The sequence below is a fragment of the Molothrus ater genome, chromosome 1 (genome assembly GCF_012460135.2).
Source record: "Molothrus ater isolate BHLD 08-10-18 breed brown headed cowbird chromosome 1, BPBGC_Mater_1.1, whole genome shotgun sequence".
In the NCBI taxonomy this organism is placed as follows: Eukaryota; Metazoa; Chordata; class Aves; order Passeriformes; family Icteridae; genus Molothrus; species Molothrus ater.
The window spans coordinates 26,020,774-26,091,955 of record NC_050478.2 but is presented as its reverse complement, the minus strand read 5'-3'; the positions used below and the strand labels follow the sequence as shown (position 1 = coordinate 26,091,955).

Genomic DNA, 71,182 nt, shown 5'->3' with positions numbered 1-71,182 from the left:
CGGGAGCCCGGCCACGCCGCCGGGCCCGGCCGCGAGTAGCGCCCGCGCCTCCCGGCTGCGGCGGTGGGCGAGGGCGGGCGCCCCAGGCCGAAGCCGCAGTGCGAGAGCGGCGGCCGGCCTGTCCGCCCCGCGTGATGGCTCGGCCCAGACTTCGAGGGGTGCGGGGAAGAAATGTCACGGCGGGAAGGGGAGGGCGCGGGAGCGACTGAGGAGCGCCGAGCGGCAGCTCCCCGGAGCTCCCGGCAGTCGGTGAGCGGCGCGGCGCTCCGGCGGTGCCTCCGCGGGCACGGCCGGCGGGAAATGCCCCGGGCAGCGCTGCCCCCCCGCCCCTCCGCCGCGTTACCTCGCTCTCGCCCGCCTGGTCCCGCCTGGCAGCGGCAGTGCCGGGCGCTCAGGCCGGGCTGCGGAGCTCCGCCGCGCTCCAGCCCCTCATCTCCCTCACTTCAGCCGCTCTGGAGCCGCTGCTCTTCCAAAATACCATTAGGCAGCTGCAAGGATGTTGCTAGGATACCGAGCCTTCTGCAATCGCTTCTTATCTCCCTGTGCTAACGCTGCCTACCTTTCCAACAGCTCTTGACGTTTTTCTGTCGGCGATTTTCTTAGGCAAAAACCATATTAAATAAGAGGCAATTTAGATTTGGAAGGTGTTTTTCATTACAGTGTAACTGAAAAAATAGCATTTTGCAAGCATTGGATAGATAATGGAGCTCTGCATTTAACAGATAGAAGGTTTGTGTTGTGGTTTGTTTGGGGGGTTTGTGTGTGGGTTTTTAAGTACTGGGTGCAGGTACTTGCAGAGAAGGACTGGTCGATGCTGAGGGCCATTAGTGTTTCTGTAAATGGAGGTCACGGCACACACTGTTCTTGGCTTTCCTGCTGTTTTTCTACATCCTTCCTCCAGCCTGTCCATGGGTTCAGTCCAAACTGTAGGTTTCCCTCACCATTGCTGTAGATCTGTGTATTTTCCTTCTGTCTCTCCTCTCCCCAAAACAATTATCACCTCAGGGATGCACCCTTTCATCTCCATTTTCATGTCTATTTTTACTTCTTTTTCTCTGGACGATGGGTCACACAGAACCATTTAGGCTGGAAAAGACCTCCAAGATCACCGAGTCTCACCTATGACCAAACACCACCTTGTCAACTAAACCATGGCACTAAGAGCCACATCCAGGCATGTCTTGAACGCCTCCAGGGACAGTGACTCCACACCTCCCTGGGGAGTCCATTCCAATGTTTAAACCCTTCCATGAAGAAATTCTTCATGATGTCCAATCTGAGCCTCCCCATGTGCAGCTTGAGGTCACTTCCTCTTGTCCTGTTGCTGGTTGCCCAGGAGAAGAGCACAGCCCTCCCCTGGCTTCAACCTCCTTTCAGGCAGCTTTGGGGGTGATAGGGTCTCCCCTGACCCTTTTTTTTTCTCCAGGCTGAACACCCCCAGCTCCCTCTGCTGCCCCTCACATGACTACCTCTCCAGACTGTTCATCAGCTCCATTGCTGTTTTCTGGACATGCTCCAGTACCTCAATATCTTTCCTGAAGTGAGGGACCCACAGCTGGACCCAGCAGTTGAACTGTGGCCTTGAGTCATTTAGGAGATGCTGAATGTACCAATTTAGGAAGCTCCCACCTTTCTCTGGGTCATAGTCTCTCATTCCTGCCCTATCCCACTCTGCTACCCCCTTTAAATTAAAATTACAAGCAACTTGGTGAATAGTATCTTCTTGAACTAGTTTCATCAGAAGAAAGGGCAGGCTTCTTGTACGGCAGAAGTTTGATTTGCTTTAAAAAAACCAACAATAAACAATAACAATGACAGGCAATTGCAAAGGCTGTAAAACAAACAAAAAAGTATTTATCTATCTTCTTTTTTCCCTTTTTTTACCCCTACCAAATTTGGATAGAATTACTGTCCATTCCATGTTCAGTGCATGCTTTGAATTCCCAAAACAGATTAAGTGAAGTTTAAACTGTTTTATAATACAGATTATGCAGCCTATCTGAGTTGAATACAAGACTTCCATTTTGCCCAGTGAACTTTAAACCCTGGTCTTGCATCACAGGAGTTGTTCTAGCAAGGACTGTGGCCCATGTACATTACACATCTATAAATTTATGCATGAAGTGCTACACTTTTTTCATACTGACATGTTCACTGAGCTGTTTCACTCTGTTAGGCTAGTTTGAAAAGGAAATTTCAGAGAGAAGGTAGAATGTGCTGTAAATTAACAAAAGCCACATCTTGCGTATTAATAGTGGTACAAAAAGTTTGTTTTAAAAAATGTGACTGGTTTGGCCATGTTGTAATGGCTGTTTAATATTTTATGGAGATATTTACATACCACATAAATAAGCAGGTTTTCCTGGTTGATCTTTTTTCACTCGGGGAGAGATGAACAGTCTCTCTTACAGCTCTCTAGCAGCAATCTCTTACAGTTCAGGGTAAGGAAACAGGCCCCTCCAAGGGACTGCCTTGCTCAACACACTGCCTCTGGGCAGATGGTCAAGGGAAAAGCTGTTCTCTTCTTCTGAGGCAAAAGGGGCAGCAGCCTGGTGCTCTGTCTTGTTTCCATGATGTGCAGATCTGTGTGACCACAGTCCCTTTCTACACAAATGTACCACTGCTAGGGGAGATTCTCCTCAGCTGCTGAGAAAGCCCAGCAGTGTTGGGGGACACAGTCATATCACAGTAATATGGCAAGGAGATTCACACCACTTACCTTCCAGCACATGTGGCTAGGAACAAATGAAAGGAAAATTAAATTTCTAGTATTTTAATTCTAAAAGGAATCAATCCCTTTGGTCTTCACATTGGTAAACACAAAGAATGAGACCTTCCCCTGCCTAGGAGGGCCAGCCATATTCAATGTAAAGACTGTTTTGAGCAGGGCAAAAGCAGAGTAGCAGGCCTTTAATCCCTCTGCTCATCACTAGGGAGGTCTCTGTGAGATAATTATCTGAGCATTTCAGTGCTTACACCCTCTGGAGGGCACTCTGGAGTATGGACCTTCCATAAAAGCCCACTCAAAGGTCAGCTACTGCTCTCAACTGCCCCCATTTCTACACAGGGGAGTCTGGAAACACAGAAAAGGAAAGTTCACACAAAATTAAGGCAGAAGGCAAAATGCAACAGTTGCTGTGAGGGTCTGCAGTTTGGCAAGTCACTAACCACAGACATATCATTTAAATATGTATCTCAAGTTTAGCTGGGTGTGTGTTCAATTACCATCTCTTAAAAGTAGGTCAGTCATCCTCTGTTAATTGGGCAGTTTACTTTATCTCTTCCACAACCAATCCTCCTGGGGAGATATCTTTGGTTAATGGGTCATTTAGTCACTGCATGACTGATAAAAATTACATCATCCCATTATGTGATACTCTGCCCAGAGAGAAGAACCAAGCATTCCTACCTAGATATAATCTGAGATTTACAACAATAGAAACAGCCTTTTCCAGCTGTCCCAGAGGAACAGCCTTTCCCCACTAAATTCCAAGAAGTGCAGCTTTCTTCTCCACTGAATTCCTGGAGAAAGACCAGGCCCATCTACAGCACCACTCAACCTTCAAAAGAAAACAACACCTTTCTACAGGATCACTGCTTCAACAGAGCCACAGCTGTCACTGCAGGAGGACTGCAGCCACCATTCAACCAGACTGCTACCAACACCCTGACCAACAGGGTGCCAGGTTGTATTCTGACTCTGTCACTGCTTTTGATTGTACTATTGCATTTGTATTTTTAAATTTTCCTAGTAAATTTTCCTAAATTCCTATTCCCATATCTCTACCTAAGAACATCTTAATTTCAAAAATTATAATAATTTGGAGGAAGGGGTTTTACATTTTCCATTTCAAGGAAGGCTCCTGCCTTCCTTAGCAAACACCTGTCTTTTCAAACCAAAACAATATGTAATTGGTATCTAATAAATATCTGTGGTGAGACTGATTGCCTTCTGTAGATAGCTTTCTACAAGCTAATGGTAGTTAAGGAATGATGTTTTCTTAACATTTTGTTTCATTTTAAATAGTCTTATATTTATGTGATTATCCATCATTGAAACAAGACATGTAACAATCCATTTATGCAACTGCTTTTACAGGTCATTAGCAAGATCACGAAAATATATATTATATAAGTAATTTCCATTTTGACTGAAAACTACTTCTGTGGTTTCTTTTCACTCCTATTTGATGAGACAGCCAGATTAAATTGAATGCCTTACTTGTTTAATATTATTTATAAAAAATCTCACTAATTTGATGTCCTAGGTTACAATATAAAGATGTATTCTATTCCCACCCTCAAGAGCTGCTGAAATCAGGAGGGGCATTGTTTTTCCTTTTCTCCTGTTAATGGGCCCATCAAAGGCCTTGCAGATGACTCGGAGGTAACTCCCTCCAGGAGCCATTTCTGTTTAATCAGAAATGGGGCAATCAAGGAGCCACCGTGTGACTCAGAATGATACCAGCCCCTTGTGAGATGCTCCGCCCAGGGGGGAGGAGCTAAGCATCCCCACCTGGATATAATTTGGGTTTGGGGACAGAACAGGCAGCCCTTACCTGCTGGTTTCCAGAGGACAAGAGCTACCAGATCTTTTCTATAGGATCACCACTTCAACAAGACTGTTTCATCTGGACTGCTGCCACCACTCTAACTAGCAGGGTGTCAGGTTGTATTCTGACTCTGTCAGTGGCTTTTTCTTTTGTATTATTGCGTGTATTTGTCTTTTTTTCCCTTTTCCTAATAAATTGTATTTCTGACTTGGAGTGTCTCACTGGTTTTGCTTTCAAACCAGAACACTTGACCATTCAGATTTAGTAAGGCCATTTTACTTTCTAAAAAACCTATTATCCACTCTGTGCCTACTTATGAACCCTCAAATTGTAGCTGCAGGCACACTGGACCAGATCAAGCTTGAGAATTACGTGTACCAACCCTAATTCTTAGAACAGAACAAAGGCTTTTAGAAAAGTGACTGAGTTTCAATTTATCACCACACCTTTGCCCACTGGAATTGGGGCAGGACGCAATTTGGTGGGATGTCCAGGAACAGTCAGAACCCTACAGGGAGCTGTAAAACTCAATTATTTACTGTGGTAAGATTACTGTGGGAGATAAAGTGTATCTAAGTATAATAAAAGGTAGGAGTGTATCACCCCACCTTCCTTTTACCAGTAAGAACAGCGGCTGGCTGAAAGTCTGATGTGACTTCCTGTTATGACATCGAACTTTACCCACTGTTTGTGTTTCTTGCACAAATAATAGTGGAACAGCCAGGAGTGCAGTAATACACTTTACTGATCAGTGAAGTTAGAAGTACTGTCTTCATTTAAACAATTGTACAAGCTCTACGCTGTTGTTCCTGCTAACCAGATCTCCTTGCTACAAATAATTGACCTAAAACAAGCCATTGTGAAGTTCCAGATTGGTAGTCAGTGTAGATTAGTATTCAGTGCATGCCAAAAATTCAGGCTGTACACTTCAAGTGGCAGAATAAGGAATTAATCACCGGATCATGATAAAAATGTGAAATTCAAAAGAACGCTTCTAAAAAGTTTGAAGTAAAGGGAATCTTTTTCATTATCAAAAAAAAAAAAAACAAAAAAACAACAACTAAATGTCTTTGTATTTTCATTGAAAATACCAGACAAATTGTAATGGGCTCTCATTCTGGAGACTCTACAAGAAAAGCACTTGTCACGATGTTTCTATCCTGCTAACAGACCTGCCCCAAAGGCCACTTCAAAACGCTCTACAGTTGTGTTTCTAAAGATGAAACCATGCCAGGGACCATTCTTTGAGATATTTCACAATTTTTCAGTTCAAAGTAAATTGAAAGCTGTGTTGTTGCCTATCAGAATGGGATTTTGTATCATAAAACTGAGAAAACAACACTCATTTTCAGTGCTGTGGAACATGATGTGCAGGCATACAGAACCACTGACTGGTTAGGAAATCTGCTGGGATTCTCCTGGATGGACCCAAACCTCAGCCTTGTCCATATTGCTCTTTAGAAATAACTCTTGGCAAATGTTACTTTATTACCTTGCCCAGAGATTTTCTCAAGGAAATACTGCCTGGCAGGGACACACATCACACCAATGAGTGCGTTAATAATTAGCCTCCCATACTTTAGTTTCTGGCTCTGATTTATTTGTAGAAATAGCTTTGTAAACCTTTAAGCACTTAAGAAAAATGCATGTCTCTCTTTATTCTTGTTGCTGATATATTTCTCTATAGATAGGTGTTTTTACATTTATTTTACATATGCACACAACTTAGGACAGGTGCAGATATTTTATCTGTCAAATCCTACATTAGAAATAAAACATGTTCTCTGATAATAAAAACTCCAATAAGAGATAAATTTCAGAACAGATTGAGGAGTAGCCAACTCTTGCAGATAGATCCTTTCATTTGCCCATGTGGTACCTGGCAAAAGAGATTCTGAGAGTTGCTGTTAACTAAAGCAAGATTCAATGTAATGCTCCTATAAAGTATAATTCTTATATAACTGTATTTCTATGAGAATTGACAGAAGATTTTAGTTGGCTCAAGTTTCTTTTCTTTGGGAAAAAAAGCTTAATAAAAATTTTGGCATTTTTAGTAGAAAACACATTCTTATCAGGCATCCACAATAAGAGATGAGATATTGTTCAGTAAGAATTAGAATGCAGAACTAACTCTTCTTTACAGTCATTCACTATTTAATTCTTTTAATCCTTTTGAATGGATACTGCATTTGAGCTCCTTTAGAATTGGTTTTCTTTGCTTTTGAATCAGGAAGACTTCTCTTTCTTCTCTTTATATGTAAAAAGGCAAAGCTATTTTTATGAAGTCTGTTGTTAGTTTCTAGCTAGGGAAGAACAGGGAAGAGAGACTCCAGATTTTACTGTTTATATGACAGCAGTGACAACAACAGAAGTTTACTTCTGTACAGAATTCAGAATCAATTCCTGGTAAAAAGTGAGCACAAGTAGCTGTAATAACTATATAACCTTTGAAGACTTCGGTGCTGGTGATTTAATACAATTAGTAAGACATTCTGTGTCTTAGTAAGTGAACTTAGAGAAGTGAACTCTATTTTAGTGTGTGCTTCTGTGAGAAAATGGGGGGAAATTGCTTTCATTATTAAATTTTTTTCTTTTACAGAAATAATTTACTTAGTGTGTGTGGTAGTGCAGCTGTTTATTTTCCACACTGCAAAGGTTACATCAGCCAGTCTAATTATTTCACTGCAGACCTTTGTTGTATTTGTTCTACACCTCTATTTCTGGTAACAATAGTACTAGCAGGGCGATGGCTTCTTATTTTGAGGTAATAGCTCGACCTAGTGATGAGAAAGAGCTCCTACACTCATGGATTTTAGAATAGTTTCTCAATCTTGTATAAACCAAAGACCATCTAACTTTCTTTAAAAAAAAAATTCATGCAGTGTCCAATAACTGTTATCATTCTTCCTCTGTTGTTCTTAACTGTACTTAGGAGAACATAATTGTGTCTTTTTAGCACATTTTACTGAACCCTTTATTCTTGTCTTCCAGAAACAAATCACAACATTAAATACGCTTTAAAAGACCAAAGCAGCACAATGGAGGGTGCAAAATAACTTTTTATTAAAATTATGGCGATTTATTCCCACTCAAAAATATATATCAGTGTATTTTAAAACTCAATTATATATCTTCAAGTATGAATTTAGCTGTTACAGTTTTATAACAGCTAACCACCTCTCTTACAGCTGAATATTAGCTGTATTCTAGGTGAAAAGAAATCTTGTTTGTATAAACAAAACATCTATTGAATGGGGCAAAATTTCACAATGGGTGAATTACAATGAAAGAGTGAACTGAAGATTGTAATTTGCAGTTAATCCTGCTGTATTGACTACAAGAGTTAGTTTAAATGCTAATTCAGCTAACACCTAATCTTTACTACTATATGAAAAAGAGCCAGAATATGAATTATTTCTAGAACTCTAGAGAATTATGCTGGTTTATGTTTATAAATTTATGTTTGAGAGTCATGTTTATGTTGAAGAGTCAATATCAGACAGCTATTCTTTCTTTCTTATTCTGTAAGTGGTTAAAAAAGTATATATATATATCTTTGGTTTTGTGGTTTGTTCCTGCCTCCCCCTCCCTAGGAAGAGAATAAATTACACTGTATTTCTTCTCATTAGGCAAGAGCACTATTGAGTTAAAGTCAGCAATGTTTCATTCCTCTGTGGTCCTGGCCTGGACAATAGAGCCATATGCCATGCCTGCCATGTGCACTGTATGGCCAACAGCTCTTTCAACAACCCTTTCTTGTCTGTGCTAAGAAACATGGGGGATGATGGAAGGGCTGGGATGTTAAAAAAAGGATGCAGCAGTGGTGAAAAATGCTTAGTCTTTTGTGCAGGCAATAACAAATCACCTTACTTTGTGTTCTCCCTTGCTGCTGCACTAGCCATGCCTTCCTAGCGTTTTACTGAAGTCCTGAATGCCCGGGCTCTAGAGAAGATTTTCTTTCAACACTCAGCAGTGCTGTGACCTCTAAGTCCGAGGTCAGAGCAAGTCTTATTTGTTTTGAAGCTTAACATAATTAAGCAGGAAGAAAAGAAAAAGGATTAAATAAGAGAGACTATAGCAATAGGAACTCCCAGTGGGAGAGACAACTACTTTTTATACTATGAGAAAAAAGATTTTGTCTGGGGGTGGCACGAGTAGACTGTATGTCCTTTAAATGTCTTTGAAAAGAAAGGAACAGACAAGAAAATATGGAAAAATAAATAAATTCAAAATTACAGGAACAAAGAGCTCTGTTAGGTCGATAAGTTATTTAAAAGCTGCAAGCTTGCTGGCATGTGATATAGTCCCTTTGGGTAAAAGCCAGACTAAATAATATAAATGGGAGCCTACCTTACTTCAAGCTATGGATCTTCAAACAGGTTTTGAATTTGACAGTTTCTCTTTTCATTTTTTTCTCTGCTCAGGAATTAAAGTATGGTTCTGCCTGAGATTTTGAGTGCAAGCATTCAGACTTCAAGAGCACATACTGTTACTATCTCTTGGGGAAGGAAAACCAACATAGGCAAAGGCCTTTGCTCTCTGTGTGTGCATATTCTTGACATACAAGTATGCATTTCAGATGTCAGATGTGTTAGCAGAACACCTGCCGCTACAACTATTGCCAGGTGAATGTAGGCGTACCCAACAAGCCTCTGCCTCTAAAAGATAGCCAGGTAAGAGATACATTGTTTATGTCAGCCCATGTGAGTGGGGAGGAGGAACTGATTTCCACCTTTCCCTGAGCCCTGCCCACCACTGATCTCTCAGTAGAACAGGCTGCCATGCCACTGTGGTATATGGATCTTTCTATGCAGCTCCATTAGGAGGAACAACTTTCTGCTTTCAAGCTAAGCCCCTGTCCCAGAAAACATTCAGTCACTGAATGCTGAAAAAAGGATCATTTGAGGCATCTGGAAACCTGGAACTGCCTATTCCCACACCTCCATTATTACACAAGTTGGGAGAAGGAAAAGACAAGTCTTGCTATTACAATTTGGGATGCATTAGAGGTCAGATCAAGAGAAGCTGGTCCAAGTAGTTGGTCCAAGCTAAAAACAAATACTGGTTGCAAAGGGAGTCCTAGAAGTGTAGACAAGATACATCTCCTTCCCACAGCCAAAATCTTCCATTTTTCAAAACCAGAAATTGTTTCAGCATTTTCATTATTATCCTTCAAATTGTTGGTGATGAAGCATTTTAAACAGTCCGTGACTAAGTAGGTGGCCTGGTAGGGTGCAGAATGCCTCTTCTGCAGTAATTTCTGTGCAAAGGGCTGGTGTAAGGCTGTACTGAGACACACAAATAGAATTTCTGGTGTTTTACACTCCTGCCCATCTTAATGATCCAGTCCATGAATCCATTTGTGGCAACTTTCACCATCAGCAAATGGTGTTGAATTCCTGCCTGAGAAATTCCAGAGAATGTCCATTGGATGCTGGCAGAAAATGGAAAGTCCTTCTCTAATATTGGAGTCTTGCCATTGTTTTCCACTTCAGATCTTGTTTTCTTGCACAGCTCCAGTGAGAGCAAAGGATGGTACTAGAGAGCTGGGAGAGCCACTATCACAAAACCAGCTGAAATGTGTTCTCTCATGCAAAAAGCTCTCTCCTGAGGGCTATCTTCAGGAGACTATGCCCTGTAAAAACCCCTGTGACACAGGTTGTTAATTTGTTGGTCATTGCTGTGAAAGCAAAAAGACCTTCACCGTTTGCCTTTGTTAATCCAAGTCTCCAGTTCTCCCCTTCCCCTCAGTTCTCTCTCCTACCCAAACACATTTCATTAATCTTACAGAACTTAGATATTTCCAGTCTTCCAAGCATGCTGGTGGCACCACATTCAACAGACACACCAAAGCTACTCATCTTTAATGGGACAAAATAAGGAACACAGACTTCATCTATGAGCAATGCTCAGCTGAGAGCTGAGCTGACAGTGACCAGCTCAGTGTGAGACATGAAGCTGCACCAGTTCATTCTACATTGTACTCACTTACCTGTTAGCTTTGGGTTAACTGGTAACCTTTTATTTGACCTTTTATTTACTCATTTACTTCTTGCCTTCAGAGGAACCTCTTAGCCTTTCATCTCAGCTGATTAGAAACAAAACTAAGACAAGCACTTCCTAATTCATTAACCAGGACCTTTCTTACAAGGTTTTCCAGCCATTATCAAATGGCTTTATTCTGTGGCCAAGCGGTAATTCTCTGGTACATATCACAAAGCAGAAAGTCTCCTAGCTACTAATGGCACCCAATATTTACCTGCACACCTGTTCTCTCAACCCAGCTAGATGCAAAGTAAATTTCTTTCAATAAAAATGTAAGGAAAAATCAACTTTAGAGGAGTAGAGTGGAGATGACAATGCTTTGGAGAAAGTATTACACATGACCTTTGCTGGAATGAGAAAACTGAGAGGGAAGATGTGCCTTGGGAAGAACACAGGTGAGAGACTGAGGTGTAATTACATCTAGTGCTGTCTTCAGATACGCTGAAAGAAAAGACTGGATATTGAAATATGAGACTTAATATAAACAGACTATAATAACTTGACAATAGTAGAGAAAAGGCCAGGGACATACCAGTTTTTTCTTGTGCTTTTATAACTACCAAACAGTAACATTGCTGATATTAAAAACCAGATCATGCATAGCATTTCTGCCAATAGCCCCATATATCACACCATCAACTTCATTAAAATTGGGCATTAAACATGCAAGACACAGTTCAATGTGTCTTGCATGTTATCAAAGTTATCCCTGGTTTTTAGAAGTGATAATAAAGGGTAGGATAAATTTCCCAGTGCACCCTAAGGATGCAAGCTCTAGTGAGGATTTGGGAGGTTTTGCTCTACCCTGGCTGTACCTATCCAGCCTTACCAAGCCGCTTTCTCCAAGTAATTTCTCAGTCTCCCTGCTTCAGTTTCTCCATTAAAAGATTTTTATTGTACCAAATGGTTTGTAACTATCATAAAGTACTTTATGAGATCTAGCTATGAACCAGGAATTCATCAGTTAGGAACCATCAATGAAAGTGCCCAGACAACAATTTGAGCCTAAGCAGACCCATCAAAAAAGTCTCTTCTGCATGGAGAAAATAAATGAAGATGTAAAGAAAGGCTGCTTACAAATGCTTCTGACGAACAAACAACCCACCAAAACAACCAAAGCTAGTACAAGTTTTGTCTACTATTTATTGTAGCTTTCCAAAGTGCAGAGTGACATTTAGATCTCTGGAAAAAACCTCAAGAGATAAGGTGCTCCTCACCACAACCATTCCTTCTCTGTGAGCAGTGACTCCATGTGCAATCGCACACATTTATAACCTGCCCTTCCAAGCAGTGCACAGCTCTGGGAGCTGCACACATGGCATTTGCAGGCTGCCTGTGTTCAGGTGACGCTGTGCTGAACAGAAACATCCTACATCTATTCCTAATCAGCACTGGAGTCTATTTCTCACGCACAGGATGCTTCAGCACATTTTTCTTTCTGAAGCCTAAAAATATCATTTCAATGACTTTTTAAAGGTCCTTTTAAAATTCTATACACAGACCACGCTTACTGTTGACAAACTGCATGACCTGAAGAACTTTATGCACAGTACTGCAGTTTTACAGTAACTCCACTAAAGCTGGCTATGAAAGCACACTGCATGCAAATTACAAATTGCTCTCTTGAAGTATTGGTGGAGAATTAGGGTTTATGTTTAACACTTCACATCCTAATGTTCAGAGCTGAATTTCATTTATTTTAGCACTCTCAAAGACAAATAGGCAAAGCTGTCCAATAACAAAGTTCAGGTAAGCACCAAAATCCTGTTTTACTCATCGTGCCCATGATTCAGAACTTAGTTTTGCACAGAAAAATCGTACATCCTCGGCAAATGCTTCCAAAGGTGTGAGTTTCGCATGGACTCGACTCTCCCAGACCAAATAAAGCAGCTTTAGGCTTAGCTCTTTTCCCTGCACACCACGCAAGGCAGGGCTCGGAGCATACCTGCAGGGACAGGATTTCTGAGAGCTACAGATCGCCCGCCTGAGCCCACGATACCCGGAGCGCCCAACGGTGCCTGCCGGGGCTCGATTTCCCCCCAGCGCCCCGGGGCAGGTGCCGGTGCTCGGCCTGCGAGCTCCTGCCCCGCCGCGGGGCAGCCCGGGCCGGCTGCCCACGGAGATAAGGGCACGGCTGTGGGCCCAGGCCGCGGCCCGCCGACGGGCAGGGCACGGCAGGGCACGGGCACGGGGAGGCGCATGATGAAACTCCGCGGCGTGTTTCAACAGCAGCTGCCGGCGGGGCGGAGCCGGCGGCCGCCCGGGGCCGCCTCCTCCGTCCCCCGGCGCGGCGCGGACGGCGGCTCTGCGTGCGCCGGCGGCCAGCATCGGGTAAGGCAGCGGGGCGGGAGCGGCCGGGGCTGCGGCGGGCAGGGCCGGCCGGAGGGGCTGCCGGCCGGGGGAGAGGCCGCGGTACTCGGCCTCCTGCCGCGGTACTCGGCCTCCTGCCGCCGGCTGGCGAGGGAGCGGCGAGCCCGGAGGGATGCGCGGCAGCCGCCGGAGGAAGGGGCGGCCGTGTGGAAGGGCCCGGGGGGAGCGGGTGCGTGCAGGGGGAACCTGCCCCGGGTGCCCGCGGTCACCCAGAGACCGCGGGTTACCAGGAGGACGCTCCAGGTGATGGTAAAGCGCAGCTCCATGTGCTGAGGCTGAGGTCGCAGCGCCATCGCATGCCCAGATGGGACAGATGTGGGAGGGGGAGCAGTGTTGTGCTGTGCCGTGCTCCCCTTGGCACGCTTTTGCATCCCCTGTGTCCCCGGAGCTGTGGGCTGTGTGGCTCTCTGAACCGCAGCCCTAAGGCCGCGTTGGGCTGATGTCTCCAGCGACATCGCTTGATCGGGAGGGCCCAGCTGGGGCGCACGTGCTCTGTTGGAGTTCGGGCTCGGGGAGCTGCAAGGCCCCTGTGTGTGTCTGCGGGGCACCGGGGCTGCCGCGGGCCCGGGGGAGCTCCGGGCTGCAGCAGCCCCGCTCCCCGCGGCAGCCCCGCTCCCCGCGGCAGCCCCGCTCCCCGCGGCAGCCCCGCTCCCCGCGGCAGCCCCGCTCCCCGCGGCAGCCCCGCTCCCGCAGCAGCCCCGCTCCCGCAGCAGCCCTGCTCCGCTCCCGCCACACCTCTGCCGTCTGGGCCTGCCACGCTGCCGATGGGGAACTCCAGTCTAAACCTTGGGTTCAAAACAATTCCTCCTTGTCCTGTCACTATAGGTCTTGATAAAGAGCGTCCCTCTTTGTTACAAACCCCCTTTAAATGTAAAAGCGACAAACTAAAAGGATGTTTAATGTTACTTCAACATATACTCTGTGACCAGCAATGATTTGTTCTATTTGTGCTCTATAAATAAAAAAATCATAGACAGTCTTGCTGTATCTAAAGGTAAAACTTAAACCTAATTCCTTGCTGGCTAAAATTTGCTTATCGTACTTTGAGCAGGTTTTACTTCATGTTGGTTAAGTCTGCTGTTCTTTTTATCAGGCCTTTTGGCAGTTGAGTGAGTGATAGCCTACATCTGTTATCTGTGGTTTGTAGCTGTGTGGTGGGTTGACCTTGGCTGGATGTCAGGTGCTCACCAAGGCACTCCCCTCTTCAGCAGGATGGACTGAGAGGCAAGAAAATATGATGAAAAATAAAAAAACCTTATGGGTTGAGATAAAGGCACTTTACTTTTAAGGAGAAGTGAAAATCATACACGAGCAAAAGGGAAAAAACAAAGATTTTTTCTCATTCCTATTAGCAAGCAATGTCCAGCCGCTTCCTGGGAAGCGGGGTTCAGCACACACAATAGTTGCTCTGCCTTTTATGCTCCTTTCCCTTAAGTCTTTTATCTGGGCAGACATCAGATATGGAATATCCCTTTGGATAGTTTAGGTCAGCTGTCCTGGCTACGTTGCCTTCCAAGGTCTTGCCCGCTCTCAGCCTTCTGGTAAGGGGGAAATGTTGGCTTGCATTGATGCTGTGTGAGCCCTGGTCAGCAGTAGCCAAAACTGCTGTGATGCCAGCACAAAACACAGCACTCTGAGGGGAAAATGAACTCCCTCTCAGCCAGACCCAGGACAAAGTGTCAGCTCTTGCTTACAGTGTTCATGTCACTGTTGAACAGGTTCTCCACGTGCAGGTAGAGCAAGAGCCTCACCATGTGTGGGATCTGGGCCCTGTTTGGGAGCGATGAATGCCTTTCTGTGCAGTGTCTCAGTGCCATGAAGATAGCACACAGAGGTCCTGATGCATTTCGTTTTGAGAATGTCAATGGTTTCACCAACTGCTGCTTTGGCTTCCACCGGCTGGCAGTTGTTGATCAGTTATATGGGATGCAGCCTATCCGGGTGAAGAAATTCCCATACCTGTGGCTGTGTTACAATGGAGAAATCTACAATTTCAAACAGGTAAGTGTTGTGTACATGGTAAGGCATTTTTTAAAAATTTTATTTTTTTTTTTTTTTATTTCAAGACTAGTGGATATTCAAACATCTTTAAAATGTGTTGGACTAGAATATCAGAAAAGAAATGGGAAAGTTAGCAAAGAACTAGTATTTAAAAGGAAGTAAGTTATGTCAATGAGCTGTAAATCTGGTAGCTTGTTTAGCAGCATACTTTAATACTGAAGAATCACGTTTTAATTAACAAGAAGGGCAATAAATACTTGCATCTTCAGGTTTGTTCAGTTGAAAATTAAGACACATTCTTCATTATCTCTTGGGGAGAAGAATTTCAAGCCTCTTTCTCCCCTTCTTCCCTCTTCATAATACAAATGCTTTTAGTCTGTCTTGCTCTTCAGTTGTTTTGGGTCATCATTCTCCCAAGTCGTTGGGTATTGCATTTTTATTATTGCCTCTCAATCTAGATGGGATATGTCCCTTAAGATATAGTGATACATAGTATGCGTGCTTACATATTTATATAAAAGCAATAAGCATTGGAGAGGTGTTTCCAGTATGCCACAGAAGTCCTTAGGTGTCTGCAGCAGAAGTCAGGTTTGTTGTGGGGTTTTTGAGAGCCCCCTAAGTCTCTTAGGCACAAAACAAGTGGCAACTCTTACATAGTTCCTAAAGGTGCTAAATGTCTCTGATGGATGTGATGCTGCTGCTAAACACTGTCAGTGTTCCTCAGTCCCTGTGTGAGATGTCCATGCTGCCTGTTATTGGCAAGATGATTCAGATCATCCGAATTTGATGTAAAAAGCAGCTTAAAACTGTGTCTCATTGTGAATCATGCTGAATCAATGTGTAAAATGTGTCCCATACTAAATGTGGTAGCATCAGAAATGTTTGAATAATCTGAGGTATTATAGTACTTCTAATGCTAATTTTATAGCATTTCTGATGTCACACTTTTTAAGTCAGGTCAGGCTGCTGTCAGTCACATCAGTGACATCAGTAATGTCATTGGGAATTTGACTGAATAGCCAGGAGATTTCATTTTTTTCCCAGTCTTCAAGTATCTGGCTGTTTGAAGGGTGAGACTTTGTCCTGCAGTACATGTGAAATCTATTGTACCAACAGTCTGTATTACTTGCAGTGTTTTGCACTGTAGTTTTTCTGCTGTTGAAAACAGTAAGAATTATTCTCAGTCATGCTACACAGTCTTGAGGGGACCTTAATTGTGCAACACTTGCATTGCCACCTACAGGAATTTGTTTGGTTGTTGTCATTACATTATGTACCCTCTTTCTTTATAATGAGGTTTTTCTTTCAAGCTTGTGGCTGAAACCTACCTAAGAAAGGATCACTGGTGAAACAGGTGCCTTCCTCAGGGCAATGACTTAATTATTTTAACATAGACTCAGTTTGATCTGAGGCTGCCAATTGTTACCCATAAGTAATAATTAAAACTAAGGAACTTAAAATGTTAAAGCATTGGTTTTGTGGGTGTTTTTGGCTTGTTAGAGTTTTTGTGAAGCCCTTTCTTTCCCTCCGTTTTGTATGTATTGAAAAGACTATTAAGAGTAGCACCAGAAGAACATGAAGAATATTTGATCTCACTTAAATCTGACAGCTAATTTCTTCCTCTCCCATTTTATATGCCCAGGCATAGTGAAAGGACTAGTTTGAGGAATGGAAGAAGATTAGGCAGAAGGAAATTCTCTGCATAAAAAAAGCTGAGGATTGCAGTTGCTGCATAAGTAAACCAAAGTTTATTTCCAAAGTACTTTACTCTGCAGAGGTGTTGCACATATCAATGTGTTTTGAGTTGTTCACTATTTTTTTTACACAATGGCTGGCTAGTGCTTCTGAAGACCAGGGTCATGGGTTTGCAGTTTGACATCTCAGAAGTGTATCCCTGAAAACTTGCCTTAACATGAATTGCTTCAGACTGCATTGTCAGTCTCATTGCCAAAGAGATGATCCTGGGTAAAATTTTTTTGGTGGGTTGCCCTGGCTGGATGCCAGGCACCCACCAAAGCTTCCCTCCCAAAAGTGGACAGGGGAGAGGAAATACAACTAAAGTTTCATGAGTTAAGGGCTGGGGGAGATCACTCACCAAATACAGTCATGGGTAAAACAGACTGAACTTGGGGAAATTAGATTAAGTTAAATTTATTACCAACAAAATCAGAACAGAGTAATGAGAAGCAAAACAAATCTTGAAAAAAGAAACCTTCCCTTTACCACGTTCTCCTTCCCAAGCTCTATCATCTCCTCCCCAGCAGGGAAATAGGAAATGGGGGTTATGGTCAGTTTATCACATGATGTTCCTGCCACTGCTAAAGGAGATTTCTTCCTCTGCTCCAGTGTGGCATCCCTCCCATGGAAGACAATCCTCCACAAGCTACTGCAGCATGAGTCTGTCCCACAGGAACAGTTCTCCACAGACTGCTCCAGTGTGGGTCCCTCTGCCACAGGCTGCTCCAGGATAGGTCCCTCACAGGGTCACAAGTCCTCCCAGGAGACCTGCTCCAGCATGGGCTCCTCTCTGCACAACTCTGCATATCCCTGCCAGGACCTGCTCCAGCATGGGCTCCTCTCTGCACTGGTCTGCAGGTCCCTGCCAGGAGCTGCTCCAGCATGGGCTCCTCTCTGCACTGGTCTGCAGGTCCCTGTCAGGAGCCTGCTCCAGCATGGGCTCCTCTCTGCACTGGTCTGCAGGTCCCTGCCAGGAGCTGCTCCAGCATGGGCTCCTCTCTGCACAACTCTGCATATCCCTGCCAGGAGCTGCTCCAGCATGGGCTCCTCTCTGCACAACTCTGCATATCCCTGCCAGGACCTGCTCCAGCATGGGCTCCTCTCTGCACTGGTCTGCAGGTCCCTGCCAGGAGCTGCTCCAGCATGGGCTCCTCTCTGCACCACTCTGCATATCCCTGCCAGGAGCCTGCTCCAGCACGGGTCTCCTATAGGTTCACAGCCTTTCTCAGGCATCCACCTGCTCCAGCATGGAGCTCCTCCATGGGCTGTGGGTGGGTCTCTCCATCCCCGTGATCCTCTGTGGGCTGTGGGACACAGCTGCCTCACCACGGGTTGCACCATGGGCTGCAGGGAAATCCAGCTCCGGCACCTCCTGCCCCTCCTTCTCCACAGACCTTGGTGTCTGCAGGGCTGTTCCTCTCCTTACAGTATCACATCCCTCTTCTCTGGCCGCAATGACATCTGCACAAAAACTTTTCTTTATTCTTGCATATGTTACCACAGAGGCATTACTGTCATTCCTGGTTGACTTGGCCAGTGGTGGGTCTGTCCTGCAGCCCAGACTTTGGCTCTGCCAGACGTGGGGAGATCTCCTGGCAGTGTCTCACAGCAGCCACCCGCGTTGTCCCTCCACTACCAAAGCCAGGCCATACCCAGTACAACTTTGAACACAAAAGTATCATTTCCTTCTTTGGCAGAAATATTAATATAACTTTTAAACTGTGATTTTACTTGGAAGATTATTGTTATGGAACAATTAATAAGCAGCCAATGTTTGCAAATGTTTATTTATGTTTTTCTTTATTTTTTTTTAGCTGCAGAAGCAGTTTGGATTTGACTATCAAACGTTAGTGGATGGTGAAGTTATCCTTCATCTATACAACAGAGGAGGAATAGAACAAACAGCATCCATGCTAGATGGTGTATTTGCTTTCATCCTTCTGGACACTGCAAACAGAAAAGTGTTTCTGGCGAGAGATACCTATGGAGTCAGACCACTGTTTAAGGTGCTGACTGATGATGGATTTTTGGGTGTCTGTTCTGAGGCAAAAGGTAAAGCCAGTTGTGTTTAGTGCCTAAATAATCTTAGGTACTTCTGTTGGGAGGCAAACTTCTTTGTTGGACTTTTCTTCTTAGTGTGAAGAGAAAATGAACAGTAAGTTCAGTAATAGATCAGCTATGTTTACTAACGTAAGAACTACACGTCACTAAAATAAAAACATCCAAGATGTTTAATTGTCCTTAATATCTCTAAAATAACTTGCTTATTTAACTAGACTTTTTTGAGTTCTGGAGTCCTAGCAGTATTGAACTCAAGATGTTTTATGTTAGGCCACAGTTAAATGTAGTCTATTGACTTAGACTAGACTTATGCTACAATAAATAATATTAGACTTTGGTCTTGGTGTTACATAGTGACCTAGGTAATTATACCACAAGAACTGCTAATCTGTAAAAGCCAAGAATTTTGAAACCCTACTGAAATTTACTGCAGCACTGGGTAATTTCCCAGAATCACATACTTTATTTGATGATGACTTTTTTTCTTTGAGATGACACATCACTGCTCTCCCTTTTAAAGTAATTATCACTAGTCCTGGTGCTATCATAAACAAATCCAAAGATTGTCAAAAGGGAGTGTATTGCCTAAAATGCACTTTGGCTAAAGTTGACTTTCATTATTATTTCTGTCCCATATATTGTATATCTATTTTATTATCAGACTCCAATGTAGGTTGACTCTTCTAATAGTACTGTGTAGTAGTACTAGGTCTTGCTTGTGAAAAGAGAAGGGAAGTGAATGTTTTGGAGACTGTGTCCTTTAACACAGTAAATTACCAGTCTCTCTCTCACAGCAAGTCGGTGTCCCTTTTGAGGATGTCCTCAAGGGGCATCCAGGTGACCAGTAGGTGCAAAACATCCTCTTTCACAGGGGGAATGGAAATGAGGTTTGGCTGTAAGTGTTATACCTTGGCAGTGGAGTAAATCAGTCCAGAACCAATGAGTTTTGAAATCACTAAATATATGTCAATTAAGCAATCACTGCAGTGATGTTGTTTTAATGCAAACCCCTTGTTAGCTTGACTATACTTAATTTTAAACACAAAATAAGTTAATAATTGTCATTCAAATTCTCCTAAACATATTATACTTTGACCTGGCCATAATGTAGTCAGTTAGAAATGTACTTTTCCTAGTGCTCACAGGGATAAATTGCTACTTGCCAATTAGTAAAACTTTGCTTTCTCTGCTATCTGCCTCAGCTTGAGATGGCTCAGGTCTATGTGTACATCCTGCCAGAAGCAGAATCGTGCTCTGGCCAGGACTGATGGTGACCCAGAAGGATTTTTTTTTTAATACCAGATTTAGGATCTGGAGAAAATATTTGTATATAGTTTTAGTAGAGTAGCTGTTGAGTGAGGGATAGCTTAACCATTTTAAGTCAAGAACTCTGACATTTTTCTTTTTTCCCATTTTACGTGTAGGACTTATCAACTTAAAGCATTCAACATCCTTATGTTCTAAAGTGGAGCCATTTCTTCCGGGTCATTATGAAGTGTTGGACTTAAAGCCCTCTGGCAAGGTTGCATCAGTGGAATTAGTAAAATTTCATAGCTGTAAAGATGAACCACTCCATGTTGCATGTGATACAGTGGAAGCTCTGCCTTCAGGTAGTACAGCAAAGATTTTGCTACTTACTCTGATTTAAAAGTGAAAAAACCTTAATCTTTGAATGTAAAATTTGTATTGATTGGTTTAAAAAAGTACTATTTAAGAAAAAAAAAAAAACAACCTGTAAGAACCTTTAAAATGTGGGAACTTTAGAATTGTTTTTGTAGGCAGTCATTCCAAAGATGGACTTGAGTATCCTTGTTATCAAAGGAGATTCAGACAAATACCTTTGTTTCCTAATTAGCATCATCCAGCAAAGTCTAAGTAACACTTTTTGGACTTTTTTACCCTTTTCGTTTTTCTGAGCAGGTTTTGACATTGACACAGTGAAAAGCAACATCCGTATTCTCTTTGAAAATGCTGTTAGAAAACGTTTGATGGCTCACAGGAGGATTGGTTGTCTTCTGTCAGGTAAGGAGCAAGAACCACAGTGATTCTGTACCTTTTCTCTCTTTTGCCCATTCTCTAGTAGTTAAAGGAAAGTATATTGGCTGTTCTGCTGCAATGTACTTGGAGTGATCTGAATCTTCATTTGCTTTTTAGAACAGGCAACAGAGAACTTCTTAGTTTGGAATAGTTTTCCAGTTTACAAGTATCTTGAAAGTCTTATGTTTTTTAAGTTTACTCTAGGCTGGGATATTGGTTTATTGAGACACTGAGCATTTTTAAATAAGAAAAATAAATATAGTATTCCTGTTGAAAATCACTCAATATTCTTAAATACATGAGATTTATGCTTAGGTTGGTCTAAAAAGAAAATTTAATTATTACATTCACTTTGTGGAGATTGAACCTAGAATAAAGCCTTGGCATGTTTCAGAAGCAGGAGAATTCTTACTTGCCAACTGTGCTTTAGTCTCCATCCTAAACTTTCTTAATTTACCATATTACAGGAGACCATCTGGACCAAAATTATTTGCTACACTCTTTTGCAGATAAGGTAACAGCTTGTGGTACAGGAAGTTGTTCACTCACTTAGCTGGTCACTATTGTGATCTGATGGTTCAGTGTTACAGAGGTACTCTATAGAGATAAGGTTCTGTAACCATGGGTCTGACACTTTATTTCCTGTGTTTGTATGGCACTTGGTACTTGTGGTTAGAGTTCTGGAATGCTTTTCATGCATTCACTTTAATTACAACAGTAATTACACTCATTTGTCATGAATCCTATTAAATGTGCATCTGAATGAGAGAGAACTGACCAGGAGATACTGCTGGACCATTTCTTTACTATGCAATCATATAAAGTAGGAAGAAGGTAAATTAAACTGGAAAATATATAGAGTTGGAAGATCTCAGTTTCAGTAAAAAAGCTTGTTTAACCTCAAATTTCAAATATCAAATTAGAAGGCAGTCAGCAGCTCCTCAGATGCACATGCAGGAAGCAAAACTATGTGCCCATATAAATAATACCAGAGTATCTCAGTGCTTCACAATTTTGTGTATGCTTGGAACATCACAGAGAATTACTTTTGTTTCTAATCATAGAGGGAATTCTTCACTGTCACAGTGGAAAACCTGGGTTTTTATTTTCCTGATTTCAGCATCCTGAGCACTCTGTTTTCTGGGCTCTCCTTTACTCAGAATTTGTATGTAATTTTGACAGGAAATAGTTTGTTTTTTTTTAGATAGCATGTCCACAAAGGGGATCAGGGTGGGAATTTATGCTAATGCAATTAGCTGAAAAAATACATGCAGACTATAGGAAACAAAGAGAAAAGGGTTTTGCCTCATGCTTGTCAGAACTGCAGGCAGATGTGGGCAGACAGGTACAGTGTTTTGCTCAGTACTCTATAGGAGAACAGCAAGCAGAACTAGACAAGGATTAGCAGAAATAGTTCATGATAATTAGAAGGTGGATCCTTAGAGTACATTTAGGCAGCTTGTGCATCTCTTGGTTTTATTTTCTGCTTGTTATCCAAACAGGTTCAAATCCTTTCACTCCTCTCTAGAAAGAAGAGGAGGGGAAAAAAAAAGAATGGAGTGGAACCCTTACATGAAGCATTCTGTTATTTTACTTAAACAAACAAACAAACAAAAAAATCCATAGTCCTATCAGTTGACTGTCAAATGTGTAGGTAAAAGGAAGATAGGGAGTGGTTTTAAAATGGAGACTATAAATCCCATTTTAGTAGAGCTGAGAAGGGGTATATTCTCTAGTAGTACAATGTGTTCAGTATACTTCCTGTTTATCCTAAATAAGGAGTTCCACTGATGATTCTGAAACCAAAAGTACTGATAACTGTTACTGACAATGTTCCACTAAAGTTGCCTGATTCTTTTATTAACAGAGGTAAATGTGCACTTGTATGAGAAGTACCTTGTATTTACACAGCTTAAAAATGAAGCCCACTCATAGGATTCCAGTATCTAGATTCCTTCAGAGGGAAGCAAAGCATCATTCAAACACCTAATCAGATGATTTGTTTTGTTGGCAGGGGGCTTAGATTCCAGCTTGGTTGCTGCTGTTCTTCTGAAACTGATGAAAGAAATCAACATCAATTATCCATTACAAACCTTTGCAATTGGAATGGAAAACAGTCCTGACTTACTTGCTGCCAGAAAGGTATCTTAAACATTGCTTTCAGTTTGTTCTGAGCTACTGAATGCTAAGCAGTGTATATTAATGGTGCTAACTTCATGGTATGGCATTAATAATAACACTGAAAATTCATTTATTGCTATGATGTAAGTCAGTTTGCAGTAAATCATTTAGTACAATGCTTGTTGCTTAATCTTACAAAAGAGGCAACTGGAACCTTACCTGTTATCTCTTGCATTTGGAAAACTTTCATGACAGAGTCCCCTTGCATTGTTGTCAAAAGGATAGTACTTTGGACTTGTGTCAGTTCTGCCTCTGGGTTTTAGGGTAGATCTCACTGTTATGGTTCCTATACTAGGCATTTGTACATATGTTAAGTATTGTAAGTTAATTATTACAGTTTTGTACAAACCGTTTGGCATCTGGGGTATTAAGCAGGCATTCATCACTTTTGTGATGCTGGTTTTTCTGCAGATATCTGGAATATTTAGAGCCTCTACAGATTCTGTTAACATTTTAGGCAAGCAGCTGGATGGTCTGTTGCAATCATGATTGAACACTGTAATTAAGAAGACTATGTTCTCTCTGGTGAGCATACCACTGCAAGTCAGAGCTCTGCTAAGAAATGGCTTTCCTTGGCCTAATGTCATAATTTTCATTGTAGTAGAAGAGAGCTGGTGCTTTCACTGAATGTGTTTGCTTTAAACACAATGTATGTTTATAAAATGTTTTAGTTGAAAAGTGATGCATTATTTTGACCTTTTGCAAACAGGTGGCAGCACATATAGGCAGTGAACATCATGAAGTAATACTTAATACTGAAGAGGGGATTCAGGCAATAGAGGAGGTTATCTTCTCGTTGGAAACCTACGATATAACAACAATCAGAGCTTCTATTGGTAAGATATTTTTAATGGCAATCTTTGATTTATATCACCCAAATAAAATTTTATGCAAACTTACATGGTCATCTATTAGATCCCCCAGCTGGCACTGAATCTGGGGACTGGGACTCCAAAATTCTGGTACCCAGAGTTATCTGTAATACCACACTGAGGCAAAAGCAGTTGTTTACAAATCCCTGACTCACAAAGCAACTGTCAAGAACTGTTCTTGAAGCTTTGAGATGAAAAGCAATAGTTGCATGAAGAAGAAATGTTAGATCTGCAGGTCTAAGTTTTCTGCTCTAGTAAGTATGTACCTTGGAGGAAGGGGGAAATTGACAGGGTTTTCTGAGGTACTGACAGCAAATCACAGTTACCCTTTCCTTGCATAATTTTGATACTAATGTGAAATATTTCTTATTGCCTTTTGGTAAAACAGGTTTAGTAACACAGTTTCTTATAATGTATGCTTGATTCTGAGAAGTGAAGGGAGTCAGCAGCAGCTTCTAACAAAGCAGTCCCAGCCTGATAAGAGGGAAAATCCCTAATCCAATGGGGCCTTTTGTGTAATGCAAGCTACAGCATTTTACCCAGTTAATCTTGTGTCATCATAAAGGAGTTATGAAGCCAAATAGGCAACATAGTTTTCAAAACTGAACTCTCTGAGTGGAATTTCCTCAGTGAAGATTGGATTTAACAATATGAAATAATGAATGCATTTCTATAAAAATTAAAGCATTTTACTAAAACTTTTCTGTCTTTTTTTTTTTTAATTTGCTGCTTAGTATAATAATGAACTAGATCCTTTTCTTTAGATTTGTAATACTTTCGTTGTAAAAGTGTCCCATTCAGAAAGATGCATTGAGTGAAAGGCATAATTCTGTTTTATAAAAAATTCTTTACAAAAGAAATTGAAAAAAGGGCTTCATCCAGTTCAACTAAGAGTGGTAGAGAGTTAAACAGCAACTTTTGCTTTTCCCCAAGGCTAGAGGGTTTCTTCAGCACTGTGCTGGAATTAATCATGCACTTAATTTTAAATGGAGCTAGAACAAGTCCTCTCTCTGTTCCCATGGGAATCCTCCAGTGTTCCCAGGATCACAAGTAGACACATCTTTCTGATATTTTGAGGGCCAAGTGTAAATACACAGTTTAGATATATTTGCAGCACCAACTTAGTGTGGCTGTTGGTGGCTTTGAGTAACAATGAGATGCTACTTTACATCATTTTTTTGCTACAGAAGGAAGTGTAGGACACAAATTTCTTAAATGCTAAATTTTAAACTACTAGCTGCATATAGTACCATGTATGTAGATGTACTTTAATAACTTTATAATTTTGTTTTTTGAAGGTATGTATCTTGTCTCCAAATATATTCGGAAGAAAACAGACAGTGTGGTCATTTTTTCAGGAGAAGGATCAGATGAGCTGACACAAGGATATATATATTTCCATAAGGTAAATATATTCACTTTACAGAATGCCCTTGAGTTAGCTGCTTCTTCTGCCTTTCAACAGAACATCTGTGATACCTCGAGGTGTGATGTTTGAGAGTTGTCATAACTGTATATTTGTTGAGTTTTTCTTCTGGGGTGGCATAAAATCCAAGGGATTTAATCACCTAAAAATAGCTTTCTTAATCTTCAGTGGTTCCTGAGACTGTTATTTCTTGTATGTAGTTTTTGCTGTTTTTGAGATCACTTGGTGATCACTGCAATTCAAATGCAGGACAGCCAGCAATGGTTGCCTCAGTGCAGCTGTGTTCCACCTGTGTGCTCCATGCTGTGTTTGTTTTCAGGCACCATCTCCTGAGGAAGCTGCAGAAGAGAGTGAGAGGCTTCTGAAGGAGCTCTACCTGTTTGATGTCCTTCGTGCAGACAGAACTACTGCAGCACATGGGTAAAATGTATTCCCTTGGATGCTGAGCACTCATAATTTAAAAGCAAAAGAAGATTAGGCAGGAAAAGACTACTGAGGATTTGTATGCCAACATGAAGTTGTAGGCTTAAGGAATTTGAGCAACAGTAAAGCACGCTGCCAAATTTAATCTGATCGGTGACTATAGGGCTCACTGTGTTGCCAACTGAAATATTTTTTGCCTAGGACTGTAGTGGTCTTTACAGAAGCAGTGAATTAGAAATAGAAATATTCAGAGTTAAGGAGGGAAGAAAAACTTGTATTTGACTTTGAGGTCTTTGGAGGTTTAGACAAAGAGAAATCTTTGAATCTGATGATTGTCAGAACTAAAACATACTGGAAAAGGTATGTGCATTAGGTAGCTGTCTGTAATAAAGAGATATTAGGATACAGTCTGTGTAACTGATACCTTGAAGAATCTCCAAATTGAGTGCTGTAGAAAATAGTATTGTTATACTCAACAGAAGCATTTTACTAAAAGAAATACATTAATTAAACCGAGAGCAATGTTGGAAAGCTGTCTGTAGGTAAGAAAAAATGGTATCTTTGGCAAAGCAAACAACTTATCTGTTGGGAAGCTTTTGTTGTATATTGATCCTGCCACAAAATGACTTGCCCAGCTTTTCTCGATTTTCTTGTGTTTTTCTTTACTAGTGCAGGAGACCTGCCATTTGCATTATAATTTGTTTTGTGCTGAAAATTTTCACCACACTTTGAAGGCTGTTTAATATCACGTGCTGGCTGCTTTTGTTTTTCTTTGGACCTGCACTGATAGAAAGAAAGAACCCTGGTATTAACAAATTAGAACAGAATTTAAGGAATTCAGATTTATGGAGAAAAGGGAGAAGAACTAATAGTAAAGAGGAAAGGATGAAACTACCCTTATCAGTTAGGAACAAGAATAACTATAAAGCAAGACTTGCAGTGCAAATCCTGTAACTATATGGAGGAACTGAGCCCTCAGTATTTGATTACTGAATACTCAGTATTGGGTCAATTTGGTTTTTTTTTCGTAAGGTGGGTATTACCTGAAGTAGCTGAAACTTTTTATCAGAGTAGAAACTAAAGAGACAATGAAATTACTAGTATGCAGTATAACATTTCCTTTCATTTGTGAAGCTGGACAGCATAATGTCTCTTGAGCAGACACACCAAGAGGGATTCTTTCTGCTTAGGATGCAGTTACTGTCATTTTATTTGTTGCCTCCTTCTAGGTACCTTAGAAGCTGTGGTATACAAAAGCTGGAAGGCTTTGTATGTGTGTATCTATCACTGGTGTAGGAGAGAACTTGTGTGAATGCTGTAGGGCTCCTTTTTGGTGTTTCTTGACAACACAAACAAATGTGGATTTCAGAAATGCAGCAGAAGTCCTTGCTTGGTTCTATGAGATGTTTACAAATGCTGATACAAATCCTAGTGAGCAACTTGTTAGTTCTCTGAGAGGAAGAGGGTTTTTTCAGAATGTGCTTTTGCATACATGTTGCAATGGTTTTTGCAGATCGTATAGGACTACAGTCTGTAAATTCAAGGCATATGCATTAGAAAACATCGTAGTCTTTAGTCTGTGTAGACCATACACCTCACTTCACAAGTTGGTGAATTAAATTCAGGTAGTTGTAAATGTGCAAGTGAAATTGCTTCCAAGTAAAAGCAGAAAACCTGGTGTTTATGTAAAAGACAGGGAAAGCTTAGCTGCTGTGGAATTTGTAAGTAGATGACTTGTTGGATTAATTCAGTATCTTTTCTGTTTATTCCCTCTGCTTAGCCTTGAACTGAGAGTCCCATTTTTGGATCATCGGTTTACTTCTTATTATTTATCTCTGCCAGCAGAACTGCGAATCCCAAAGGTACATAAAGCTAGGGTTGGATCCAAATGTAAGTTTAGAAATTCACTGATACACGTTCTAAGCATGATTGCTGAGTTCAATGGTTAAGTCCTCCACCCAAAGTCAAGCATGCTCTTAAATATTTTATTGAATTGTTGGGAGCCATTTAATGATCAAAACTTTGGAGAAGAATCCATTTCATTAGTGTTTAAATCCAGATCTTTGCACTGCAGTTCCTGAGACTAGTGACATTGTTTTTTGTTCTGCAAACAGAATGGAATTGAAAAATACCTTTTGAGATTGTCCTTTGAGGATTCCAATTTACTTCCCAAAGAAATTCTCTGGAGACCCAAAGAAGCTTTCAGTGATGGTATAGCATCAGTAAAGAAATCCTGGTTTTCCATTCTTCAGGACTACATTGATCAACAGGTAGAATACCACTTTTTCCTTTCTCACTTAAGTGTATTAGATATGGTTGCCAGTGGGAGGCAGCTCACAGGCTTAGTTGAGAGAATAAATCGGGATATAGCAGTTAGTTGAGTTAACTTGTGCAGGAGTAAGACAAACCTTAATCAATGTTCTTCTCGATGTCTGAGTTGATTGAAGACATTGTGATCCTAGTTAGAAATGCTAGCCCCTGCCAGAAATGACTGTAAGGAAATGAACATCATTTAAGTGTCTGGATTGCAAATTAGATTGTATATCAACAAACACAATTTCTGGGTTACAGGCAAAGCAGCTGCTTCAGCTGAAGGCACTTGCATGAACTTACTCTGCAGCTGAGTAACAGCATAATGACCTTATAATATACTTTCTTGTTTGCATCATTCATTTTTCAAAACCATCCCTAGCTAAGCCTTTTTGCTTTTTAAAGCCTCTGCTAGCATTGTTAACCAGTGAAGACTTACAGCATTTTGACTCTGTACAAAGGATAATCCTCTCTGGAGTGCAGAGGTAGTTTAATCTTGGAGAGGAAGGAATAACACCATCTTTACACCAGAGCTCTGTTACATGGAAATACATGTAGTCAAGCCTGTGGATGGGAGCTTGTCTGTCCTACCACCAACTCTTTCTTCCCCATTTTCTGGTTCCTCAGGCAAGAAAGTAGTTGGGTCAGGCAGCAGTGTTTTGCTACCTGTTTGAGCCTGTACTGCTGTAGGAGCAGCAAATCTGTTTCACAGACATAAAATTTAAACAGCATGATGGCAGCCAAAACTGCTTATTGAAATTGCCTCAACTGGTACAACTATTTATCCTTCCTTTCTCAGCCAACTTAGCAACTGCAGGTGTCTTTGCCTCTGCATCCCAGGTCTTCTGTTGCTAAGAGCATGGTTATTGGTGTTGATTATAACAGCCAATTCTTCCCCAAGCTACAAAAACAGCCTAGGAAGCCTGTTGGCAAAATGACTGCTTTAAGTTTTTGCACTTGTTTCACAGCAAAGGAAGGGTAGGAAAGGAGTGTCTGTGACCTTACTAACAAAGATGGTCCTGTCCCAGAGAAATGGGCTTCACATTTCCTGCAGAGAAATACCAACAGCATTGGAAGGAAATACATTTATGTATTTGTAAAGATCAAGTGAGCTGGTGACACAGGTTTGTTTGACCCGTCAAACCTGTGCCTCTAGAATAGACTTTTTTTTCCCAAAACTGTGGATGTTTAGTGGTTGGTGAATCCTTGTGTGTCTTTAAAAGTTGAAGATATTTGCAGCTTAACTTGAGTTTTGCTTATGTCTGTAGGTTGATGACCTTTTACTGGAGAAGGCAGCGGAGAAATATCCTTTCAATCCTCCTAAAACAAAAGAAAGTTATTACTACCGCCAGATCTTTGAAAAGCACTACCCAGGGAGGAGCAGCTGGCTGCCCCACTACTGGATGCCAAGATGGGTTAAAGCTACTGATCCTTCTGCACGCACATTGAAACATTACAAGTCAGCTACCCAAGAATAGACTGTTCCAATAATCCTCAAATAAAAGTGCTGCAAGTGTTTTGTGTGCACTGTGCTTTAAGAAAATCAAACAAATTATGCAAACATAAAGCTTAAATCATCTTTAAGATGTACTTTGACAGTGCTATTGGAAATGAAAGCTCTCTGTTGTTAGTGTACTATTAAAAACTTATGCTGCTGTACCAAAACTTTGTAATTCATGGGAAAATACTTTCTGGATAAGGGACTTCTTTATTTGACAGCTCTGTTTCTTATGTAACCTTGATTGTATTAATTTTTCTTGAAATAATTTAATATATTTTAATGTGAGCTTTGTTTTGAGGATTTGAATCAGGCTGATGCAAACTGCCGCTGACGCTCTGAGCAAAGGGGAGTTGGACTCTAGCTATCTGGTGATTTGTGTTCCTGGGACTTGGATAGTATCTATATTATTCTATTCTGAATATCCTTCTACACACTCCTGAAATCCTTGGTCTAGTTTTCAAAAAGTATTTACATATTCATAGCTATGCAGAGATGCTTTCTAGAGTTTATTGAGATGCTGCTGGGTGTGAATTATATGAATGGCCATCTTATTTGTTAGCGTGAAGCTACCAGTCAGCTGTTCTGTAAATATACCATCAGTTGAAAGATATTGTGACTTTTATCAAAGAGCAGAATAGATAAGGGAAGCCAAGTTATGTCTTTGTTTCTAACTCAAGGACTTCAGTTTTTATAAATGTATTTATTATTCTTGAAAAAACAGAGTATTAACTGGGTGATGTGTATCAGTCTGATGGAAATTGCATGAGTAAGTATTTTAAGAAATTTTTCGTTTATTGTGAGTTTTCCCACCTGTATGATGAAGAAAGGTCAGCTGTGTTGCTGCTGAACCACAAGTGGCCAACTGTGTGGGTGAACCAAACCTGTTAACTATAGGTTGTAGTTGGAGAAAGCATCACTGACAACAATGGGATCAGATGCCCTCCTTGGAAAAATGGGGGAAAAACTGCTTCAGAAATCGCAAGAACTTCTGATACTCTACTGAAAAAACACCTGAAGTTTTACCCAAGATTACTTTTTATGACTACTTAGCTGTGTGGGTTACTTTTGTGAAGGTAACCTAAGTATAAGGGTGGTTAAGAAATACATACGTGTGCTGCAGATTGACTTGATTAGCATTATGCTCTTTATGAAAGCAAGTCTTCTTTATTGTCACTCTTGACTAGGAAACCAAAGCCATTTTTTATTTAAAAGATTAAATATAAGCTGTTCTGATTTAAAACCTTCACAAAATGACTGGGTGTCTGTTTGTTGCTCCACTGTAACCCTGCATTTGAGTCTCTATCCCAGAAACTTTACTGAAACCTTTTGGTGGCACCACAGCACTTGTGAGCTGTCTGTAATATATTCCTGCAGCCTTCTTTACTTGAAGGCCATGTGCTTGTCTTTTTGGATTTCTTTGAAGCAGTTAAGAATATTTTGAGTTGAGAGGGAAGTGTAGAGTACGTGGTTGGGTACTGATGTGTACAGGTAAGATTTACTCTTCACTGTAAACTTCCAAGTCTGTGATAAGAAAACAGTATTTGCCTGAAGTGAAAACAAGCTCAACATATTTTGGGATCACTGCTCAAATGCACTTTCTGCTGCAACAATGCAGCATTCAAGGAAATTCAGTTATTTTTTAAAAAATTCCTAGTACATTGGAGATTTATGTATCAGGGCAATATTCTAGACTGATATTTTAGTTATTTTAGCTTTTTGCTAATGTGCACAGGAAGAATACAATGCTTGCTGCCTTGTCAAAGGTCTTGTGAGTGTAAAACCTGTTCATTCCTTCTCCATGTATGGAATTCTACAGCCTTTTTAGTTTCTGTGATACTGTATTTTCTCTCTTTTTTTTCCCTTTAAAATAAAAGATGAAGCAAAAAAAGGACAAAACAAAAAAAAAAAAGACAAAAACATGCAGCTACTCAGGATCATTTGCTAGCTGCAGCTGTGTTTGTAGTTTGTCACAGGAGGAAACAGGATGCAGATCCAGGGTGCAATGCTGTCTTGTCTAGTTTTACTCTAGCTTTCTTCCTGCTGTGGTAGCCCCTTTTTCTCACTCTGTTTCTTTTGGATAAAATTAATCTGCACGGTTCTGACAGCTTGAGTGTATTGGTTTGGGTATTGTGTCAGGTGAGGATGAGGAATTGAAGTTAGTGGTCCACATGGGGAAAGCAGGGGATGAGTATTTGCTTGGCTTGCAGGACTGATGAGAGCTGAGGGACAGCCTATAGAGTTCTTGCAAAGTGGCTAAAAACATGTAGGGCTTTCTTTGTTGATTTGGGGTGGATTTGTTTGGTTTTGTTTTAATGTGGATCAATTCAGTTATTAAATTTTATTCTCACAGCAATCTTTCCTCCTTTTGAGGAATGAGAAGTTAACAGTTCCAAAGAGAGCACTGCAGGGTCTGAGACCTGCCAGGTGCTTAAGGTGCTCCCCATGCCCTTCATCTCTTTAACAAAGCCTGGGTGCTGGTTTAGCCTCCTGTTGGTTGCTTGTGTGGAGCCTCCCTGGGTGTGCCACATCCCAGAGTTCCTGACAGTGGCTCTCTAGAGAAGTTCCCCAGTACAAACCAGCACGTAAGATTCAAGAGCACTTGGCAGGACTTTAGGACCCTGAGTCCATTGGTCAGAGTTTTTTGATGTGGGATGGTTTGAAATCAGGTAAAATTTTTGAAACTCTGTTTAAAACCACAGTAAAGTGTAAAAGCAGCCTGTCTTAGAGTCTTGGAGGGATGGACTTATTTTTTTTTTTTTCTGATAGAGACCTAATTTTTGGCTCCCATTAACAGAAGTTGTGCAAAGAGGATTTGATACAAGATAAGCCTGTGTTTGAACTGGCTACAGAACAGTGTCTCCAAAGGAGAGAGCAGCTGAATTGTGGGAGAGGCTGCTTATTTCTGTAAAAATTATACTGTATGTTCCTCAGTGCCTTTCCATGGGATAGCCAAAGCACACAAGTCACCTGCATCATGCCTTCACAGTCCCTCATTTTGGAACTTTGGGTCTTATTGCTTTTTATTTATGTATTTACATCGATATTGTGGTTGACAGAATGGCTGTAGTTTGGAAAGTCTTAGTTTTGTGTAAGCCTGTCTCTGGATGCAGGTAATGCACAGAATTGTAATTGTATTTTTATTTTAATTGAATAATTTCAATTTATTTTCATTTAAAGGAGTAATTTATTTTTTTATTTAAAAAGCTTGTTCCCAGCAAAGGGACTGCTGCTGTGCTTCTCTGCAAGTTGGTAGGGGTAGTAGCTGGGGGAAGTGGTACATTAACAGCTGCTTTCCAAGACCTGTTTGTGATATTTCACCCACCCCTCTCTGTAGTGCCACTTTTTGTTGCCTGGAAACTCTCTCAACAGGAGAAAACTAGCTGGGCAACCAGGTTTTTTTCCAGCACTATGCTCAGGTTTGGATCTTTTAATCAGCCCATGAGCAGATGTTGGCTGCCCTGGAGCCCGCCCGCCTTTGTGTTTCTGCCATGCGAGTCGGGGCTGACTGCGCCCCTTGTCTGTGTCCCGGGAAGCCAAGAGGCAGCCACGTTTCCCCCAGCATGACACAAAGAGTCTGTCAAAACTTGAATTCGGATGGGGAAGTTGCTTCCGGGACAATTTCCCTGATTTTTGACAAAATTTTCTTTTCCTAGCCGGCAGATGGCAGCCGCCAGTTAGCGCGTCCGTGCAGATGAGCTCCTCATCCCTGGGGAAGATGCGCTCCTTCCTGCTCTCCCTGCTTTTAATATCTTCCTTACTAACGATTGTCACTGGGATTTGTGCGTGAGCCTCGTGGAATTTAATAAGTACTTGATTAGAAAAAGGATAAAGCCACGCATGAAATAAAATGCTTTCAAATTGATCTTGCTCAAAAGATGTTGTGCAGAGCTTCTCGTGCTGGTGCTGCAGGTAAGGTGGCAGCTAAGAGTTGAATTGTATTAGTATTGAAGGCGTTCAAAATTCCATTTAGAGGTAATTCAAAACTAGGTATATTAAAAATGAGTTATTTGAGTTGGGTAGGTATAAAATGTCAGTTCTAGGGAAGTTAGAAGACAATACCAAACTAGGGAATGAGCAATGTTAATTTTGCCTCTGAAGTTCTTAGGAGTTTTCATTTTTCCTTTTTCCTCCATGATTAATATAAGGATCATAAGGATTTCAGATAGTCATACAAAGAGAACATTAAGATAGAATCACAGAAAAATTTGGGTTTGAAGTGACCTTAGAGATCATCTAGTTCCAACCTTCCTGCCATTGTCAGGGATACTTTTCAGTAGCTCAGATTGCTCAAAGTCCCATCCAACCTGGCCATGAACACTTCCAGGGATGGGACATCCACAACTTCTCTGGACAACCTGTTCCAATGTGTGACCATCCTCACAGTAAAGAATTTCTTCCTTAAATCTAATCTAAATCTACTGTCTTTCAGTTTAAAGCCATTCCCTTTGTTCTATCTCTAAATATCCTTGTAAAACGTCTCTCTCGTGAAGGATCCCTTGGGGTACTGGAAGGTGCTATAAGCTCTTTTTTCCAGGCTGAATAGCCCCAACACTGTCTTCATGGAGAGCTACTCCTGCCCTCACATCATCTCCATGGCATCCTCCAGTCTTGCTCCAACTGCTCCATGTCCTTCCCATGCTGAGGTGGGTGCAGCAGTCCAGGGGGTTTCACCAGAGTGGAGTAGAGGGGCAGAATCCCCTCCATTGATCTGCTGGCTGCGCCTCTTTTGGTGCAGCCCAGGAAACCATAGACTTTCTGGGCTCTGAGCACACACTGCTGGCTCAAGCTTGTCCACCAGCACCCCAAGTCCTTCCCCTCAGTTCTGCTCTCAATCCATCCTCCATCCAGCCTGTCTGTATGCTTGGCCTTGCTCTGACCCAGGTGTGAGGCCCTGCCCTTGGCATGGCTGGACTCCATGGGCCCGCCTCTCAAGGCTACTGGGAAGATTTACAGGCGCATGTCAGAAAGGCTTAGGTACTTTTTTTCTCAAAAGCATTGTTTTAAAAATACAAATGCATTATAAAATGCAGTACATCATATAAATTTGGAAAGATTTCCTGTTTATGTAAATGGTCAATCCAGTTGTTTTGTGAGCTGTGTGATGATGAATTGTGTATACCTGAGCATCTAGACTCGAGCCCTGTCAGGACAAACATCTCCCAGTGATCATAGATGGTGTAATGGCAACATGGAAACACACACAGCCTTTTGCCTACTCTGGAATGTTCTGAGAGAGGTCTTCTGCTTTTTTCTTTTTTTTTTTTTTTTTTGGGGAATGTGTGTCTTTGTGGTACAGGGTGCTTAATTGATGAATTTTCATCAAGGAGAAGAAAGAGTAATTGAGTCCAAAATAGTCCTTTAGAAAATTATAACATTGAGTACATAAAATTAATTGAACTGACCTCAATTCCTAAACCATAATCATCTTGCAGAGGCCAAGAGGAGAATCAGGTTGTTCTGGTTGTAAAAGCTGCCTCCATTTTTGCTACTCTCAAGGATAGAAGTAATTGTCTATATTAATAAACTGTATTACTTAACATCTATCACCACTGCTCTTGAAGACTGCCTTTAACACCTGGGGCAAAATGTATATTAATACAAATTACTTTTGATTAAAACCATTATTATTTTAGCACAAAAAGGAAGGGGGTGGTAGAAAGGAACATTCTCCTTTTAAATATTTAAATACTCATTATATCAAAGTGATACAAATTACTGGCTGACTGACAACTTGCTAATAATAGCTTAAAAATGCAAATAGAGCTATTATCCCAATTGACACTAATTGGAACTCCTTTGGCAGCCTGGGAGGGCAGGACAGGAAGGTTTGATTGTTTCCTCAAGCTGGAATTGGGCTGGTGAGGAAGTATGGGGAAGATGTGCTGTGGATAAACAGGTTTCCATCTGCAGACATCAGAATTCATTATGCTGTATTTCAAGAAACTGCTCTGAAGTGCTGTCTTGTGCCTGTGTGTGGTTTTGGTGAGGTTTGTAGTCCATGCCCACATGGTGCAGGTTTTGCCTGGGCTGAGTTAGTACTGTGGGAATCCAAGCTGCAAATGCTCAAGGCTCACAAAACAGCTGAGATGTCTTCTGGGTGTTGTGAAAATTCACTGTTGCAAAATTCACTGAATAATATTTTTTTTAAATGCAGTCTTAGAATAACTACACTGTACATATACATTCTTTCAGTAATTAGTGTGTATCTTCTCCAGGTCAGGTTTGCTTCCAGAGCATGTTGCTCAAATTTTATTGCTTTGGTACACAGAAACACAATGTGGCTATTGTCTGAGTTTTATTATAGTGAAAATTAAAGCATTTCTATGTGCCAAAATTGAGTATCTGTGACTAAAGATGTTCTGTTACTCAGCTAGATGTTTTTAATGCTAACTAGTTCATGAAAATAAAACGTTGAAGGTGTATTAACATGTATTGCCTGGCACTCCAGTTGTGACTGAGAATATAAGGCATGAATTTATGCAGTTCTTTACCTGATTCACACAGTTCACTCTCTCTTGCCTTGGGTGGTGTCTCCATTGTTTCATTTGTTTGACTCTATGATCTTAGGGTCTTTTTCAATCTAAATGCTTCTGTGATATGTTGGTGTGTTGGTGCAGGTGTATCCTTTAACTCTTTTACAGCTGAAAGAGAAATATAGGAAATGGTTTAGATAGAGAAAAAAAAAAAAAAGAAAAGGTACTCCACCCCACCCCACCCCACCCCCCAAATATTTTCTTAGCATTTAACATTATTCTTTATAATTTGTGACGTTTCTTTGCACTGAAGGGGCTGGTTGGGTACATGGTGTGCATTGCATTTCTAGCTCAGCCACTGTTGTTACTTCTGGCCAAGCCATCTCACCTTGCTGGGCTTCCTCCCTCCAGGCTTCTGGGAGAGCATGAAGCACCATGAGAGATAAAGTGTTTTGTTGTCTAACATTCTGTTCACATTTCATTTCTTCCATATGCAGTAAGTGGGAACATTGTGTAATTTGTAGATGGATATAGAAAACAAGAGGTGATTTTTTTTGCACATGTTTTATATACCTCTCTTTAAAAAGGAGTTTCTGAGATGGTTTATTCTGACAGAAATCAGATATCTACCAGGAATGGAGCAGTGATGATTTTAAATAAATATCATAATGATTTTCACACAATCTCTCCAGCTGACATTTCAGTCTCTATCAAAAGTATTAAAAGAATAATGCACAGAGTATCTTTATCTCTTCCATGAAAGATGTAGGTTCAAGGATTTTCGTTCACTTGCCAACACCAAAACCAAAAATTAAAAAAATTATGCTCTTTAATAACAATTATCTTCTGTAAAGGGAGGTGAGCTCTTTTGCAGATAACACGAGGATGTGAGGCTGTATCTGGCACTGCAGGTGGCTGTTTGCTGGGGAAGGAGCCCTGTGTGCTCTTGTCCTGTCACTCTGAGATGTTTGTCCATGCAGTGTATAACATTATGGCTAAGGGAACTGCTTGGGCTCATCAGAAGAGCATTTGGTCATTACCAACGTTTGGGACATGCTCAGTATCTCCTATGATAAAGCAGTCAGCCATCATTTAGGAGACATAATTTAAGGGACAAAGTTTGCATTTAAATAATGGCTGTTGGAAAATACCAGTCTCCTGGCATGAACAGAGCATGGATTTGCTTGTGGCATCAGAATTAGCCAAGAGCTGCAGAGCCTGAGCTCCCCAGGTGAAATGAGGTATGGGGGCCAGGCCCCCTCCCAGCTCCCCGTTTCATGGGCAGGGTTTGTGAGCAATGGCTCTGGCTTTGGCTTGCCAGGTTAAATTTGGCTGTATCTCCACCATGGACAACCAGTCTCCATGCAACAGCACAGAGATGGAGATGATGGATGGAGCTGCTGGCCCTCTGTGTCACTCTTGGGCAAGACAGGCTTCTGAGAAGCTGTCTTCAACATCACTGTCTGGGTGAAGGGGAGTGCCTGTGTGTAGGGGAGACAGTGCCTACAGAAGAGCAGTCACATGTCACAATGCAGATGATTGATGTATTTCTGGGGAAAAAAATAAGCAAAAAGGGTGCTAAGCATGTTGGAGGTGGGCTGTGATGTCAAACTGCCTGTAGCATTCCCAGTGGGAACAATTATCAGCATTGGGTTTACTCTCTGTGCTGATTTCCTAGAAAGACTTTCGTTGCTTTATTTAAAGCTTGCTTGCATTTTGCTGACAGATGCCCTTGCTGCAGTGTTATTGATTGGCTTGTGCAACATGATGGATGTCAGACTGCTGCCACCAAAAAGAGCACAGTCTGTGTCCCAGTGTGGCTGGCTGTTGGAGACAGTGAGGGATTTAGTGAAAGCCTCTCCAAAGCCTGCAGTGGAGCTGGAGAGTGGGCACTGCCCAGTGGTCCAAGGCAGGAATGGCCTGGGGCTGCAATCAGTGCTGTCCCACACATAAAATTGTTTAAAAGCCAGTGGAGCCCTAAAAGGAAGATTAAAGACCACAGAATGATTTAAAACTCCCTTTGAAGTACTCAATAGTCTACAGACTATATTGCTTAAGACTAAAGGCAGATAAAAACAGAATTGCTCTTTGTGTCTCCAGGATCCCAGGATGCCTGTGGGGAAATGTTGGGAGTGAGTCTGTGGCAGGAGCAGACAGCTGGCCTGGATGCCTGCAATGTGTGCAATTCATGCACCTCCACCTCTGCCAGGAGCTGCTGCACAGGCACAGCCCACAGCCCCAGTGTGGCATGGCCTGGCTGAGCCATCCCTGCCAGCACTGAAATGTCAGGAGGGATTTTTAATGAATTGTTGGTACAGTCAGTTGAAACATTTCAGGCTATGCCATTTGGTGTTTTTGCTTTATTTCTAGCTTGGAATATATGTCTATACAAACATATAAATCAATGCTAAATTGAAACTTGTCCAAAATCCATATTAGCACAAATCTGACATTATTTTGCCATCAGAAATTAAAATGAGTTGTTTAAAATGCCAGATTGAAACCATTCAACTAGACTGACATGTAAAAGAAGACTATTTTGGTGACAGAGGCTCAGCCTTTCCTTCTAGGGTAAATTGTGGTAATGCCACTGACATTCTCGAGGGAAAGGATGCCACCCAGAAGGACTTTGACAGTCTGAAGAGTGAACCTGTGTGAATTTCATGAGGTTCAGCAAGGCCAAGTAGAAGCTCCCACACCTGGGTCAGGGCAATCCCAAGAACAAGTAAGGCTGGGCAGGGAATGGACTGAGAGCAGCCCTAGGAAAAGGACCTGGGGCTCTTTGTGGAAGAGCAGCTCAACATGACCCAGCTTGCAGCCCAGAGAGACAACCCCATCCTGGGCTGCACCGAAAGCAGGGGAGACTGCAGGGAGAGGGAGGTGATCCTGTCCTGCTCTGCTCTGGTGAGACCCCACCTGGAGTGCTGCATCCAGCTCTGGGTTCCCCAGCACAGGGAGAACATGGACCTGTTGGAGCAACTGCAGAGGGTGGGCATGAATTTGGTCAGATATTTAAATTGAAAGAGGGTAGTGTTAGATTGGTTTTAAGGAAGGAATTCTTTACAATGAGGGTGGTGAGACTCTGCAACACGTTGCCCAGAGAAATTGTGGATACCCCACTCCTGGAAGCGTTCAGTGTCAATTAGGTTGCAACTCTGGTCTAGTGAAAGGTGTCCTTGTCCGTGGCAGGGGGTTGGACTAGATGATCTCTAAAGGTGTCTTCCAACTGAACCCATTCTGTTTTTTCTAGAAAATTCAGTCCAATCTGTTTACTGGATGCTGTTATTTAGTACCTGTGCTGTCTTTCAAACACTTAAAGCCCATGAATATTTGTGGGCTTTGCAGTGGGTTACTCCTGCAGGGAGGTTTTTGAGATGTGCAGGCTGCAGGGAGTGAATGGTGGGGCTTTTTCTTTCCTCTCTGTGTCTCAAAATTCAGCACACACACACTGTGAGCTCTTGTGAGCACCAGGGTCCTCCAGGCAAGGGTAACAGCATTTTAAAGTTTTTCTTTCTTTCTACCCTTCACCAAGCATTATTCAACATGATTTCCACAGTCCTTTTGCTGTGCTGCTAGCCCAGCAGTCAGCTTCTCCTCCTCACTGAGCTCAGTGAGAGTTCATACAGAAGTTTATCAGCCTGAAAATTAGCCCTGGAAAGACAAAGAGCTGCCAGAGTGCCAGTACAACCACTGTATCTCACATCAGTGAGGTCCCTGCCACAAGCCACCTCAGTTTTCCCACCGTGTAGCCCCCACCTTGCTAGATCTGGCTTCTAGCTAGCTGAAAGTGGGATCTGCTTTAAGCATGGGCAGGCTTAGGTGCTGCTTCTAACCCAGAGGAGTGAGGTCCAGCACCCACCTGCTCCTAATGGGGGTAGTTGTGATGATGCCTCAGGTAACCTTGAAAATGGAGGTGTACGAGTTCATTTCCAAAGTGGGAAACAACAAGCAGTGAATCCTTTCATATTACTTAGTTTTAAATTTAGTTTGTATACACTGGCTGTTTTTATTTGTGATTCATCTGCAATGAAAGTTTGCATCATAGCATCAGAGAAGTATAGCTCATAGCAGGGGGAAAGGTGATAGAACTCCAGATGCCTTGGCATCTGCTGAGATGGATGTAGCATTTCAGGCCTATCCTGGATATATAGCAATCAGATATTTTAATTAAAAAGATAATTACAGTCACAGATTTTTTCTTTTATATTGCATGGATTCACACCCACAGGGGCTTTTATTGTGAAGCTGAGGGATAGAACTTATTAAGAGCTTGGCTTTCAAATAATAAACCTACAATGCTGGATTAATTCCACACCAAATTATTTGAGCTGGGGGGATACATCCTGCTCTTTCCATTCAGTAAACATGCTTCCTGATTTCCATCAGGTTTAGAAGGGGTGGCACCTTGTGTGACCTGGAGCAATGCCAGGAACTCCTATCTCCAGTAGCAAATCCCTCAAACCGTCACCAAAACACACATGAGGAGGTTCACAGCTTCCCTGCAAAAAGAAACTAATTTGATCTTTCTTTCCAGTCTCAGACCACTGTTGCTATTTCTTATTCCAGACCAACGTGGGAAATAACTCCATCACTATCACCAAAGGAAGTATGTTGCAAAAGCCCCAGAGTAGTTTTTATTTAAAATGTTACTATCATAAAATTCCAGACTATGAAATGAAGACTTTGGATTCCCATTCAAACATTACCCATCCCCCCTTTTAAAATATATTGATGCATAATCACAGAACATAAAACATGCTGCAAGGATACAAATATATTTTTTGATACAGAAATTACAGTACATAATAAACCATGAAAACAAATTGAGGCACTAGACTGAACATCAGTTCTGTTCTGCACTAGCAGTGAAGCTGATAGACTCGCTTTCAATGAACAAAAGAATACTTGCTTGTTTAGTAAACATAACTCTACAGGTCATATCAAACATGTGCTTTGTTGTGAGACATCACCAGGGTTGCTGGTCCTTTCAGAACCACAACACACCTACACAACACGTGTCACTGCCACAATATGAAAAATAATACTTTTATTGAATGTACAACTCGAAAAAAACCAAACCCCTTCAGTTATTAAATAAATAATTATTTCATACAGTGGTTAGTTTATATTACACTGCATTGGCCATTAGAACAAATGAAGTTTAATAAATAATGCACGGGAATGTCTCATTTACGCCTCCGTTCGTAGTTCTGTGCTATGCTCCCTTCAGAGGACCCTGCAAAAAACGAAGCACATTGAAGCACAAGGTACAGCCTTGCATGAGCACCAGCAAGCACACAAAGTGTCAGAGACCTGCAGCCAGCTGGCACAACCAGGCACCAGTGGCATGTTTGGAGCAGAGACCAGGGCTCCTGGCCCATCCCTGAGCTGCTTTGGTTTGGTTTCACCTCTCAGACTACACTGTCCTCCAGAAGGCTGAAGGGCTGAGCAGCGTTTTCCAGCTCTCATCTGCTGAGCTGCTTGAAGCACCATTAACTCAGAGCCCCTTTACCTCCCAGCGATTCATCTAACTGATAGGATCCAAGCATTCAGGTCAATTTGTGGCAGAGGGGTTCTGCACACACATATCCACCTTCATTCCTGTGCAGTCAGCTCTTTTCCAGCTCTTGGAAACTCTCCCTGTCCACAAGCCCTGCACACAGGGATAATTTTACTGTACACTGTGGCAGGAGCCAAGCTCCTCAAGCTTCTCAGACTACCATGCTGACAAGCTGCAGGCTAAAATAGTCTTAAGCAACGTATTTTACATTTAGTAGTGGTAGATCTCTCCTTCTTTCTCATTTAAAATGAGAGTGAAATCCAGAGAGCCTTTCTTGAGCAAGGCTGTCCCCAAACCAGGGACAGAGACATCAGCCTCCCCTCACCCTGCTCTGGCACCTGAAGCTGTAAATCAGCAACACACTCACACCCAGAGGGACAGCACCAGCTCCTGCCCACTACCAGGGAGCTCAGGGGCTTCCTGCAGAACAGAATCACAGCATGGGGTAAAGGTCCTGCCCAGTTAAATATCTCCCAAAAGGGAGAAGTGAGGGTAGTCCTAGCACTCACTATTCCTGATCTTGCTTTGATTACACAGTCCTTAGGACCCATCTTCTCCTCTGGTGGAGCAAAAACTTCTTATCATTTCCCCCTCAAGCCTCCCTGCAGAGGCAGAAAAGCTGTGAATTCTAGTTTTACCTGTCAGACAGGTGTTACATTGCCCAGCAGAGTAAAACATCATTATTCCCTTTTGTCAGAAATACCACATAATAGTATCCTGACTATACCAGCAATTTTGAAATTAGGGCAATAACATCTTTGCATTTTTTAAAACATTTTCTGTATTTTACATTCTCATATTAATGTAAATGTAATCCCAGTGGAAACCAAACCAAATTTATTACTTACAGGCTATTTACTTTTGTGATAGCAGATATATTTACAGGTATTATGCATTTAATAGCTATTGCCACTGCAGAAAATTGTACAAAATTATTCATGATATGTAGCAATTTGCAAAATAATGCAGAGAGCAATATTACTAGTCTTGAAGAGGGTTTAATTGAAAATAAAAGTTACTGACAACCATAATTGCAGAATATAGATCACAGCACGTATCCACATAATGTAAAGGTGTCAGCTAGTAATTTAACTTTTATCATCCATTTAACAAAACAGTGAGAACTATTTCAGAGACATGAAATACATATTATTTTTTTTATTTTTTTAATTCTTATCCTGGAGAATCAACTGATACTTTATAGCTCACAGTGAGGGATTTCCTTAGTACAGCCCTAGAGCACAGGGAAGGAAGGTAGAGCTATGGGGAGACTCCGGGTTCTGCACAGGAGGGGAGAGGAGAATTCTGGCCCATATGGATGCTATGGGAAAACAAATTCACAGTACCCATTCAGAGTTTAAAATGCTTTAGGTGAAGTCAAAAGCTGAAAGAGACTGTGAACATTTAACAGCCTGATCTGCAGAATGAGATGGTGTTAATGGCACAGTTCTGTTCTTTCACCTTCTACTCCAAGTATTAGGAAAAAGGGTCTCCAGAGAAGATATCCTTTTACCTCGTGAGATCTGGATTTAGACCACAAGTTAAGTGACCCTTGCATTTTCAGCCTCCACATTTTTCTTGATATGTCATTAAAATTTAGGGGGTTTTGTTTTAATAGCACTTTGGGGACTAGCAGGACATGCAAGGACAGGACAGTAATGAAAGTGCTCTGGGGAATTCTACCTGAGTTGCCAGCAGCTCAGACTAGCCTGGTCATTTCAAGGACTGAAGTGAAGTGAACACTGAAATATCTTGGGTAACAAAGAAAATTCTGATTCTTTTACAGAGAATTCTGGATCTACACTGCATGAAAACTGCTTCTTCCATCCGCTGGGAGAGAACAAAGAGGCAACGGAATGAAGAGGCTGAATATCACCAAGTATCAGATTTAGTCAAATACATACCAGAATTTAAAGATCTTTTGCCCATAAGTCCAACAAAGGAGTCTGTTTTATGCCCTGAAAAAATACATTTAGGGGTATTTTAATACATTTTAACTAGGCAGGCTTTTAAAATAACAGGTTCTTGCAAGGAAAGAAGACAGGGTCTGAAACTGTTTATATCACAGACCAGTGGTTCACATCACTCTCAGACAACAGAGAATGAACAGCAGTCTGACTAATCAGACTGAACAGGATAGACCAAGGCACAGGCCAGTTAGTGGACATCTTCTCATTAGGTTAGATAGACCTTTGGTTTTAGGGTTTTTTTTAAGTATAACAGAAAACCAATGGCCACTAATAGTACAAATCTTATTTCTCTCCCATTACGATTCCTACTGATCTGAGCAAATGCACAAGAAGGCAGTGTCTTGGTATAGCCTGTGTCTGTGTGGTGCATCTCTTCTACCTGTTGTTGCTTTATTTCTGTAACGTGGAAGAAAATCCTCCCTCACAGGTCAGGTGGGAGCCCTTACTGGAGAAGAAGCCAATGGGACTCTGTGTCTGGACACGTCTGAGCTGGACAGTCTGGCTCTATTTTTGGAATATTTATAAGTTCAGGTATTACCTTCCTGTCCCTTTAGTAATTCTCAAGACACTGGAAGTGTAGAGGATAAATTACTCCAAGTTTAGGCCTACAGTACATATCAGGTTATAGTAGTAGCTATAGTTTCAGACAAGGAATGAAAACTAACTGTTCTGCTTTATCTAAAGCGGCTTTTGAGTCAAACCTAGAAGTTTCTCTTTGGAAAGAATTTTGCTTGGTGAGTTCATATACAAAGCAAGATACTCAGACCTCATGTGTATTAATTCAAGCTGAAGCAGTTTCAGAAAATTGTAGTTTTTTTACTTTAGTCAGACGGTAATTTGGCATGAGCTTTGTATCAGATTCTTTATTTGGTCTTCCAATGCATAACCCCAGAGAAAGCATCTTGTGAATAATAGAACACTGGGATAGTTGCCGGCCTCTGTGGACAGAGGAGGTTTCACAGGATATAAGATAATGTTTACTTAATAAAAATCTTCCAGTTTCTCTTTAAACATGGTGAGATAATTTCAGCAAATAAAATTACCACTGTGCAGAGCAAGGTAACACCCCAGTGCTGATAGCATCTCCTGCTGGGTGTTACACAGAAGCAGAGCAAGGCACACTTACTAGTGGGGCAAGATATGGCTCTTCACATGGCAGCACATCATCACTCAGCCCCTCCTGATTCCCAGACAATGCTGAGGGCACAGATGCAGCATCTCGCATGTGAGGACTGGGTGCCCCCATGAAAGCATTCTTGGGGACCTGGGAATTCATTATTCTAATCTTCCAGATTTTGCCATCTTAATTGCTCCTCTCAGAGTCTAGCAGTAAGCCTGCCTTGCCAATGAGAAAGGCTTACAAAATCCCCCCTTGGGAAATAAGAGAGAGCTGCAACATCCGCACATTAATATGGATTGAAATCTCAAGCTTGCAGCAGCTCAGATGAGATACAGGCTCACAGTGGCGCAGAAGGGGAGGTTTCAATTCTTTAATAGATCATTTCTCCACCAGTGGTGCTGCCAGTCCCTGGCTGAAACCAGTCACCTTCTAAATAATCTGTCAAATACACTATTCTCTATTTGAATGTCTTCTAATGATTACTTAAAATATTTGTGTTTTTTAAACTTACTTTTGTGAGAGATCTGGCCATATCCTGATTGGAAGAGGAAAGGAAAGAGAAAAAAGACAAAAAGAGTTGTTAAAAAAAGGATTGGCATATACATATCATGCTATTGCAGTGCTTCAAAAAATCAGATACAAAAACTAACCTACGCATATTCCACTTAAGGGAATTAGAGTGATGGTTTACAACTGCATTTCTCTTTGAAGAGACTAAAAGCTTGTTTCAGTTTAACCCACACAATTTAGATTAGTTTAGCGCCAATTTCTTAGATCAATTCTTGGTTGGGTAAACGTGTAGAAAACATGACAATAATTGTATACTCAACCAGTTTCCAGTTTCACTTTGGTGATTCAGTGGCATGTATGCTGACCTATGAATCATCATGCTATCCCTTACTGGGATTTACGGGCTGTAACCGGTACACACTTAAACTCGCTGATTGGAAAAGAGAGGGCTTTAAACTCTTATCTCATACAAAACTTGAAAGAAACAACAAAGCAAAAAAGCCTAAACCCAAAGTACCCTCATGGCAGCCCAAGAAATTATGTGTTACAGATATAACACATATTCCCGAGCGATAACCGTGTAAGATTTGGACAGGAACGGGGAGAAGAGCTGTGCGGAGAGGCGTGAGCAGCCCCCGCCCCGCTCACCGGCATCCCGCTTGCCCATGAGGCCGAAGAACTGCTGGGGCCGGGGTCTGCGGGCCATCCTCTGCAGGAAGTGCTCCAGGGGCAGCGGCAGCTCCTCCTGCGGGGCGACAGCGGCGGCGCTCAGTGCGGACCCCCCCTTCGGTCCCGGCGGGGCAGAGCCCGGCACGGAGCCCCCGGCTCCGAACCCCTCCCGGCACAGAGCCCCCGGCTCCGAACCCCTCCCGGCACAGAGCCCCGGCTCGCCCCCGGCTCCGAACCCCTCCCGGCACAGAGCCCCCAGCACAGAGCCCCCGGCTCCGAACCCTTCCCTGCACGGAGCCCCCGGCTCCGAACCCCTCTCTGCACGGAGCCCCCGGCTCCGAACCCCTCGCTCCCCACCCCACGGGGCCGCCGGGGCTCACCTTCCCCTGGTCACTGTCGGACCAGTCGGACCAGTAGCTGAGGTCGTCGGTGGCTCCCATTTCCTCGCCCAGCGCCTGTGACGAGGCCAGGAGGAGCACGGCGAAAGCCAGCGGGAGCCTCATCGCCGCCGGGACGTCCTGCGGGGGCAGAGGTTGGAGCCGTGGCAGCCGCAGGCAGGCACAGCGCACAGCCCTGGCCGCCCGGACACACAGCCCTGCCCGCCCGGACACACAGCCCCCGGGCACACTGCGGACACACTCCCTCGCACGGACAGCCCCACACTGCCCAGTTACACCGGCACCCCCGCCCCGACTGCTGCAGAGCCCTCTGGAGGGACACACCCCACACCAACTACAGCGGCACACAGCTCGGTGTGTTCCCCAGCACACGGACAGACACACAGACACACACAGCCAGCGGTGCCCCTCCACACACGCACGTACAGGAGGAAGATTTTAATACACCCTCACACGTCTATGCACATCTAGGATTCGCACCTTCCCAAATACTCACACGCAGACAGATGCATCCCCCTCGTACACACATCCAGGTACACATGCATCCACTCACGAACTCAAAGAGCTACACACACGGAGGAACGTAGCTGTCCACACACACAAGCACAGAGACACATGTGTCCAGAGGTGCACACTCATCCCTTTGCACACCCAGACACATAAGGACGGGCACAAAAACATGCTGGCACATCCAGGCTCGCACGTGCAGACACACAAGCACGAGCAGACACCCCCCAGAGAGGCACCACATACGGACCGGGACAAAGCAACACACACACACACACACACACACACACACACACACACACACACACACACACACACACACACACACACACACACACACACACACACCACACACACCACACACAGCCACAGGACAAGCGCACCCCCCGCCCACAGGCGCGGCCGGCCGGGCTCCCGCAGCGCACTCACCGTCTGCAGCGGGCAGGGCGAGCGCTGCTCTCCGAGCGCATTGGCCGGCCCTGGGAGCGCTCCCCACTTTATATGCCGGGAGACGGGGAGGGCCGGGACAGCCTCATTTGCCTAAATGCAATTACCCCCAGTTTTATCGTCCCAGCCCCGTCACAGCCCCCGCCCCGGCGAGCAGCCCCCGCCCCCAGCTCCGGCGGCGCCTCTCGGCTCTGCCCGGGGCCAGCGGAGCGGAGCGGGCGGCTCCCGTCGCTGCCCGGGGCCAGCGGAGCGGGCGGCTCCCGTCGCTGCCCCGCCGCTCCCTCCCCGCAGCTCCGCGCCCTCGGGGCCGCCCCGCACCGTCCGCGGCCAAGGCGCGTCCCGGCGGCGGACGCGCGGTGAGGGTGGGGATCTGGATGAGGGATGCGGGATGCGGATGTAAGGGTGCAGACGCCTCTTGTCGCCTCTGCCTCTCTGTCCCGCTCCCCCAGGGCACGGAGAGATGCTCTCCGCTGCGAGCGGCACTGCCGGCAGGGAGAGCAGCGGGCAGCGAGCCCCGGCGGCCAGGCAGAGGGGCAGCCTCCGTGCCCGGGCCGCTTCCTGCCCCCGGCCCTGTCTCCCCCGTGCTCAGGTAGCCCCAGCCCACCGGGACTAAAAGTGAGGGATGCACGAAGCTGAGGAGGGCCAGACAGGGTGGGTGCGGACACCCCAGGTCTGGGGTGTGTGTGCCTGCTCAGGGGCTGCCACCGCCAGGTCCGGGGTGTGTGTGCCTGCTCAGGGGCTGCCACCGCCAGGTCTGGGGTATGTGTGCCTGCTCAGGGGCTGCCACCTGCCAGGTCTGGGGTGTGTGTGCCTGCTCAGGGACTGCCACCTGCCAGGTCTGGGGTGTGTGTGCCTGCTCAGGGACTGCCACTGCCAGGTCTGGGGTGTGTGTGCCTGCTCAGGGACTGCCACTGCCAGGTCTGGGGTATGTGTGCCTGCTCAGGGGCTGCCACTGCCAGGTCCGGGGTGTGTGTGCCTGCTCGGGGACTGCCACCGCCAGGTCTGGGGTGTGTGTGCCTGCTTGGGGGCTGCCACTGCCAGGTCCGGGGTGTGTGTGTGCCTGCTCAGGGACTGCCACTGCCAGGTCTGGGGTGTGTGTGCCGGCTCAGGGACTGCCACTGCCAGGTCTGGGGTGTGTGTGCCTGCTCAGGGGCTGCCACTGCCAGGTCCGGGGTGTGTGTGCCTGCTCGGGGGCTGCCATGGCCGGGCAGCAGGCCGGCACCGCTGGGCTGGCTGCGGGAAAAGGCGAACCCTGTACTGGAGAGAGTACTGAGCCATAGTCTGCAGCAGCACATCCCTGCCGGCGTCCTTCCCCTGTGACAGATTTGTCTATAAGATTGCAGTTAAATAAGATTGTGACGCAGTGAGCTAAGGGTCACTCTCGTCAACATGGGCAGCTTGAGGGTGTGGTTGAGAAAGAGCGATTTGGAGAAGGGATTTCATGCAGCCCAAGCACCTGCATTGGGCACCTCTGCTGAGGACTTGAGCACGGGTGGTGAGAATGCTCCTCATTCTGACTATCAACAAGCTGGCAGAAACCACAGTGTTTATCAACTCTGGAAACCCAAACTATCAGATTTTCATGCTGCACCTTTGCAGCATTCCCTTTGGTGTGTGAATTTTGAAGTCTCTTGAAGAAAAATTGTTTTCTTGTGGTTTTGTGTATTATTTTGTTTCTGTTTACTATAGTGCCAACAGAGCACCATCAGATACACCAAACCAGGCTTGCCAATCCTGCAAATATTCCTGAAGCTCGTGTCTCTCAGAAATCCTGAGAACTCCCAACTTTCTATGAAGTCAATTTCTATCACTTGGAAAGTACAAATTTGAACTGAAATATCCTATCTCTTCTAATTCACTAATTCAACATCTTACCAAAATGGATGTAACCATAACTTGACCTTTGAAATTACAGTGATTTTATTTTTTGAGAGAGCAAGAGAAGAAAAAATTAAAAAGGGGTCCTTTCCAGTCTTCAGACTTTAATGAATTCAAGTACTTTATCTCAGGCTTTTCTAATAGTTTGGGTGGAAGTGAAAAACTTATTAATAGATCAAGTTCACTTTCTCTTTCTCAATTTTAAAATAAATTGGCTGTTTAATCTTTCTTTGACCTGCAATAGCCAGACATTGCACTATGAACTTTTCAGAAAGTGAGCAGATTTCATGGCTAATTAGCAAAGCTGATTCCTAGGAAGATTTTGAGTTCATTTTTTTCATGTGAAAAGGACATAGAAGGCTCAAATAAGGAAACAAGCTGAAGCTCCTGCCTTTGTGCTGCCCAGTCCCCATCCTAGTGATGTACTAGAGCGTGGTAAAATGCCTTTGGGTACAAAACCCCCCTGTTTCACATATTTATTCACAAGGTTCTCATAGATATCAAAGCTGCCTCTTCCTCACACATGATATTAGCAGCTTTATATCTATGAGTAACCTTGTGAATAAATATGTGTTCTCAAAGGCAGCTACAAGGTGTCTTGGGTGAATATTCCTTCTCTCCCCATGCTCAGGGCACAGACCCCACTCCTCTGTTAGGGTTAGGGCATGTGATTTCTAAGAACCAGAGTAAAGATTTTTGGTCATGAATCAAGAGATCATTAGATCCAAATGACCCAAATAAGGGTCAACATTTCCTGTGGAAGTGACACAGAAAGCTGCCTTCAGAGTCCTTATCCGGACATTTCCTTAATAAGGATTAGGAACTGGACTAAAGGCACTTGTTGTGGCTTGAATCTCAACACTAATGGAAAACTATTTGGGAAGCAATTGCCTGTGAAACACACCTCAGAGAATTGGTTTTTCAGTAGGCTTAATGTGATAACTCCTGTGTGATGACCCTTGTGAAATGTTTATTTGAATTTTATGATGATGTTTTGGTTTCCAGTAAAAAGCCTGATCATTGAATGATAAGTTACACTGGCTGCTGTACTATTACCTGGTGATTCATATACCATTAACAAACAGCTGATGTGTGATGGGAAAACATCAAATTGCATATGCCTGTGTAAGATTTTGTGCAGAATACAGATTTGAATTTTTTTAGTATGCACAATTTCAGAGCATTTGACGATTTAAATGAATGCATCTCTCATTGTTCTTCAGTGGTCTTGTGCTATACAATTGCACACTGTATATTTAAACCCAGAGCCTAATTCTTGTGTACATTGAGGTGTCTTTTCATCACTTTACCAGAGACACTCAAGTAACAGAGACAGCCCCAGAAGAGTTATTTTATGTTACTTCAAAAATAAGGGGTGAGATGCAGTCTACCTGAGCACAGTGATCCTCTCTGTACATATACCAGACCTCAGCTCTGATTTTGATCATTACAAGAAGACTGGAAATGTTCTTATCCAAAGATACAACTTTATAAACATTGGAAAAAGAGACTGTGATTGATGACCTCCTAAATTTTTCATAGGTATGTGTCTCCAGGGTAAATAGAATGATTTCAATTGCAGATGAGGGCTGTTTGTAACACAGTGATTTATTTTGCCACTGTAAGATTTTTTATTTGCAGCGCATCCAAGTGGCATTGGAAAAATTAGCAGAACTCACCATAGCATCCTATTTTCTAATTAAGTGTGAACAGACTATTGAATTAATCTTTCACCCTACTTGTTTTTTAAATCTTCCGTTACAAATTTGTCATCTTCAATTTTTCCTTTAATGAAGGTTTACATTTTCAGAGCATATGCTCGTACATGTAAATGCATATGAGGCATATGTGGTAATTATGCATCTCTCTCTCTCTCCTTCTCTCTGCATCTATAAAGAATGAGTTCTTATTCTTCTGCCTGTAAAATGAAGCATTCTAGGTTCAATTATATTGTGCTCATGGGCAGGCAAGGAGGGGAGTAGTGAGATTTTCATGCCACAGGAATGCCCTGGCACAGGCAGAAGCAAGGCTGATCTTACAGTTACTGTATCATCTTGTAAGAGCTGAAAATGCAATGTTGGTCTTTAATTCTCACTTTGAAAAGTTAATGGGCTTCCTCACTCTTCTTGTTCCTGTCATCTTTTACACTCCCATCACTGCTCTTCATCTCATCCATCCACTATTATCATCACATCTTATCTAGAGAGAGCTTCCTTCACCCTGATCTGAGGCTCACTTTTGTCCACACTAAGTTAGACATGAAACTGGGGTGTGGGACCAAATGGAAATAAATGTCAGGGTATTAAAATGCTGAATGTAAACTTACAACATGAATGCTGCAGAGAAGGTTGTCCCCTCAACCTAATATCTCTAGAGTCAATCATCTGCAAGGGAAGTAATTGCAGTCCTGTCAAGCTTCTTGGGCTTGAGAGAGAGCATGTCCTTGGAGGGGAAAAAGCACTTATCTTCATCTGTTTGGAGATCTCTGGGAAACAAAGCTGTAAAAAGCCATCTCTACATCTGCAGGAGCTCTGGGGGAGTTGGTGAGGAGAAGGGCCTCCAGAGACATTTCTAGATGTGTATTGTTTCAAAACAACTGTGAGAAGAAATGGACTTGCTGCCTGGAGATGCCTTGCCATGACTCTCCAAGTGGTTTTCATAAGAAAAAGGGAGATAAAATATTTGCTAATTTTGTTCAAAAAAGCCAGCAGGGAATGACATTAGAAAAGCACATTTCAATAGAAAATACAGGACAGTATTTCTCTCACAGAGACAGTGTCTGCTGCTTTTAACTATGAAACCAGGGGTTATTTTCACATTTGCCATCACCAACAAGATGGCCAGGGACAACCATGAAATACGGTACAAAATGTATCCAAAGCTGAGGCAGACTGTGAGCATCACTGGTCTGAGCTTGACCAGGGAAAACCTGCAATTTGAACTCTCCTCACAGTGCAAAGGGCTCAGAGCAGCCAAGGAGCACATGCTTGAGCCTAATTAAGTTTGTCACTCTTGGAAGAAAAGTGCTGACATTGCTTTGTTCTGATGCAGAGACCCTGTTTTTTTTTTTTTGTTTTGTACTTACTGGTTTACAAATATATTTATAAATCAGCTGATTTGTTTCAAACCAAACCTTCCAAGTCTGAAGCTCACTCTGTAAGGCTTTTTGCTTCAGTTGTCCAAGCTGATTTGTAAACTATTTCACAGTGACCTGTGAGGGTAAGGGAGGATTTAGACTTACTTCATCAACAGGTGAAAGTGAAACCCTGGCTTGTAATCTGGGCTCAGTGCATGCTCCATAAAGCTTTTCTGTAGGAAGGACAGTCTTTTCTCTGAGACTGACCTCAGCCTTAGTAAATTTTACAGATACATCATCAAAGCCAGATCCATCACTGTCCCATCCACTCTGGTTTGGTCCCTGGGCAACAACAGCCCTCAGTGGCTGGGCACAGCCTGGGTAGCCTCACTCCCACTCCCAGTTCCAGACTCCATCCTGCTGGGATGATGAGGCCTGTTTTACCCTGGGTCCTTCTGCCAATTCCCCACAGCATCTCAGTGCTCATTGCAATGGCAAAAAAGGAATAGCTGCTCATGGCTGCTATGAGCTCTGATTAATTGAAACACTTTCTTAACTTGGGATCAAACACTGATGAATCATCCTCTTTTCTATGCTGTTTTAGAAACTGGATAATTTTTATGACTATACCTTCATTGAATATTAATAGTTTTCTCAGTAACACAGTACATTTGAAAAACAGATTCAGAAATCAGCAGGATATAAGGGCACAGTTTTGGCAAAATTTAAATAAATTCTAATATTACTACAACTACCAGGTTTTTAGTAGTTATGCAAAACAACTTTTACAAATGCATAACTCTATCTTCATTATTTGTACCTGTTGCGTCTCAGTGTATCTCTCTTCTTCCTCACATATCTTCAACAGAAGTTCACAATATCTCCATAAGGCTTTGAAGTCCTCAAAAATCTCATCTATGAATTTTCTACTTTGTGTTTACTTCACAATTTTTAGGAGACTTCATTCCAATTCCTTAATACGTATTTGAGACCCTGTGCAACTACTTGTAAAAGTACATTGGAATTTTTGAAACAAACACTCAGAAATTTTGTGTAACAAAATTGATTTGTAACACTGTGTATGGTGAGACAAAAATGAAGTAAAGAAAAAGAAATTGCTTGAGCACAAAATCAGTGGGAGATGTAAGGAGTTCAGATGCCCAAATAAAACAGAAAAAAAAAGATAGAGAAAGGGAGAAAATAGCAAGACAATTTTGCTGCTTTGATAATCACTTGAAGTAAAATATCTTTGTATGGCCTGGCTATCTTGTCTTCCAATATTGAATCTTATGGTATACCCATATTTTAAAAAACTGTCAAGTTCTAAACTCATGTCTGTGACAAGTTCATTTTAAAGTAGGATACTCCCTGACAAATCCTTCAGCTGGAAAGATAACAAAAAGTGTGAAATGAATTTATAGGGATTATTTATTACATAGAAATTCAACAGAAGTAGCTAACCAAAGAAGGGCTATTCATACTGGAATTCAAATGTGTGTCCTGAGGAGGAAGGTGACAGAATTGCTGGTGGATGCTATGGAAACTCAAGACTTTTCATCAGATTGCATGTGAGGATATTTTACCTGCTTGTTGCTGTCATCCTTTCCCACTCACCCCACGCTGACTCTGAGCAGTTTTAAGCCCTTGTCACGTCTGACGCAAATGCTGTAACACGGGCTGAGCCCCAGCACTGTCAGCGGGTGAGAGGGAGGGACAGCTCCTCACAGCAAGTCTTGGGGGACCACCAGGGAAGCTTAGAGCAGCTTTCTCTCACCCCTCAGCTCCCACTGCTTGATGCAAAGTCCTTGATATGGTGGGATTCATGCTTAGATAATTTGCATCTGTTTCTTCTAGTATTCCTTTTGATGTGCATGATGAAAGACTTGAGGGCTCTTTGTGAAGGGTAGAGGAAAGAGCATGAGCATCACAAAGCCTTGGGATTGATCTAAGGAAAGAGGCCTCCCTGTTGGGTGTTTGGGCACTGCCTGCTGTGCCCTGTGGTGCCCCCAAAGTCAGAGCTCTGTGAGAGCCCTCTTCCCCACTGCTCTTTTCATTCATTCACATCTCACCCACCATTATGATCTCGCTCCCAGGTTCTTCCTCTTGTTAGTGAAAAGCAGTGAATGATGTGTTAACCTGGAAGCACCCATGCCTTTGGGAGAGTCCTCACTTCTAATGGGCTTGTAGTCGTCTGAAATGAGATACTGGTCTGCCTGAGACTTGCTAATTGCTGTCCAATTAACAATTCAGACAGTCTTAAGAAATTAATTCTTTGTAAGTTTGAGGTATAAAATAAGAAGCAGTCAAATTAAGAAGATGAGAAAATCAAGTCTTCTAGGAATTCCTACAAGAAAACATCACTGGGTCATTACTTGGATAGAAAAAAACCCTTTCATCCCTTCAAGGAGTGATGCAACAGACTGTGTCATTCCCAAATATTTCTGCATGCCACCCAGCCTTGCTCAAAAAAGGGCTGAATTCATGCACTCTGCTCTGTTCCTTGTCTTCCTGCTCACTTGCAGCAATAAGAGATGGTTGTCATCTAGGTTCATACCATTCTCCATTTAAGGCAAAACTGTCATATTTTAATTAATCCAGAGATGCATGAGGACTTTTCTCAGTGGCCATTAAGACCCATGCTCTGCCTCCACGCCATTGCCCTCACAGATGCATTGTACTGTGTGTACACAGATAGTTTTGGTAGTTTGTATAGATTATAAAAATGTACCCTGAACAGTTTCCTAGACAGTTGATTTACCCAGGACAGCCAAAATAATAAATTCAGACAGAAATGATGAGCAAATTTGCAGCTGTGCTGACTCCCACATAACATGCCAACTTGCAAGTTCACTTGGCTCTCTGTATCCACAGCTGCACACAGAGCTGGGGGCATTGGCTGTGCTGTGCACAGGCAACACTACCTGTCTGTGGCCATGAAGGTGAAGGAGGAATGGTTATTTAGTAAAATGTACTTCTGCTGGCACAGTGTTTGTCCAAATAGTGGAAATATATCACATGCCTTGCATATGTTCCAAATTGTGGAAGTCTTCCTTTATTTTCATATGCAATTAATTATAATTATAATAATTATTATTAAAGAGGATTTAGATACATAAAAACGTAAGAACTGCAGTGTTTTAAGTTTTAGCTGTTTACTAGAGTACTTCAAGGAATGACATTCAGGTTCCTACTTCTCCTGACCAAGACCAGCAACAAGCAGATGCTTGAAAACAGAGTGCAAACATCCAATGCACAGTCAGACCACCTGGGGTTAGTCAGTAGAAAGTGTGGAGCACTCCTATCCTGCCCATCTTCAAGTTAATAATCTCATCAGCTGTTTGTTCTTCCTTGTAAGTAAAGATCTAAACCACTCCTCCAAAGAGCTCAAGGGAATTGCTGTGGTTTTTCAAAACGAGGGGAAAGATGCTGCTCATTTTAACTAATTTGGGAAGTGGATTACATATGGATCTACCATAATTGGTGTACACTCACTGCACAGTGCGTGAAAGGCAATGCATATTGCTCAGTGATTCATTCTTAGCTGTGGAAAAGGAGGATGAAGGCATCAACATCGACCTTCACATAAAGATCTGGTTAGTGAAAACAGACAGAAAGGCAATACCATGCTTAGCAGAGCTGATAGATACACTGGTGCCTTCATTGCAGCAGGGAAAATACTTCTCTGATAATATTAGAATGATATAAGATTTATGCCAGAATAAAGATGTCTATTCTAAGGCAGCACGTTGAATAAACATGCTCCAAGTGAGAGCTGGAGTGGTGGACATTTTCCTCCCCATCTTAGAGTGTAGACAGCTTGTGCTCATAAAATGTTCATCTTTTTCTTGGGTGGCTTATCCCAGGTTTTGTGCAGCAAATAACGAGAAACATGTTAAATATGTTTGGACACATCAAAGTTAAAAATATTACGCAAAGATCTGAGGTCTATTACCTCAGGACAAATTATGTATTCTGTTTTTCATATGTTCTCAAGAATTCCATTAAACATTAGTGGTTTTCTACACTTTTTATACTTTTCCCTTGATATTTTCCTTAAGAAAAACGGAAGATGAGAGCATTTGCTTTCTGAATCAAACTCTGTGTTTTTATACTAAGTTTTGAAAGTGAAGATTTGTCTCTGGCTGATTGGTTTGATTACAATTCTTTATCTACAATTATCTGCAATTCTTTTATTAACATACAGCCAAAGGCAACACACATGGTCAAGTGTACAACACAGAAAACAAACAACAGGTGACAAAAAGCCTTTTCTCTTAAAAACATCAATGAACACATTTGCCAAAGGCTAAACTAATTACACCATCATTATTACTTCTACATTAGAGGCACTTTATCTCTTTTGTACCTTTATTGAGGTGTGACTTTCCACAGAAGTAAAGCAGAGATTAGGAGAGCACATGCATAAACACCATTTTAATCTCCTTGATATCAAAACATCCATAGATTTATCTGGTGCCTTCTCTTCAGTGGAGATGAGTCTGTGATTTTTTTCTGTGGCTGTGCATCATGAACAGACGCTCAGATACCACAAGCAATTCTGGGTCTTTTGTGCTCCAAGGGTCTTCACAAATAGTTCCCACATGCTACCAAGACCTGTGGAAAAGAATGTGAGTTCTGTGCTTGGGGAACAGAAGGTGGCAAACAGGACCAAAGTGTGAAGGCTTTCATGAAGCAGCCACATGCAGCCCTGTGTACAAAAAGTGTCTTGTATGTCCTAAGAGAAGGCTATTAAAGAAGTTTTGTTTGTTTCTTGAGAGAGGAAGATGCTGATAAGGGGTCACCAAAATGTCAAAAATCACCTATAAATGAAACCCCTTCTTCAGTTGTGTGGCCAGTCCTGAGGACCAGCACTTGCACTAGACTGAAGAGTTTTGGACTTGTAGAAAGTTCTGAGAGGTGCTTCAACTTACACTGATTCCACGATCAGAAACTAGTGTCCCAGTCAGGCTGTTGTATGGAATCTTTGCTGCGGAAAATGGTCCCTTCTATGTAGTGATAACAAATAACTGATTGAGAAGTATAAGAGCATGTGCTCTCTGTCTATCCATGACTAAGAAGGGAAGAGCAGGCCTTGCTATCCCTGATATAATTTTGAATTTATCCTGGAATTGAGAAGGGATGGACTGGATGACACCCAGAGATATATTTCAATCTAAGTCCCTCTCTTGTGGAGAGGGGTTTGATCAGCACTGTGACAGGGTGGAGCTGGTTTGGGAAACATGACTTTAAATCCCTTTTTTCTTGCTATTCACCTGCAGCCACTGTTCTACATGTCCCCATCGGCATGGTGGCTGCTGAGTGAAGAATGTGCTGTTGTCACCTTGGATGCCTTCCTGTCACTAGTGCATTGGTCTATTGAAGGATCTGTTGTTGTCTGGTGGAAGGATCTGTTATTGTTTGTTGTATTGAAGAATCTGTTTGTTTCTGAGGTAGTAATGATCTGCTTCTTGATTTTGGCTCAACACTTTAGTACATCAACAGAGAAGCAGTCAGAAAACAACAACAACAAAAAGAAGCTCATTTTAAATTAAGCTTTTTTTTTGTTTGGGGTAAACAGGAAGATGATGCATGAACAGTGAACCTGAAGAGAGCTCAAGAAAGATAACTCTGTACTTCCTGACAAAGGCAAAGGTGGTGGGCAGTGACTGTTTCTGCACTTTAGGTTCATGACTTAGGCCACAAAATGTGCCACCAGAGATCAGGACTGCTGTGGTATATGTACTCAGGAGAAAAGAACTATTGCTTGTCCAGGGCTTCTAGTACAATCAAGAGAGGGAAATGGTTATGGGGACTATTTCTACTCACAAGGGGAAAGCAGATAATTTGAGTCATTTATCACTGTCTATTATACAGTAATTCCACTGAAGCTGCAGATGGTCTGAATATAACATAATGTAGCAGTAGGGTAATATAAAAATAACAGACACACGATTTTTTTCCTTCCTTTCCAAAAAGGAGCTATTATATTTATGATTGCATAGAGCAATAGTACTTTTCTGGTTTCTTTGAGATTCATGATACAAATTTCTTGCTCTGTTCTCATGCTTTTTTGACTTTTCTGTATTTTGCAGCTGAGCATTTAGAACCATTTTTGCTTAAGAAGCACTCCAGGGTGGGATTTGTCCTATGACAGTAGGGATGAGCTGCCTTTCCACAGGAGCCCTGAGTTTGTGTCTTGAGTCACCTTCTCATGCACACTGAGATGTACCAGCAGTTATCCACAACAGACACTCATTTGCATCTTCTGTGATTCTTCTCCCACATTCTGGTGATGCTCATTAAAGTTTTGCTGTCAGACAGAGTTGGTATATGGCTGAGTTATGTTCCTTAACACTGCATCCCAAATTCAGTAATATACACATTGCCTATGTGATGGTATTTTACCATAACTAAACATTATATGGATACAGTTATGCAGCTTTAGTCCTGTATCAAGAGATCTTAATCAAGGTTACCTGCGGCATTCAAACACTAGAGAGTGACTACATCTTTCATTTTCAAAATAAGAGAATTACAAATTCCCATATTCACTGATGCTCCAATGTCCAGCCAATTTGCCCTTGGGGGGATGTACAATAACATTTCCAGATTTCCAGAAGTAGAAGCAAGACAAGAATGATATTGAAATCAGAGTAAATAGGAATAATGAGGATCATGTTACAAGTGAAATGTTTATCCTTCAGATATTCTGTTTTGTTTTGGCAGGAAGAAGTGTTTTCCATTACATTCATATATTACATTGTTCTGTCAGAAACCACAGTTTTGCTCTAGAAGACTGTGTCATGTAAAACAAACTTACCTGTGACACTGTCATTAGAGAGGGTTTTATACATCATTCTGTCAAGTGCTGACAAAATCATCTTCCTGATAGCTCATACAAGCAGGCTCTGGTGGATGTTTTCACTGGAAATGTTATATTTTAATAAAGTACATAAAAATGGAGGAAAATAAGGAAAACTTATGAAATCATAAGCAGCTTGCCATGTTAGGTAAGCTGCAGAGTTTACTGTGCTGTGGTAGGACCTTATGAAATGATAAAATAGATGTACAAAATATGTTCAAGGATTTTTTCACTCAAACAATCTGTCCTGGTGAAGAAAGTTAACTTATCTTCCAAGCTGCATTTGCCCTTCCTAAGACATGTTGCAGTTTCTTCCTCTCAGTGATGAGCTGTGCACAGTGTCTAAGCTGCCAATGCCATCCAAGTGTCTCAACTGACTGAAATCCCTGTCCAACATTTTAGAACACAGAGGGGAAAACATCACTCTCAAATAAATTTTTCAAGACCATATATCACAGTCAAGATCAGGAGTTGCTCAAGGAGAAATTATGCCATGAGAAGATAAATGCACAAGAAGCACAACAAGAAAAATGGACAATTTCCATACTGGTCCAAAACACCTGGGGCTGCTTAAAAATATGAAGGATATGGGAACTCGTTGCAAGTGTGTTGAGAGTGTCTGCATAATAAAGGTGATGCCCAAAGGCATTAAGCAGGCAGTTTTGGATTTTTGTCACCAAACCATATTTGAGTTGAAACAGGAATGGACAGTGGTGTTGTGCTGTTGTGACTATCTACAATGTGCCAAATACACCCATACATAGCATAAAATTGCTTTATCAAGGGTGCACCCAGTTTCATTTAAAGAGAATTTAAATTTGGGGTGGGAAAGGCCTTTTCTTTCCCTTCATCCACCTCTACCACTACCAAAAAATCTGCTTTGATTTTATTCCCTCCATATTAACATTTTATCCATAGAATTTCATTCTCTTTGCCAATTTTGCACCAGCATTTCTATTTCAAAGTAAAATAATATGAAGGATAATTAATTTATTAGCTAACTCATTCTCAAATTAATTCAGGATTTCTCAGGCTTTTGAATCACTAAAACAATAGAAAAAAAAGGAAGATAAATGCTTTCTTATTAAACTTGTTAAAAGACTTACTTTTCATATGTAAAATCAAATAGCTTTTATGTTAACAGGTCTGTTATCTTGTCAATGAATAAAGGATTTATTGGCCTAATATCCCTTTTTGCTCATAAAAGAATAGATCATATGAGAAATGTGATTTGGAATGAGTAATAATTTATTAGTTCATTGTAAGTTTTAGCTCAACTTCTTAGGGAACAAGGCTTGTATCATCATGAGGTCTGTGTGTTTCTGCATCAGTCCTTCAGCCCACTGTGAGCACTTCTCAACGTGATAGTCACAACGCCAACCAAATATGGTAAAAGTAATGACTCCTGAAAGATTTTCCTCAAATTTCAAGAAGACAGAGTGCCTGTCTTAACAAAATGGTTGAAATTACTGCTCTGCATTGGAAAGAAGGCCACAGGATATGGTTGTGGAAAACTTAAATAGGGTGGAGCCCAATGAAACCAAAAGCATGTATTTGCCTGCTCACTAACAGTTTGTACACTTGAAGAGCTCCATATTCTGTCTTTAGACACAATACATCCGTATTGTTACAAATAATAAAAATGTATAAGAGTCTTTTCCATCTGTTGAAGCCATTGAGTTCATAATGCCATTTTGGGAGACTCCAGGTGGATGAAGATATGGCATCCAGGCAGAGGACATGGCAATTTTTCAGGCTGTAAGAGCTAAGCAAAGGGGAGATGATGACAGTTTTCCACAGAGACATGGATATGGACTGGTTTTGCACTACTGTTGCCAGTACAGCAAGCAGGAGGCTTTACAGGAGAAAGGTTCACAAGGAGTTATGTATCACAGGGCAACTTGCAGACATCTCTTCCTGGGATGCTATAAAAACATTTCTTGGGTTCATTAACAACCTGCCATGCTTCACAACCAAAAGGAATCACAAAATGTAATGAGAGCTCCAGGATGTCCTTGAGATTTAAGTTTCTTAAGTCCAGAAGAGTGACAGTCTCCGATTTTTGTCTGTTTGCTATCTGCTCCTGTATTTTGGGAATTGGGGTTTATATTACATAAAATGCTTTCCATTTATGTTATTTAGATTTGTTCTACATTAATTATAGAGGTATATATTTCTTGATAATTTTACTGCTTTGCAAAGACAAACTGCTTTAGACTGATTTATTCCCACTCATGATGTTGTGTAAGATATCTGAGGGTGTCACTCCAGAGACACTCTCCTACAAGGAGGAGGCAGGACACTCATTTTTGCTCCATCAGCTTTTTCTAACTGATCAAACTCTTCCCTTCTCTGTCTAAGTGACACACTGTGCTCTTTTGGAGAGACAATCAGGGTATACCACTTCTGCTAAAGGATACCTGTGGTGCAAGCCCCTTTGTATCCCTTGTAAGACCTGCCACCAGGAGACAAGGGAATGATGGGAGGCTGAAAATACAGCTAATTTGAGCAGTTGTGCAGTTTTCACCATGTGCTGCTGGTTTCCATGTTCCTCAGATTGGTCTCAGATGCAGGGAGGGGATTGACTTGGAGGATGCACCAGGAGCTGAGGTTCCATAGGGACTTCTTATGGAGTTTTAGCACTTCCATGAGTGGGTAAGTACTGGCCTCCTCTCCTCTCCTCTCCTCTCCTCTCCTCTCCTCTCCTCTCCTCTCCTCTCCTCTCCTCTCCTCTCCTCTCCTCTCCTCTCCTCTCCTCTCCTCTCCTCTCCTCTCCTCTCCTCTCCTCTCCTCTCCTCTCCTCTCCTCTCCTCTCCTCTCCTCTCCTCTCCTCTCCTCTCCTCTCCTCTCCTCTCCTCTCCTCTCCTCTCCTCTCCTCTCCTCTCCTCTCCTCTCCTCTCCTCTCCTCTCCTCTCCTCTCCTCTCCTCTCCTCTCCTCTCCTCTCCTCTCCTCTCCTCTCCTCTCCTCTCCTCTCCTCTCCTCTCCTCTCCTCTCCTTCCCTTTCCCTTTCCCTTTCCCTTTCCCTTTCCCTTTCCCTTTCCTTTCCCTTTCCCTTTCCCTTTCCCTTTCCCTTTCCCTTTCCCTTTCCCTTTCCCTTTCCCTTTCCCTTTCCCTTTCCCTTTCCCCTTTCCCCTTTCCCCTTTCCCCTTTCCCCTTTTCTCTTTTCTCTTTTCCCTTTTTTTCTTTTACAGGACAAGAGTGAAGATGGTCTAACCAAACAAAAATCTTGTGTATTTGGAAAAATTAAAGATCAGCACTCTAGGTATGCAAGGGATAAGCCTCACTTTGGGAAAATAGTCTTCCTTATCAGGCTGTCCTCCTTCCCTGCTGGGTAAGTATGGAAGAAAGGATTCTGGGATGATGCATCTTTGGTCCAAGCCAGTATGGGTTCTCTTCAGATTTTGTGTTCAGATTTTGTGGTCTGACCTGTGGGAACCATCCCCATTGATGCATCTGGGTGACAGTTCCAGGTTATATGACAGATTCCAGGGCTTTTTTGATAACAAACCACAGCAGTCATAGCCCAGTTGTGGCTGTGAATGCAGCTGTTTTCCATGCCTCAAGAAGCAAGAAGATACCAAACCATCTGAAGCAAACAGTGTAGTTTGCTTTCATGTTTTTAATATAATATGTCATGCTATATCTGAAAGATCCAACCTGATTGTTTAAGCAATCCCTGCATACACACTATGAAGGATAGGAGCTGTCCTGATAGCTGGGAAAGAGTAAATAGTGTAGTAGTCCTTATTTATGGAATCAGCCTGTGCCAATGATCATAATTGCTTGAAGAGTGCTTATGAGAGCAGTTGGAAACACTAGACTGAACAGCAGATTATTTTTCATTTGACTGCATTTATGCATGCAAGCCTATCTGTGTAAGTGCTTGCATATTTACAGCCCTGGAAGGCTTATACTTCCATAGGAATAAAAATATGAGTCATTTACCATTCATAGTCACCATACTAAAGTTTCTGCCATTCAGATAAAATGGTCAGAACATCCCTTAGGTCAGGTTTCAAACATAATTAAATTAGTCTAATTACATTAAGCAGTTGGAAACTCTTAGGCATACTAGCTAGGTGGGCTAGTCAGATAGAGAAAAATCTTCTTTTCCTTTGGCAAGTAGACATTTAAAAATGCAGCTGCTTTTGTCCTCTCTTTCTCTTACACAGAAAATTGTGCCTCCACAGAAATGAGCTGGCTGCAAATAGTGATTAATGGTCATAATATGTAGAGAGCTGATAATCATAATCATATTAGGCAGTAAAAATAATGGTTAAATAAAATTTAGAAGTAATTTTTTCAGCTCTTGAAAGTGAAGCTGTACAAAGAATGCTAATACCTGTTGGCCATGGTTTTATACAGTGAAATGTACCTCTAAATGTGAGGAAGGAGAGCCTGCTTTGTGTGAAATTTTTTTCCTGAAAGCTAATGCTGGGCAGTAGGGAATTGAGGAAGCAGATGTGTTTGTGAGGCCTCACTTTGGAAATGAATTTACTGGTGTGGACATAATTCCAAATGAGTAAAGGGACAAGATGAACAAGACTACTAATATCTGGAGAGGAAAAGCATAATAGGGTGAAAGGCTCAATAGCAACTGAACCTGGATGGAAAAGCAAATGAAAATTACATGGTGTTTTAGGAACGAGATCCTTAACAGTAGCATTATGTAAAGACAGATGACTGTATCTTGTTTCATTTTTAGGTATTAGACTAATCATGAAGCTAGATCAAAGAGCAATGCCTTGATTGTCAGTTTTTCCCTCCCTTACAAATAGATACAAACACACACCTACACACTCACATGAGTGATGACAATATTGCTGATTAACATGACAAATTACAAGGCACTAATACAAATTGTTAATACATGATAGACAATTGCATCTGCATTAAAGATATTCTAAACATATCAACATCATGCTCTTATTTAATCTATAAGATAAATCTATATCCTGTAGGCTGAAGCTATGTTTTAGACACTAATATGTGTAGCAAGCACAGGGATATCTGTAACACTAATGAACCTTTGGTTGGTTGTCAGGATGCATTCCATGCTTTAAGACAGAAATTTACAAACCAACAAGCTTTATCTGGATTAGAAAACCCAGTTAACACAATATCAGGCAACCTAAGAAACTTTCCTCCTGTGATTTAATGTATTTTTTTGAGAAAGCTTAAATTCTCATTTCTCAAGCAACATCAAGGTACTATTACAGCCTGGTTTCAACAGTCTTGATACAAGAAACTCATAATTTCCTACTTGTCTTAGACAAATCTTCAAAACCACTCATTTCCTTAACAGGTTCCAGAAACTGCTGGATCTATTACCATTGGGCTTTGTGTCCCTGGAAGAAAAAGGAAGAAAGTTCAGTAAAGGCTTTTTGCATTTTTTTCATGCTCCTTTTCATCTGTCAAAGTGTTACATTATTTGGATTACAGTTAGAAGCTCCATTTGGATTACCGTCATTTTACAAAGCCATTTCTTTTTTAATAGAAACACTCTGAAAAAAAATGTCATAAACTAAAAAGAGAAAGAAATGCATGGAAAAGACATGCTTAGTGTGATCAAAAAGACATGCTTTTGTGATTGTTACAGAAAATATAGGCTTTACTGGAACTGAAGTAAAGATATGAGCTATGTCAAGAAGCCCTGGACAATTATTAGAAAATGTAGTTTCATCTAATATTCATTACTGGACATCTAGAAATAACTGTGTTTAGCTAACCTCCAAATGGAAGTCCTAAAAGGGAAATGAAATCTCAAAGAACTGGTTTCTCATTCCTGACAAAGGTGAGCATTTGCAGCTCCTGTACTCCTTTTACTGCCCTACAATACCTCCTCTCCTAATTCAGATCTCTTCCCCATTTTTTTTTTCTCCTGGTGGACTTGTGTTATTTTTTCTGCTTAAAAAAAGCCAACAAATGTAACAAGTGCAGAAGTGAGCATTTTCTGCTCTCTTCCAGAATGTGCCTGTGCCTCTCTGTAGAAACTCAGCTAAAGGAAACCAAATTGCCTTGAAGTATCATCCCATCCTGATTAACTGCTCATAATAATAGTCCTTTTTTGACTATTTTTCACATCTCCAGCTTCCTCATCCTGGTGATTTTTTTTTCTGGAAGTCTGTGCTGTTAGACATCATATGTATGTCTAACAGCACAGCAATGGAAAGGGTTTAAATATCTCATGAATGTTAACATACACTACATAATCAGAGAGGATACTGGTGGATTCTGTGGATTTCCAGGCTGTGCCTACTCTAGCACCTGCACCCACCCTTCCACATGTTGCATAGTAGGACCTTGGCCTGATTTACAGCAGAAATTGCATAGAAGTGCCAGAGCAGATCTGCTGGAGCACCATCAGGACACATCCCAGGCTTCAAAGAGGAATGAGGGCCAAAAGGATGCTGCCCTCCCTTTGGCAGCCCATTCTTCCCCTTCCCTGCAGCATGGAAAACCTGAGCTGGGGCCAGGTACACCAGAAAACTCTGGGAATGTTAAAGCAACTGAAACTGAAGCTTTACATGGGAAGTAGTAGGAAAAGTTAAATGTAAGTGCCTTCTGCACTGCTTATAGCATAAAGTACAAGATGTTTGTCTGGGGCTGCCAAAGGCTCAGCAGATACATCCTCCTCTCAAAGCCCTGAAATGCAGCCCTGATGGTGGGACTCAGACAGCCTTTGGCAAACAGGGCTGTGTTCAAAACTCAGAAATGGAACCACGTCTTGCATTTTGGATGGACATGTTTGTCAAAATATGGTTTTATTGTAGCTGCAGTGGAGGCTGAGGCTGTTGCTTAAAACCCCATCAAAACCCCATAAAAACACTGAAAAGTGAAAGATATATTTCTGTTTAGAAAAGAGCACAAGTCACAATCAAATGGACTGTCTTTTCCACATCATTAATATTTACAGTTTTACACCTATAACACTATTCACAGCCAAAACCACTGCTCATCAGACTTCATTAATATTCATAGAGGCAAGCCAACTAACACAACTCACAACTCACAACTGGTGTCTATTCCCAACACTTCATTAATATTTACAGCTCTATAGGTGATTTAGTCAACTTATATAAGTTCACAGTGGTAAATCATAATACTAAGGTTAACTTACACTGTGCTCTTTCAGGCTAAGTAGGATCTTAAAATAAAGGCTGGGATATGAATTAATGTTACTATCTGCAATAGCTTCCATTCTCATAGTATTTAGCCTTTTAATTCATCTTGCATTGAATAATGGTTTTTCATGTGTAGCGTAAAGATGCCTTGAAAGGTAAAACTGAAGCAAAATCATCTGTGGCCTGCTGTGGCAGCAAGATTTTACCAGAAATCATTGACATTTTCATTATGAATCCAGGCGTACTTAGTAGATGCTACAGACTGGATTGTGTTGGTATAATAGAGGAAAAAATTATTTGTATGGATAACTAATATTTGATGCAAACTTTAGTGTCCTACCAAAGGTCACCCCATGCATCTTTATTTAACAGGTAGATAGTTAGTCTAAACTAGCTCCCAGATCTCCTCTGCGCTCAGTGGGGATAACACCTCTGGAGGATGATTCGTGCCCTCTACCACTTTTTTAATCTCTTGTCAAAAACTAAATGATCCATTTCCCAACTGCATGAGGAAGCTGTGGGATGTGGGGTACAGATTTGGGGGCAACCATAATTTGTGTGAGGCAGAGTTTCCTTATCTACTATATATTTGTATATATGTATTTTTGGTCTTCTAAAAGTGGCTCACAATTTTCTTACATGTAGATCAATGTGGCAAAAAGCAGAGGTCTTTTTAATAGTTTCAGACTAATAAGTGAGTAATAGAACTCTATTTCTAATTCACATCCTCTACATTGTATTTAAAAAATTCGGTCAGCAGGCAGGCAGGCTTAGGTCATAATCTCAAAAAAATCACAGCATCTGTTAGGTTGGAAAAGATCTCTGAGATCATGGAGTCCAACCTATGACTGAACAAGGGGATGCCCTTGTCAACCAGACCATGGCACTGAGTGCCACATCCAGGGGTACCTTAAACACCTCCAGGGATTGTGACTGCAACACTTCCTTGGGCAGCCCATTCCAGTACCTAATCACCCTTTCTGTGAACCAATTCTTCCTGTTACCCAACCTAAACCTCCCCTGGTGCATCTTATGGTTATGTCCTTTCATCTTGTCACTGGTTGCCTAGGAGAAGAGAGTCACCCTCACCCAGCTACACCCTCCTTTCAGGCAGCTGCAGAGAGTGATCTGGTCACCCTGAGCCTCCTTTTCTCCAGACTGAGCAACCCCAGCTTCCTCAGCCGCTCCTCATAGGGCTTGTGCTCCAGACCCTTCACCAGCTTGCTCCATGTCCTCCTTGAACTGAGGACCTCCATGTCCTTCTTGATTTGACAGGCCCAGAACTGAACAGAATACCCAAGGTGTGGCATCACCAGTGCCAAGAGAAGGGGAAGAATCACTTCCCTAGGCTTGCTGGCCGCACTATTTCTGATACAGAAAAGTAATATTTCAAATAATTTAAAAATATTTCTCACACCTTGAAAAACCTGTAACTTATTGTATTCCTTTTCCTCTCCTTTTCACCTTTTGAAAGGCATAGACATAACTCCCAAGCACCTTTATGTAGTTTCAAGATACTGTAAAACAAGCCATGGAGCACAAAAGAAACGTAGCAGAAAAAAATGTGCTTCGTTGTTGGCAGCAGCTCAGCAGAGGTTGGAGATGCTGTTAAAAGAGAAAAATGCAGCTGATGGACCAATGATGTCTCTTGCCTTGCAGGGAGACAAAGATTTGCAGTGCAGCTGGTCCCTTTCACTTCCTACAATGCTCATCTCGGAGCCATGCCCACTCCCAAGATCTGCCCAAGTGGGATGTGATATAAATTGTCAAATCCTGCAGTTCCATAATGATGTTTAAGCTACCAGGCACTTTATGGTGCTGATGTATTAGTATGAAAAAATTAGCTAATGTACAGAAGCTACTAGTGTTCATCCTTTTATACACTTATGCTTTCAAACTGAGCATGCAGCAGAATCCATTCTCCCACCCACCCTGCCTCTTGGGTGTAGAAAAGAATTTCCTTTTCTAAAAAAGAGAGTTTTGGGGCATTAGCTAATCTTACACTAGGACAGCTATTGTTCCAAGTGCCTAGTATTTAACTGGGGAAACAGACTGAGATAGAGAAGAAAAATAACAGTAAAGCTTTAAACACAATTAGCAAACAGGGGTTCTCAGGGCTGGTCTCTGTTCACTTCTCTAGAAGGGCTCTGTGGGGTCTGACCTATGACTCAGTGTTGTGGGAGTGCTCCAGCACCCACCTGTGTGGGTAGTGCCTCCCTACCCCTGCCTTACATACACAGACACATAAAACCACTTTACTCTTGTAAACCTCAAATAAATGTTCAGAATTATGTGGCTTTGCTCCATAAATTGACATTTACATTCAAAGGAGCTCTAACCATCTGCTGAGGCAACTTTTATCTCTCTCTGAGGAGCTGCTTGGCCTGAGAATCTGTCCCCAGCTCTCCTTTGAGTTTTTTTAGCATTTTTGATTTATACTTGGCAAGAATCTTGAAGGGTGGTTGGCCATATTCTAAAGGCTGCAGTAAAAGTGAGGAGAAGGGAGCTTTCTCCTCAAAGGATTGTCTGGAGACTCTTCCAAGCCAAACACCAGCAGCTACAAGTGTCAATGAAATGTACAGAGTGGAGAACAGTGAACATTTCTGGCTACACCTGCCAAATGGCTCTGCCCACAGGCAGCAAGCAGCACTAGAGACAAACAGTATTAATTATTGAAGAATAATTCTAATCTGAAAGCAAACAAGTTGCACAAAAAGAGTCACATTGCTTGATATGACAAGAGGATGGTCTGGGTTGTAACGCTTAATTCTAACTCTTCTGAGTGCTTAGAGAATTGCATCTGTTAAACAGGCATCAGGAACACCCATGCAGTCTCTTGTGTACTTGGCTCCCATCTCACATCTCTGCTCAGTGCATTGTGGTCTCTTTCTTGCATTGCCCAGGCTGGGCATGATGTGGAGAGAGAGACGTGGGAGCAAAGCCTTGGTGTTGTGCTGCAGCTGTGGAGCAAGTCTTGGAATGGGAGACCCACGCTCCAAACCCCCCTTTGGAATGCCCTGATCCTCAGCTGGAGCTTTGTGTTGCATTTCCCCTGTCCATCATGCAAAGTTACACGCTTGGTGCAGGCTGTGACAGGAGAGCAGAGGTCTGAGAGGTGTCACTGGCATAATGGCTCTGAAACCTGAGCACAACCCTCCCAAGGAGGCCAGGATCTCCTGCAGTTACTCCCTTTTGCCTTTCATTTTGCATGATAAATGCATCACATGTAAGGTTTTGCAAACACCTACCAGAAAGCAAAGCAAGAGTCTCTGTGAGTTTAAGGCTGAAGATGAGAGTGGCTGAGAATGTACTGTCAGCTAGAAAAGCACAGTACTGGATTAGAGTATCAGCCTGTTACCATCCTCTGTGGCCAGAGGAGAACTGGCCAACCTTGGAGAGTTCCTCCCACTCCAAGTACTGGGAAGGTGTGCAGGGAACTGCTCATAATAAATAATTTTGAAGTATTTAATGAGCTAGAGAGACATTTCCTTGGAGGATGATTTATGATCTGTTATCTCTGCTGTTTACTTCCAAATGGTGTCTTAATTGCTTTTCTCCTACTTGTCCCTGAATTAAAGCCTCTGCAGTTTTGCCTTCATTTTCAGTACCTCACTTAATTTTCCTTATTTACTTTTTAATTACGATCTGGCACTTTTTGCCTTCTGTAAGCTCATTGCATTGAAAACTTTGTTCTTCACTACTGTTTCTTGGGAGCAGGAAAATGAAATTTGTTTGCTCCAGAAAAAATTAATTTGACTCCTTGTTTTGTTTCCTCTCTGCTAATGAAGCCAATGTGGTTTAAACCCCTGGCTGCATAAAACTGTTATCTGGGATCAGATACCCCCTCTTCTTTAATTTTTGGCAATGCAGATACAGTAAAATTAATTCTCATCTGCTAATAGTGTTTTCTGTATGATAATATCTGCAATAATAATTTGTAGGATTTAAGCAGTAACAGTAGTATTTTCTAGTTTGTCATAGATTTACAATTTTTCCAGTTTCTTTTCTGCAGATGTCCCCTTGGCTATGTGCAGCAGATGTACATGTATCTCTAGAATAAAAAAATGACATAAACATGTAATATATTTATGCTCACTGAAAAACCAACCACATAGAAAAAAGGAGTAATGCACTCATTAGCATGGCTTTTAAGCAGGTGCAATTTATTCGTGTCCTCATAGGTCTGCACCATTAATTTGCTGTGATTTTTTCAAGTAGCACTCTATTTCTATCTGTTATCCATATCATCAGTTTGTGAGTAGGCATGTGATGCCTATTGCCTCTCTTCCAGTTATGTTTAAAATATCATCACACAGAGAATACTAGATTTTGGGTTTCCAAGGGGCAGACCCTAGTCCACCTCTGTGAACAGATTGCCCCAGAGCTACTCCTTCTCCTCCTTCCATACTGAAAACCCAGCCTGTCTCAAGTGTCTCTGCACCACTGAGTGGGGCTCCCATTCCTTCCAAAGGGAGGAATGTGCTTCAGTAGCCTGGGGTGTGCACTCCCTGAGGTGTGGGGAAGCACACAGCCACCCAGTCACCCTCCTGGGGCATCTCATTCTTCAGCAGACAGCTGATCACAACACAGAAGTGGAGAGCAACCTCCCAGGAGACCAGCTAAGTACTGAATAATTAAGTCTATGTTTAAATGTCTGTGTTGACAGTACACTCCTTCCTCACCAGCTGCTGATACTACTGAAGTCCAAGACCATGCACAGCTCAAAGAGGAGTGAGCAGGAAGATTTGAATTCTATGGAAATGAAGGAAAATATCCTTACTCTGTCATTCAAAGTGTTAATAGCATCTCATAAGATGTGGCATATCAGGGACATCCCATACAAATGATTTATCATTGGTGCAAACCACAGTCTCATGTTTCTAAAAGTAGAGGCACTTATTTGTGTTCAGGCACATTATGAAAATCATTACCTTTTATGTTTGAATTCTTTGGTGTACTTGTTGTATTTTTAGGACTGAACCCAAGTAATTTCAGTCCTAGAAATACATTTTACATATTGGTCTTACCAGTTACTTAATACCTCTCAAAATCTCCAGGATTTATTTGTGT

The 71,182-nt window shown here is 42.2% G+C and overlaps 3 protein-coding genes across 4 annotated transcripts in view; 1 reads left to right on the top strand and 2 right to left on the bottom strand.

Moving 5' to 3' along the window:
• C1GALT1 (core 1 synthase, glycoprotein-N-acetylgalactosamine 3-beta-galactosyltransferase 1) overlaps positions 1 to 423 on the bottom strand; it is a 14,585-nt gene extending 14,162 nt beyond the window's left edge. Inside the window, exon 1 of the mRNA XM_036406585.2 lies at positions 344 to 423. The gene's annotated coding sequence lies outside the window, so the exon portion shown is untranslated. The remainder of the gene's footprint in view (positions 1 to 343) is intronic.
• A 12,418-nt stretch (positions 424 to 12,841) lies between these two features.
• Positions 12,842 to 30,768, top strand: ASNS (asparagine synthetase (glutamine-hydrolyzing)). The gene is made up of 12 exons (XM_036378573.2): positions 12,842 to 12,929; positions 14,687 to 14,969; positions 18,521 to 18,758; positions 20,192 to 20,377; positions 20,688 to 20,789; positions 22,819 to 22,946; positions 23,695 to 23,821; positions 25,156 to 25,262; positions 25,603 to 25,703; positions 27,487 to 27,568; positions 27,821 to 27,976; positions 29,285 to 30,768. The coding sequence occupies exons 2-12, from the start codon at positions 14,721 to 14,723 to the stop codon at positions 29,492 to 29,494; spliced, it is 1,686 nt and encodes a 561-aa protein (XP_036234466.1). The 5' UTR covers positions 12,842 to 12,929; positions 14,687 to 14,720; the 3' UTR covers positions 29,495 to 30,768.
• A 9,829-nt stretch (positions 30,769 to 40,597) lies between these two features.
• Positions 40,598 to 47,276, bottom strand: TAC1 (tachykinin precursor 1). 2 transcript variants are annotated; one of them, XM_036406861.1, is made up of 6 exons: positions 47,154 to 47,275; positions 46,200 to 46,337; positions 45,799 to 45,895; positions 45,152 to 45,175; positions 43,455 to 43,508; positions 40,598 to 41,226 (listed from the first exon to the last, which is right to left on the bottom strand). In XM_036406861.1, the coding sequence occupies exons 2-6, from the start codon at positions 46,320 to 46,322 to the stop codon at positions 41,177 to 41,179; spliced, it is 348 nt and encodes a 115-aa protein (XP_036262754.1). In that variant the 5' UTR covers positions 46,323 to 46,337; positions 47,154 to 47,275; the 3' UTR covers positions 40,598 to 41,176. The 2 variants fall into 2 exon arrangements, with proteins under 2 accessions (XP_036262754.1, XP_036262755.1); XM_036406862.2 differs by lacking the exon at positions 43,455 to 43,508 and having other exon boundaries at positions 47,154 to 47,276.
• Positions 47,277 to 71,182: the final 23,906 nt, after the last annotated feature.

Coding starts and splice junctions, on each gene's coding strand:
- TAC1 (XM_036406861.1), bottom strand. CDS start 46,322: ATGAGGCTCCCGCTGGCTTTCGCCGTGCTCCTCCTGGCCTCGTCACAG. Junction 45,176..45,798: donor CATGGGCAAGCGGGATGCCG/GTGAGCGGGGCG, acceptor TCTTCCAATCAG/GATATGGCCAGATCTCTCAC. Junction 41,227..43,454: donor CAAAAGATCTTTAAATTCTG/GTATGTATTTGA, acceptor CGTTTTTTGCAG/GGTCCTCTGAAGGGAGCATA.
- ASNS (XM_036378573.2), top strand. CDS start 14,721: ATGTGTGGGATCTGGGCCCTGTTTGGGAGCGATGAATGCCTTTCTGTG. Junction 18,759..20,191: donor TGTCTGTTCTGAGGCAAAAG/GTAAAGCCAGTT, acceptor TTTTACGTGTAG/GACTTATCAACTTAAAGCAT. Junction 20,378..20,687: donor AGTGGAAGCTCTGCCTTCAG/GTAGTACAGCAA, acceptor TTTTCTGAGCAG/GTTTTGACATTGACACAGTG.